The 71,547-nt window shown below is 39.3% G+C and overlaps 4 protein-coding genes across 13 annotated transcripts; 1 reads left to right on the top strand and 3 right to left on the bottom strand.

Annotated features, from left to right (window-relative positions):
• The first annotated feature begins 4,171 nt into the window (after window positions 1-4,171).
• LOC112182025 (1-aminocyclopropane-1-carboxylate synthase 1) lies at window positions 4,172-7,665 on the top strand. The gene is made up of 4 exons (XM_040513360.1): window positions 4,172-4,552; window positions 4,665-4,796; window positions 5,381-5,541; window positions 6,275-7,665. The coding sequence occupies exons 1-4, from the start codon at window positions 4,397-4,399 to the stop codon at window positions 7,299-7,301; spliced, it is 1,476 nt and encodes a 491-aa protein (XP_040369294.1). The 5' UTR covers window positions 4,172-4,396; the 3' UTR covers window positions 7,302-7,665.
• A 12,814-nt stretch (window positions 7,666-20,479) lies between these two features.
• On the bottom strand, window positions 20,480-22,842 carry LOC112181801 (heavy metal-associated isoprenylated plant protein 39). Of its 2 annotated transcripts, XM_040512380.1 has the most exons (3): window positions 22,192-22,842; window positions 21,702-21,777; window positions 20,480-21,175 (listed from the first exon to the last, which is right to left on the bottom strand). In XM_040512380.1, the coding sequence occupies exons 1-3, from the start codon at window positions 22,195-22,197 to the stop codon at window positions 20,715-20,717; spliced, it is 543 nt and encodes a 180-aa protein (XP_040368314.1). In that variant the 5' UTR covers window positions 22,198-22,842; the 3' UTR covers window positions 20,480-20,714. The 2 variants fall into 2 exon arrangements, with proteins under 2 accessions (XP_040368314.1, XP_024175971.1); XM_024320203.2 differs by lacking the exon at window positions 22,192-22,842 and having other exon boundaries at window positions 20,480-21,203.
• Window positions 22,843-33,713: 10,871 nt separating this feature from the next.
• On the bottom strand, window positions 33,714-46,826 carry LOC112168950 (putative disease resistance protein At1g50180). Of its 9 annotated transcripts, none has more exons than XR_005808688.1 (10): window positions 44,563-46,826; window positions 42,067-44,142; window positions 40,149-40,246; window positions 35,779-35,870; window positions 35,304-35,375; window positions 35,083-35,146; window positions 34,840-34,907; window positions 34,637-34,753; window positions 34,213-34,306; window positions 33,714-34,107 (listed from the first exon to the last, which is right to left on the bottom strand). XR_005808688.1 is itself a non-coding variant. In XM_024305885.2 (2 exons), exons 1-2 carry the CDS (start codon window positions 45,608-45,610, stop codon window positions 42,419-42,421), a joined length of 2,772 nt encoding a protein of 923 aa, XP_024161653.1. In that variant the 5' UTR covers window positions 45,611-46,826; the 3' UTR covers window positions 41,944-42,418. The 9 variants fall into 9 exon arrangements, 1 of the variants encoding a protein (XP_024161653.1); XR_005808686.1 differs by having other exon boundaries at window positions 35,304-35,362; XR_005808689.1 differs by lacking the exon at window positions 35,304-35,375.
• A 148-nt stretch (window positions 46,827-46,974) lies between these two features.
• On the bottom strand, window positions 46,975-54,564 carry LOC112181800 (C-terminal binding protein AN). The gene is made up of 9 exons (XM_024320202.2): window positions 53,676-54,564; window positions 52,623-52,843; window positions 50,469-51,054; window positions 50,011-50,176; window positions 49,760-49,890; window positions 48,231-49,025; window positions 48,046-48,093; window positions 47,764-47,877; window positions 46,975-47,322 (listed from the first exon to the last, which is right to left on the bottom strand). Exons 1-9 carry the CDS (start codon window positions 54,393-54,395, stop codon window positions 47,248-47,250), a joined length of 2,856 nt encoding a protein of 951 aa, XP_024175970.1. The 5' UTR covers window positions 54,396-54,564; the 3' UTR covers window positions 46,975-47,247.
• Window positions 54,565-71,547: the final 16,983 nt, after the last annotated feature.

The following is a 71,547-nucleotide window of genomic DNA, read 5'->3' as shown; positions in this document are numbered from 1 at the left end:
CTTTATATTCCAGTGCTGAGGTGATGTATCGTTTCCTTATGCTTATGGTTGGAAATGTAACTTCAAAAGTTCCTATTTAATTAGCTTGGTGCTATATATTTTTCTTTCCATCACGATATATTATTATACATATATACGTATTTTGTCTCAATCAAATTTATATGGTTTCACTTAAATATCATTAGATATTAAAATAATACACGTACAAAGATTTATTAGAGTTTTTAATTTCGATATAGAATGTTGGATCATTCAGCGACGTAGAACTCTACGTCACAGTTAACAGAAAAAACGACTCATTAACGAAAGCGTAAGGTCAGGGTTCTCCATATCTTTTGATCAGGGCTGCTGTACATGAAGAAAATTAGACAGACAAGAACCGGATAAAGCCAGAGATTGAGACCCACGTGGCGGCTGACCTGTAAGTCAAAGCAACGCCCGGGTTGACCATTTTCTTTGACCATATTATATATATATAAATTGAAATAAATACCTAAAACCTGTCCCCCAAGAAACATGGATCTTCACGCCTCATTTGAGCTATAGTTAGCTAAGATACCTAGTTCATGTAGGAACGCAAGACACCCAAGACTTTAATTTTGACAAATCTTGGAACGAAAGTCTGAATTGAGAAGAAAATCTGGGAGATCATGATGAAGATGATGGACTTGTAAATTACCAAATTAGTTGGTTTCGAATCATATGAATTCACACCTACGGTCTTTAATTACCAAAGCAATAGCAAAACGAGTAATTTGATGTTTGCATGAAATATGTGATCGCCAAACTATGTGAGCATGCACTAGGTATTGTTAGTGATTGGGTGTTTAGGTTGAAAATTTTTGTTCGGTTTGGGTTGGTGTATAATTTTTTTCCTTTCATTTTTACTTTATTCATACGAGAAAACTAGATGCATGCAACAATAGTTGAATTTGAATCATAATTTAGGGTTTCAAGAAAGATTTGCACCGGTCTTAGCTAGATATGTTTGTTTGTTTTTTTTTTTTAGAGAAATCTTACTGGATATGTTTGTTGACATTAATTAGCAATGATCACATCAATGTGTGAATTTTAATTACTTACTGTGAAAGTCTCGTCAGTAGTTTAAATACTTGGCGTCTAATTATATCTTTCATTTGATAATTCTCAAAGCACACTTCAAACAGTGGTCAAGCCCACCGGTAATTACATGGAGTTGTTTTCTAACAGTAATTTACTAATTTGATTCTGAATATCAGATCTGCTATACCATACTATGGATGCGGTGAATCAAATGTATGCTATGCTCTTCAAGATCATATCTAGTCAAATGTAGTAGTGTGTGTGTGGATTTTGCTCAGGAACGGAGTTTCATATTTCGATCACATATTCACATCTTAACTGTTCAGTTTTTAGGTTCTAATGTATAGATCATTTCTGTAAATTTTCAGTCAATTTGATGATCGTTAAAGTATCAAACTCGATTAAATCAATGAACGAACCGAATCTGTCCAACCTGAACCATTCGTGTTTATTAATTGCAATTTTGAATGCTTTAACGTTTATCAATTTGGCTGAATTTTTGCAGAAGTGATCTATCCATTAAGACCTAAAAACTGAATGATTAATATGTGAATATGTGATTGAAAAATGATCAAAATATGAAAGTCTGTTCCTTAGCTAAGGAACGGACCTCCGTTCCTTGAGACGGACTCTGTGTGTGTGTAGAGATGCTGAGATGCATGAATGATTTCCTTAGCTAAGAAACCCATCAAATTAAAAAGCTTGAGCTGCAGAGAATACCAACTGAGATGTTTGTGTTTCTCTTCCTAATATTTTAGATTTTCAACTCTTCAATTAGCAGTTTAAGCGACAGAAACCTTGCAAAGTTGGACACTCCAAAACTAATAGTGAACGATGACTATATATCTCGATCGGGAGTTGATTAATTAACAGTTTAGTTTTGATTTTATTGTATAATTATAATCATGCTCTAATATTTTTATTTACAATTATGGCTTTAGCAAGAGTTAATCCGTGGCCGGTGGCCTTGTAGCACTATTTGCTTCTCAAATTCCCAACAGAAGGTCTATTATTATTATTTTTTTTTTTGGGGGTCTTTATTCATGGACGGCGTGAGATACCAGAAGGTCGATGGGGTCAGAGTCTTCTAGCCATACTAATTATAAAACACGGTAAACACTGAATACTCACTAATCACCGTAGGGTAAAAGGTATGACTCTAAAAATAGTCAATCTCATGCTAAATAGTAATAAAGTACGTACGTAGTAATTATACCCATGATCAAAATGTGAAAATGGGGCTTATTAAGTCAAGGAAAAAGTTAGTGAAATGATTTCTGTTAAAAGTCAAAAAGGACAAATCACCACCTTATAGTAGGCGATACAAAATTAAAATAAAAACAAACTCTCCCCTTTTAATTAGTAGGTAACAGTAGTTCCTCATACTAATTTTGCACTCTACGTGCTTATTGTTCCCGTCCAAAATTTGAAATTTGTATTAACCCCAATAAAGTATACAAAAGCGACAAGTACGTACCCTAATTATAACCCCCACAGACCAGAGAGAGCCACAGACCACGTTTTCGTGGCCTTTCAGCACCACCGCGTGAACCCTAATAAAACAAAAAACGTTTTTGGATGCCCACAATATTTTGTGAAATCGATCATGTGGAGCCTATACTTCTCAGATTGCCCAACTAGTTGGGAATGTATGATGGGAATGATTTGTTGGCCATTCTGAGAAAAGAGAGCAAAGGGTGTGATGCGATATGTATAAACGCATTCAACGTGGAAGCCAAAATGGGCAGGGTTTTGTGGGACTTGGGTACTCGAAAGGAACCCAAGGAAAATAGAAGTGCCCTTAATTACTCAGTCGTCCTCGTGTGCGAGTCTTGTGACATTTAAACATGTAGGTGCACAAGTCCAAAGAGCCGCCCAAAAAGTATAGTATACTTTATTCTAGTCAACATTAAAATCTAACTTTCTCTCTTTTAAATTTCATCCATAAAATGATCCACGGCTCACTGAAAAGCTATTCTACATATTCTATCATTCTAGTCAACATTAAAATCTAACTTTCTTTCTTTTAAATTTCATCGATAAAATGATCCACGGCTCATTGAAAATCTATTCTATATATTCGATCATTCTAGTCAACATCAAAATCTAACTTTCTCTCTTTTAAATTTTATCCATAAAATGATCCACGGCTCACTGAAAATCTATTCTATATATCTAATATGCAACAACAGTACATTGTTTCGTGATCATCACAACAGTACATTGTTTCACTCAAATATTGTCATCATGTCATAGGGTAAAACAAGTAACGCCAAGAATTCTTATAGTAGAGTTCTTATTTCAAATTACCCTTTATTAGGATAGGCAACTTACTAGTCTGAATTCCTTATCAAGAAACTTTGACATAACCAGAACATTGTATTCTAAAACCACTGAAGAATTACGTGGTACTTTCGTGATCACCCAAAAGTTTCTCATTTTATAGAATAACAAATAATTACGTGGTACTTTCATAATCACCCAAAAGTTTCTCATTTTATAGAATAGCAAATAATTCTTTTGAATCGAACTGCAGATCAGAATGAACTCAAAGAAATTGTCTCAAACTTCATCACAAAAATCCAATAACACTGTTGTCAAATCCAACTAGCATACGATGGACGGAGAGAGTGGGGAATGTCATCCTAGAACTTAAATAAAATTTCAGTTTATGTTACTAGTAGATATCGCATATCTTATGTTGCAACTTATACGTGATGTTAGGCTAACCCTTACCTATTCTGACTTGTGAGTAATGACTTTGCAACCGGCCACATAACCTCGATCAACACCATATAGGAGAATTTCAAAAAAGAAATACGAACAAGTACACTTCTATACGTGACTTGCTATGATCAAGCTCAACACGCAAGCCCTTAATTACGACTCGTTGACCAATAACCCAAGCACAATTTTGTTCTGTTTTTTCCATTCCTCGGTGGGGGCGGGTTTTTCCACATTTGAATCTTGCATTCTTGCAGAGTAGGATATGGACTTCTGACCCGAAAGAAAAAGAAAAATTTGAAATGGAATTTTTGCTAAATTTGTAGAGCCAGCTTTGCCAAACTGTCTTCCACTGCCTATAAATTCCCACACATACCTGACCCTTTCCCCCCACACTCAATTCATTCCTCCATTGACAACTCACTCTCTTCCAGCTCTCTCTCTCTGTTTCCCAGGCATTCCCTGTTAATTAAGAGCTTCTTTTCTTTTCTTTTTTGGTCGAAAGGTAGCATCAATTAACAGGGCTCAAAGCCAAACAACAGTACAAGCGACACAGCCCAATTTAGAGCTTGATTATACACTTACCACGACGTTTAGAGCAACAAAGAAAATGGCCTCGAACTCACTCTTGTCAAAGATTGCAACCAATGATGGACATGGCGAGAACTTGGCTTACTTCGATGGATGGAAGGCGTATGACGGAAACCCATTTCACGCGACTCAGAACCCCGATGGTGTCATTCAGATGGGTCTTGCAGAAAATCCGGTATAGTTTATGCATTGCAAAATTTCAAGAATCTATACGTATAGTTTTGTGGTTAACTTGGAGCTAGCTTATCAATGGAGCATATCTAAACATATTCTTCGTTAATTTTCAGCTTTCTTTGGACGTGATTGAAGAGTGGATTAAGAAAAATCCCAAGGCCTCCATTTGCACTCCTGAAGGAGTTGCGGAGTTCAAAAATGTGGCCAACTTTCAAGACTATCATGGCTTTCCACACTTCAGAAAGGTAATTAATTAATTTCAGAGTTAATTAATTAGGATATGCATGGCACCGGTGGCGGAGCCAGGAAGTTAGGCTTATTGGGGGACAAAAATATATATATATATATATAAATGAAAAAATATATAAAATCTTCAAATATAATTTCTATCTATTACAATGGTAATTGTTCTCGACGAGATTTCATATTTTGAAATCGTTGCATGATAGTCTCATCATCTATACTAGTAAAAATGTCTTTCTCAATATATGAAATAAGCAATCATTCATGAACTCATCGCCCATTCGACTGCGCAAACGAGTAACTAGGAAATAGAAATTTTCCTAGAAATCAATAACCGTAACAAAGTTTTATTATATATTGATGTCAAACAGATTTAAGAAAGAAAGCAGAGCATGATTCGGATAAATAATATAAAAATACATAATATAGACCTCATATTAATATAATATTATATTATATATATATATATATTAATTTTTTCTAAAAAGCTTAGTGGGGCATGGGACCTCCCCCGACCCTGCATGGCACTGAGCATAGGATAATAATGGAACAATGTGATCAAACTAATAAGCAATTAAATTTTCAGGCTATTGCTAACTTCATGTCAAAGGCGAGAGGAGGCAGGGTCAAATTTGATCCTGATCGCGTAGTCATGGCCGGCGGAGCCACTGGAGCTAACGAGACGGTCATGTTTTGCCTGGCTGACCCCGGAGATGCTTTCCTAGTTCCCTCTCCTTACTATCCAGCGTACGAATTAGTCCTATACTATATTGTCATTCAATTCATGTTTATCGTGTATTAGTTGGTAATTACTTATGTCAATGCTGGTTCATTTTGATCCACATGATTTTCAAAATTGAAATTCTTAGATAAGTATTGGCCTTTTCATATTAATTGATTAGGGGTCAGCCGGAAATATTTTCAACAATGTTTAGGTCGTAGCAAATTCTTCCATCTAGTATTTGGCTAGAATCAGTCTTAAGCTAAACAAGGATTATTTTCACCAAGTTAGGGTAGCACACGGTAATGATATAGACTATAATCATGAGATACCTAACAAGCTTACTATTATTACTTTGACTCCATAGTTGACAATTGACCATTCACGCATTCAATAGCTACCAAAAAAAAAAAAGCTGGATGTTCGGACAATTCCTGAAGTCTTTTTTCTTTCTCATTCTCTGTCCAAAGTCTTTAAGTTTTACCCAAAATGTAAAGTTTTCCACTCATCTTCAATTTCCATATATTCATAATATTCTCATTGTTCTCACCAAACCCATGGACCATAATAGACTGGAATGTACACCTGGCTAGATCAATTGATCACGCAAAGATTGAGTTCAATTAGACTTCCTACAATTTGCATAAATAATATGTCAAAATTAATGCTAATTGTGCTTCATTTGATTTTTCAATAGCACAATCATTCAAAGCATGGCACTTGGATAGCCGTCTGACAGATCTTGTTGAACTATCGCAGGTTCTACCGAGACTTGGGGTGGCGAACGGGAGTGAAAATTGTTCCAGTCGATTGTGATAGCTCAAACAATTTCCAAGTGACCAGAGCAGCACTTGAAGCAGCCTATGAAAAGGCCCGAAACAACAACATCAACATAAAGGGCTTGATCATAACAAACCCTTCAAACCCATTGGGGACAACCGTAGACAGAGACACACTCACTAGCTTGGTCAAATTCATCAATGACAAGAACATCCACTTGGTCTGCGACGAAATATACGCAGGCACAGTGTTCAGCTGCCCAAAATTCACTTGCGTTACAGAGGTCCTACAAGACGTGAAGAATTGCAACCGCGATTTGATTCACATTGTCTATAGCTTGTCCAAGGACATGGGTGTCCCCGGTTTAAGGATCGGGATCGTTTACTCCTACAACGACACCGTCGTGAACTGCGCTCGCAAGATGTCAAGTTTCGGCTTGGTCTCCTCCCAAACTCAACACATGCTCTCCGCCATGCTTCTGGACGATGAATTTGTCTCCAACTTCCTTGAGACCAGCTCTAAGAGGCTGGCGAGGAGGCACCGGTTTTTCACCACGGGGCTCGAGGAGGTAGGCATCAACTGCTTGAAAGGCAATGCCGGGCTCTTTTGCTGGATGGACTTGAGGAAGCTGCTCAAAGACCAAACTTTCGAGGCGGAAATGGTGCTGTGGCGTATGATTATCAACAAAGTGAAGCTCAACGTTTCGCCGGGGTCTTCCTTCCGTTGCGTGGAGCCCGGTTGGTTTAGGGTTTGCTTCGCGAACATGGATGAGCATACAGTTGAAGTTGCATTGAAGAGGATTAGAGCATTCGTGGGATTAGAAGGAGACAAGAAGAGTAATAATGCAGATCACCAGCTGTTTGTGAACAGTCCTAGGAAGAACCGTCGGCAAGAAGGACTGAGGCTTAGCTTTCCAGCAACAAGAAGATATGAAGAGGTCATGTCCCCTCGTATGATATCTCCTCATTCACCAATGCCTCGCTCGCCTCTGCTTCGAGCAAGTTAAAAAAGTATAACTCATCCACTCAACCTAGCTAGCTATCTATTCTAGTAAATAATTCGAGGTTGATTAGTAATGCTTGATTTAAACTTTATACGTACTCGGCCATGATAAATTTTTTTCCCGTTAATTACTTTGGGTACTGATGCTGCTTGCTCAAAGGTTTTTTCATCTGGGATATCAGATGTGTTTCATATATGTAGGTTGTCCATGTATAGATTGGGCAACTAACCCTAGCCAGAATGATATGAATATCGTTGATCAGTGCAATCTTGACTTGTGTAATTCATGCTATGCCATGATAATCGGTTTGTTGTATGTTCTTAATTTACTAGTTAATGACAAGTGTGGTTATTTAGTGATTTGAATATCTTTGCAGTTCTTCTTATTTGATCCAAAACACATTCTCCAGTTACATAGCACTCTTTTGCTCACACGATTAAAATTATAATACACATTTAAGATTATAAGTGGAGACGATTCTCTAATTTTCATGTTGCTTATGTATCTCAGAAAGACAATTATTTTCACTTACTGAAATTAATTCACCTTCAAAAGAAAGATGATAAGTAAATACGATATACTCACTCCCCTAGATTACTTGGCTGCCGTCGTCGGCTTTCGCACTACGTGCACATCGACCAACTACACTTATTAATTGAGTTTTTAAAATGTATTATCAAACGCATGCGCTAGTTATATACGTACACTCATACATACATTCATATTTTCTAATGAGTCTTCTTAGCTAATTAGAGTGAAGATTAGTTGATCGAATTAGTGATGGATGTAAAAGCCAAGGAATGTGACATCACAGCTAACCACATGTATGTTATATGTGCTGGCATGGTTTCAGACTTCCAGTTACTAACAGATAAGGCACATTAAGCATGACATTCTAACAACCCAAATCATGACACAAATTAAAGCTTTCCATATTCTTAATTCATACATCATATTATAATAAGATCGAGCAACCATTGCCTATCGTTTTTTTTAACATAAACATGATATGATTATTATTATTAGGCATGCGTATTGCCTCATGTTTAATTCGATCCTCACAATTGTGACTCATATTGAGAGGTTTCCGAGTCATCATCGGTAAGCCAAGTTTCCAAGTCACAATGACTCTCATAGCACAATGTTAAAACTCATGATATCACACAATACCATATTGGGAGAGAGGGCGAAGCTTATTAGGATTATTACATACAAACAAACAAAAAATTTAATCTTTAATTGGTATATATAGATCAATAATGGGGATGTGACTACTATAGCACTATTAATTTGTTTATCTTCTTTCAATTAAACTAATTTGCTATGGCTCTATGTGTACATGAATGATTGCGTAGGTATGTATCATTGCTATAATTAATTTAGGATTACCCATTTGTCATCAAACTTTGGTCGAAGGTAAATCAAATTGCGAAGTTGGCATAGTGCAACGAAATGGGGAAGTAAGTCTCAAGTCATTTTCCGATTTCATGTTGGTGAATGGTGATGAAAGACATAACTGACCCACCAAGGACATCTTTCTTCGTGTTCAAGTAATCAAGTTGGTTCCCATTTGTCGAAAGTGGCTTCCTTTCTATACGGCTGTCTCTCAGAAACCTAGCTAGCTATTGATTGATGCGTTTAAAATCCATTATTAGAGTAACAGACCAGTCACGTCTTATATATATGTCAATTCCATTCAACAGATGTCGAATCTGATGGAAATAGTCATCGGTCTGGTGGCTTAATTTTCTCGCCGTCCATATAATTAAAGCTTCGTGTAATTGTTTTCAGTGTGATGGTGTTAGCTCAATCTTATTTTTTGTCATTAATTGTTCGATTTCAATCGATCCAGGTGTTATGTTGTATGAGTTAAAGCTCAGTTGAATAGGACGTATAATTCTCCTAATTACTTGTCAAGCATTACGTACTATTTAAAGTCAAAAGAACACCAAGACAAAACAGATAGAACAGGCTCCAGATACGTGAAACTACAAGCAATATTAGAAGGATATATATGGATGACCTTGGCCAGAAAAAGGAGAAGGAGATGTTACTTGTCCCCCATTCATATTTATCAAATAGACAGGGGGAAATTATTGTCAAAAAAAAAAAAATAGACAGGGGGAAACTAATCAGCCAGCCAAGTGATGAAAAGAAGGATGTCAACTCATTTTTATGTATACGTATATAGAGTAGTATGAAAAATCAAATGAGGTTTACCTTGTCTGCCCCAGCTAATTTTACACGCAAACAAACTCGAAAGACGGGGAAAAGATAGTGACTACCAACATTGTTAACGCATCTCGTTGAAGCTAAAAATTACCTGCGATGTTGAACAATTGATCGAAAAGATCAGGTAGGGGATCGATCTTTAGAGAACAACGAACAACTTGTGCACTGATAGCAGCGAAAAACCTTATAAAGATGACCCTAGCCACGTTTTGCTCTGATCGATCTGAGCACAAGAAGTAGTAAAGGTCGAGGAGAAAAAATTAATTTGATGTAGATTATACATGGAAATATGCAATACTGAGTGATTCATAGGTCTTGCAACTGGGTCCTTTTCATCCAAACTGGAACGGATGACTCATATTATTGTACTACTCATTATTGTTTGTACGTATGTTCTAAAATGACAGTCCAAGTGGAAGGATGATTATCACTGGAAAATTTGCTTTACCTCGCAAACATTTGCATACAAGTATGATTGTCTACACGACTTTTTAAACGATAAGGATAAGTTATGGTTGACAATTTTTCACAAAGATTTGGCATTATGTCACTGTAGCTTTTATTAGATTTTTGCAAAGCTTGCGTGCAAATGTGTGACTGCATGCTCTGTTTTGAACCTAGCCTGATATTGAAAAATGGAGATGTTGATATTTAGGTTCGTACTTTATAACTTTAAGGTTTGATACTTACCTTCTAAATGATTGAGCTAAAAGTATAGGAATTATGTTTTTGGAGGGAGCTGAGAATGGTGTTAAATGAAAGCGTAGATGCTGGTAATTATTTGCTTTAACGATAAATAACTTAATCAGGATTACTTTTTTTTTTTTTTTTTGAAATGAGGCTGGTGCGGCCGCTCTCAAGTCTTGATTAATGAAACTGCAAAATACAAGGGGGGGGGACGTAGAGCCTGAATCCCAAATTACAATAAGCATATAAAGAATATCCTGAAATAATACCAAGAGTCTCTACAAAATTTATGTATTCTAGCATGCACCAACTAGCAAAGAGTGCACGAATGGCTACTCTATTTGCTTTGACATAGCGGTGACATATCGGAAAGATAACTCTATGACGATGAAGCATCAGTACAAATAGCGCAGCTTTCCCACTATGTTGTCGCACTATGTTTCATCAGTATAGTGATTATATTGCATATGGGATAATCTATGTTGTTATCGGTGTACTTGATGAATAATTGCTCGACGTATAACTAGTAGTTAGCATTCCTCAACGTACATGCACTGGTGTTGCCTTTGGTTACCTTATCGCTTGCAGGGCCAAAATTTGGCCTCTTTCTAGAGATTCTTCCCGGTGCACTGACACAGTCTCAATATGCTTGATTCACTTTCAGTCTGCTTCTCATCTCCAACTTAGGCACAAAAAGTTGATGACATGCTTTTACTTAAATGCATAAGGCCGCCTACATTTCAATATTAACCGGGGGTGGTACAATGCATTCAAAATCCCACGCGCTCTAAAGGAAAAAAAGGCAGAACCTTTACGATTGGTGCTGCAGTGGCGACTCTCCACCATAGTAGTGCCTCCAGCTATTTATTTTTCTTATAAAGTCACAGGAGAGAGGAATAGAGTTTTTTCAGATGTTGCACAGCCCATTTATATTCCTCCTTGAGTCCTCTTTCATTCTTTTTTGAATTAAGATTCTTTGAATTGCAAAGATAGCCAACTTCTTGATTCTCTATTTGATTTCAGATTCTCCACATCATTTTGTCCAATGAGAATGTGCCATATCATCATTAATATTTTTTGAATATTTTCTCCTTTATTGCTGCATCATCTCCATGGATCAGTCTCCTCGATACATCAAGGTCACTTGCTTGGGTCAAGACTTCAAGCTTTTCCTTATTTGCACATCTTTCCTCTATATTTGTCTCATTTTTGTATATTTGCTCCGAAAAACCTAATAAACATAAAAGTAAGTAAATAAAGAGAAATTAGAATAAACTAACAAAAGGTAGGAAAGCGAAACCTCTCTCCACTTAGGGTTTCGAGTCTAGCAGCAGCGCCACCATCCCGACTGGTTTCCGTCGTGCCTAGCGACGTTCGCCGTCGAGATTCTGGTTTGGAGGACTGCGTCTCCTTGGGTGAAAAGAAGTCTTCTTTGAAATCGATTTCGGGTTCCGACAGATCGATCACTTCGTGGGTCGGGTCATCTGCTGATTTCCAGTGCAAAGAAATCGGGGCTCGGATTGGGTGTTTATCACCACAGCCACCGTATCGTTCAGTGGGGTAGCTGCTGCAGAGAGGAGGCACCTTCGAAGGCGTGCACCTCTGGTGATCAAGAAGCATCAAGGTCGACATGCGTCGGTCTTTTGCCGGATTGATGGGGTGGTGGAACGGCAGGCCTCCGGAGGGATGGATGGCGGTAGAGGAAGCCTGGCCAATGGAGGCTAGGGCTGCTGTTGTCTCTGCTCGGGTATGAGCTTGGGCTTTTGGGCATGGACTTGAATTTGGGTTGATGGGCTCTTCTCCATCTGCTCAGATTTGGGCTTGGTTTTTGGCGCTTGGGCTTGAGCTCAAGCTTGAACTGGTTGAGTTTGTTGTAGTTGCTTCGGATAAGAGGAGCAAGACCAACCTGTTGCCTAGGTTGTTGGCTCCCGAAGAGGCCGAGGATGGTGCTGGCTCCAACCCTAAGGGGAAGGAGCTAGCATTTTTCTAGGTCTCTGATGTTAGACATCTGGTTACAAGCCTTCTAAAGTTGGAGTAATCTCTATGAGCTTTTTCTAAGATGTTTCTAGTTATATTTGTACCACAATTGGGTGTTGGCAGATTAGACTAGATGAATGATTTTTCCTTAGAATAACGAGGTTGTCTTGCTTGCTTAGGCTTGCTATCCAGCGAGCGTTCCTTTAGACTTTAATGAGTTTAGTTCGGCTTAGATAGGTTATCTGGATTTCTGGATTTTCTTATGCAAGTTATGTTAGACTCTGGCCTGTTTTCATGGCTTGATTACTAATGAAATCAATTCCTATTAAAAAAAAAAAAAAAACTAACAAAGATTATAGGGATTGACCATATAAACGTCGCATAAAATGCTCCTATCAGCTTGTCAGCGCTTACTATCTCTCGACACATGAAGTACCTGTATTTTACTTTATCTGTTTGGCATGGGCTCAAATTATGGCTTATTGGAGATGAAAAATCTGTTATGTTTTGGTCAGAAAATAGTTGAATTCTTCTTTCATCAGCTAAATGCGGTTTCGTTCTCTCATTATTTAAAACCTCGTGTTGCTGATTTTATATTGGACCAACAATGGACTTTGCCTTTTCCCTTCTCCATTTTATTTCCAGATTTTGCTAGGCAAATTCTTGAGACCCCCTACCAATGCTCCAGAGAGTGATCTTCTTGTTTGAAAAAATTGTTCCTCTAGGTTATTTTGTTTTTTGGATGGTTATAATTTGGTTCGCCCCTATTTCAGGATGCAGGATTGGGCTTCTAGTATTTAGCATGGTTTTATTCCTCCTCGCTACTCCAAGCTAGCTTGGCACTTATTTCATCTTAAGCTTCCTACTGATGATTGATTACACACATTTTTATGCGCATAATTACGTTCTAAACACTATAATTAAGCTAATCTCTAAAGTCAACTAAAGTCGAATTGCCGATGTGGTCAACTAAAGTCAAAGCCAAGAAAGAAGCATAAGGCTATTATGCATAGTTATGGGTATGTGCGTGAAATTACAAGAAGAAGAGGGAGGAAATTGAAGAAAAGTGTTAATTAATCACTGATTTGATTGATTAACTATTGATTTGGTTAATTAATCATTAATTTGATTAATTAAGTAGGAAGTTGAGCAACATTGCATGCACGTGCAGATTTGCATATAGTTGGTTGAAAACCAATTCAGCTTTGACGATGCCACATCATGGTTTAATTAAACCATGATTCTCATCTCGTCCATCCTCCTCTTCACGCACCGATTTTCTTCCCTCTCCCTCTCCTTTCTTGCCACGTGGCCTCATCTATTCTCTGCAGCCACATAGCCCAGCCACACAATGTATATACCTAACCCTACAGTAGCTCGTGGAGACCCACTTTTTCTTTCTTCTCACTCAATAGCCGCACCCACCATTTATTATCCCTTCTCATTTCTCTCACCCATCACCACTCACTCTCTTCTTTTATCAAATTTTCATCTTTTTGGGACTCACTCAAGGCCTCAAGAGAATCATCATCAAGAGTACCACACCTTAATTTGGTTAGTTGGGTGAAGAAATTGTTTGATTCATACTAGCTCATAGCTAGAAGCGACCAAGCTAACTCTCCCCTCTCTTCCTTATTATCTATTTCATAATTTTTATATACTTTTGCTTAGACCTGGCAACGTGCGGGTATAGTGCGGGTACGAGCCGGGTTTTTAACGGGCCGACCCGATAAAAACCCGTTAAGTTAACGGGTTTCACGGGCTAAACCCGACGGGTTTGCGGGTTTTCCGTTGGAACCCGTTAAGAACCCGTTAACAATTTATTTTTTTTTATTTAAAATTTTTTTTTTAATTTTTTATTTTATTTTTAATTTTTTATTTTATTTTTAATTTTTAATAGGTTCGAAATACATATTTAATGTACTAAATAAAATACATTTTAATGTACTAAATAAAATACGTCTAAGTCATCTAAGACAACCAACATTGAGAACTCTTCTTCCTCTTCTTTCTTCTAGAAGGCAAATTATCTCTTTGTACATTTCCTGTTACATCTTCTCCTCTTTCCTCCGTAGATATAAATTGGGACTCATCATTTGTACTCATCTACAAAAAACAAACCAGTCACGATATTGACAAAACGCAGCTGCAGTAGTTGCAAAGTTAATTGTCTGGAAGCAAATATGACAAACAAATTTTTGCTAGTAAAATAGAAGAAACTAACAGGCTTTAGTCAGTAACATCTATACATGTATTCAGTCATATAAGCTACACACTCACTGCTCTAGAGGACCTCCAAACTTTATCCTCACATAACAATCACTTCCAGAGTTTCAACACAAGAGAAAAGTTATGTTCTTAATAACGACTCAAACTATCCTATACTAGGATTCTGCCCTACTTCAACAATTAAGAACAAAACATACATCACCCACAATCTAAAGCACCTTATGACCTTATAATCTATATCAAATCTCATGACTTGACTGGCATTTTCCTAGTATTAAGCACAAGCTTCATTCAAAAACAATCTTTGCAGTATTCTTGAAGTACATTTAAATTTCTTCCTAGAGTTAGCAGCAGAGCAAATGTACTGGAAGATCTTTGCAGTATACTGAGGTCAAATGGTGGACTAACTCAATTAAAGATTAAACAATGAGTTAGATTAATTTATAATTGTAGGAAGTTGATCAAACTCGTATACAACCGAGGTCAAATGCAAGTCTTATGGGTTCTTCTTCATCTTTCTTGTTAATAGCCTTTGATGCAGCAAATACAAAAATTTCAATGAATCAAACAATTCTTCTTTGATTGACAAAAGTCCTTTAACTACCAACCATTGAAAAAATTGCCATCAAACCCGTATTCTAACTTCAGACGTCAGACCCATATTTTTGTTGGTCTCAATATCAATACAAATGACAAGTTCTACCTGTGAATCGTGCAATTCAGTAATAGACAACTGAAAAGATTTCAACTTTTGTCAACAAGAAACCAACCACGGCAAAAAAAAGTAAAAAACCAAGCTCAGAAATTACACCTTCATAAAGTAAATGAAAAATTGAAAACCCATCTGAACGACAGATATAGAGGACTGAAGAGAGAGATCAGAAATGGTACCTTCACTACCTTGTTTCCACCCAAATCCCAATAAGCACTTCAGAACCCAATCGGCCAATCCCAGCTCAGATCTCTCTCGCTCTGAAATTGTGGGTTTGGATGAAGAAGAGAGAGATGCAATCATAGAGTATATGAGAGAGACAGAGAGCACGGCAAAGAAGACAGAGATGCAGTCCTGGATTTTCAGAAAGGGTTTTAATTTTCAGAAATTACTTAACGGGTTCCAACGGGCCTAACGGGTTTAGCACGACCCGGTCCTTTAATTAACGGGTTTTTGGCGTGCGGGCTTTTCTCAGCCCGAATTGATAATTGGACGGGTTCGTGCGGGCTTTTTCCGTGCGGGTTTCGGGCGGGTTTGCGGGTTTCGGGCTCAAATGCCAGGCCTACTTTTGCTGATGGATTCTTGTATGGGTTGTGAGTAGTTCAATTTTAGGAGTTAGGGTTGTGAAGCCCTAACTCATCTTGTGTAAATATTGATGCTTTAAATGAAATAAATACAATTTCCATTGTGTATGCTTTAAATCTGAATTTATAGGTCCTTAGAAGCATGTTTCTAGGCTTTGTCACCCTTTGAAATTATGTTGTGGGCAATTGTGATGAATAGATTGATAAATTGACAACTTATTAATTTTTTGGCATCAAGGATTTAAGTGTGGTAACCATTAGCTAGCTTAATTGTAGTTAAGCTTGCTTGGGTCTCTATTATCTTGCTCTCTAGGCCTTTAATTTTGGATATTGCGGCCTTAACTGGCGTAATGCCCAAATTAGAGAGTTGATTGTGGCCTTAACCGGCATAGTCAAAACACCGAAAGGATGATTAGTTTAGTAGCCTTAACCGGTACTAGATACAGGACTCGACACATATAGGAAATGCATGCATTTGTGAAATTGGCATCGATGTTTACAAGATGGTTAGTGTAAATCACCCGACACTTCCATGTTTCCATTAATTTGAAATCCGAATTTAATTTCTTGCTTGATAATTAGTTGTTTGCTTTTATTTTAGTTTGCATTTAATTTAGTTAATTCTCAATTCAAAACTCCCAAACAAAATTCTACCTTCCATTGTGCATAACTCATTTGGGCTACAAGTTAGTGGCTTTGATTAGGCTTAGTGTGAGCTAAGCCAAGCATTGCTGAGGCTTGGTGCCTTGTGAATATTTTATTTTATTTTAGGTTTCCTTGTATGCTTTTAAGTTATTCTAGCGCCAATTACCTCGGTTAGGTCCAACGCCTAATCCCCGAGGTATGATAATTAAGGTTAAAATACTTCCCTTACTTGACAACGATTCGTACGCTTGCGAGAGTTTATGAACCAAGTCAATGATCAACTTCAACAATGTGGTATTCCAATGGTCTCACTTTGTCAGCTTTGGTTTGATGGTCATATGAAGGATCTGCCTCACTTATTTGTTAATTTTTCTTTTGCACAACATGTGCGGCAATGGCTTGCTTGTTGTTATGGTTATCTTTGCCATCACATGGATCCCCTAATGATCTTTGGAGTTCTTTTACAAGTAAGACTTTTTCACCTCAACTTAAGAATCTGTGGCTTGCCAGTGGCCCATTTGCTCTTATGGCTATATGAAAATCTTGTAACAAGCTTCGATTTGAGATCGATACCGATATTGACTTAGGCATTGAAGTGTTTGAGACTGGCACCGTCAGTCTTCGTTTTGACATGTTTCTTCTCTTTGGACAGGTATCGAGGCGGGGCATCGGTGATTCTTATAGTCTTCTTACCTAGCAGGACTACACAGAGACACCTTTTTATAGACAATTTTCTTAATTAATATGTGGGTTACCAATGCTGGGCACCATGACATGATTGAGAGTTGGATCGTAGGTGTTCAATGTGCTGCGCTGCTTTGGTTAGTTGGCAAGGGTAGTAGTTTGAGAGTAATTAACAAACCCTCCTTATACTTCTATTGCAGCTACAAGATGAGGGACCAGCATCAAGGCTGCACTTGCTTTCATTTATCAAGGTTGTTCATGCATGTTTTTGCTAATGCACAGCTTAGCAACCCTCATTTTTGTTTTACTATTAAGATGAGGAGCATTATCTGGGCTACTCCTTCTCTTTTTCAGTTTGGGTTTTCTTTAAGTTCTCTTAGTTTTGGGAGAATTTCTAGAAATTATTATTATTATTAATATTTTTTAATAAAGCCTTGAGGCTGCTCTCAATCCTTGAATGGACCCACATAATATATTTTTTTTTGAGCGGGGGGAGGGAGAGGGAATGGTGTCTAAACTCCGAATTACAATATTTATGAAGAGAACTTCTTAAGATAATAACAAGAGTCGCAACTAAAACAATGTATTCTAGCAAATACCAACTAGTGAACAATGCACAGCTGGCTATACATTCCATTCGCTTTACAATTGTGGTGATATACTGGAAATATAACTCTAATACGAAGAAACTTTATTACAAATAACACAGCTTTCCCACTATGTTGCAACATGAATATAAACCCCGTGACACTTAGTTTCACTCTGCCACTTGGAGACTGCGACCATTTGTCAATGCAAGGAATTCGCTGCCTACCTAGAGCAGACAAGGCACACAAGGTGCACGGACCGAGACCAAGCCCACATCTCCAAACCATAAGGTGGTCAAGACTTATTGAAAGTGGTAAATAACTTACAACTAAAAAGATAAAGAAACTAATGATTAAAAACATATCTGCCCAAAATGGGTCGAACTCCAGACCCCAGGCCTAAGATCAGTCCCAAAGTGTGAGAAGTCTACGCCAGGCCCAGAAGTTTTCTTGCCTCCTACCTATCGTCGTACCACCACCAACACCAAGCCGCTGACGCTGCCAGTCCCTCACCTCCTTCACAGCACCAGCAACAATAGCAGCCCGACGACCCCATTTAGCCAAAAATGAGATCTGGTCGGGGTTTGACATCACCAATCTATTAGGATCAGATCGATCTCGCCTGCATTCAAACCAGATCATATTGAATTCTAGAAATTACTTTTGTTGGGGAAGGTTTTGATTTGGTCCCCCTTCATCTTCATGTATTCTTTTCTTTTTTATTTTATTGATAAATATATTTAAATGGAGGGACATGCGGTGAGTTCCCCGTTGTGATAACCCCATTTCCTTCGGGATTGTGGGTGGATGCTTAACGTCCTAAATCGGTTGTCACAGATGACCTAATATCGCCTAATCTTCTATTTATTAAAAAAAAAAATCAAACATTTTAGATTTGAACTTTTCACGGAATGCAAAAGAATTGAACTTTAATTTGACTATGTTATGACATGAATTTACCATACAATGTATTTGGTAACTTTGCTTTTTCTATATTATAGTTGTTGAGAATATATACATCTCACATGGGAAAAATGGGACCTTGCCTATGGGTTTATAAGGGTTTGGGTCATTACATCCATTGCCAATTGGTTTTGGATGTGAACCCCAGATTATTTTATCATGGTATCAGAGCGGGTTACCCACGTGTGTATGCCTAATGGCCACATGGGCTCCACGTCACCCAAAAGTTGTCCACGTGAATGTCTTGAAAATTCGCCACATGTGCGGGGACATGTTGAGAATATATACATCCCACATGGGAAAAATAAGACATTGCCTATGTGTTTATAAGGGTTTAGGCCACTCTATCCATTGTCAATTGATTTTGGATGTGAAACCCAGATTACTTTATCAATAATAGGGTGTTGAAAGGAAGAATGGGAGCAGCCAGTTTCTTTGAACTTATGGAGACCCCTCTTTATTCTTGTTCTTTGGGTTGAAGCCTTCAGCCACCCTAGCTTCTGAAATTAATTCATAGAAAATGGCTGACAGAAGAGTACTACTGAGAAGAGTAAAAAAGACCAGATCCATTTCAACCAATACTTTTGCTTTTGAATGGTCTTGATCTTGATGATTGCTTCCAAAACACATGCAGTACGGAATGTTCAGAGTTGCACCAAGTATATTCTTGTATTTTATTTTTTGAAGTTTTATTATTTGTTAGAAGAATATTTGTACTGCTATGCACTGTGAATGTGTTGCAGGTACAAAACAATAAAATTATACTTAATTCTTACCAAAAAAAAAATTTATACTTAATCACATGCTTGCTATTGTTAGTCTATGTATTACATACTGCGGTCTTCATGTGCATTACAGAAGCAATATGATAAAATAATTCAAAGCTAGGTTGAATTAACCTTAATTGGAAGCTAGCTTTTGAAATACCTTGCATAAAATGGAAGCAATAACTGATAATCTGCCGTCACAGAAACCGGAATGGAACTTGAGAAGCTTATATTACCTCAAATGATTAAAAATTGGAAAAAGAAAAAAAAAGGGAATTCTGAGGAGTAACCTAACCTAAATAAGTGGCTGGAAATGCTTGAAAAAAGATCTGTAAGCAATCAAACAAACCATGATTCATGAAACAGAAAGTTCCATAAGCTAACTTATACCTTCCAATTGAAGTACTGCTACCCTCCTTGCATCAAACAATAAAAACAGAGGATAAAGGAAGGAGATCATGATTACTAAAATGACCAGTTAATAATCCATCTGGGTCCATGAATCTGAAGCCTATGTAGTAAAATAGAGACAACTCAATGACAGCCACAAAGCCACATGAGGACCATGAGCCCCAATTCAGTTCATTTAAAGCACAGTCCCAGAGAAAGACAAAGAAGCACCTGAAATAAGAGAAACTCACATGACCCACACCCACTAGTGAGTTACCATTGAACCCAGAATCAGGGTGAGTTACTCTTGCTTAGTTACTAAAGAGAATTTATCTTTCATCTTCGTTAATCACCCAGTCAATTTTTTTTTTTTTTTACCATTTGGTTTGTTGTAGTTGAAAAAAAGTGTTGACACTTGTAGTACCTACCGTACACTAGATACATAGAGGTGGATCCATAAAATTTTCTTTTCGATTGCAAGTTAAGAAGTCTGCACCTTAATTTTCTTGGGCAAGTGGTAGTTATCAAACACCTTGCTCGCTCTTAATCTCTTTGCGCTTTTCGATCTCATTCTCTATCATTCTTCCCTAACAACAAATTTCTTTATCTATCGTTAAAAGAAAATAGCAAAACACATAGAACTACACGATATTTTAATATATTATATATAGATAGTCGAGTGGGGTGGTTGCTTACACTTCCACCCTTTTGGATCTGCTCCTCATTACACACTAACAAGACTATGAAGTACACTTACGATGAGATCAAAACAAAATTTAGAATTCATGTTTATTTTCTCTACACACATTACTAATGTTTAATTCAACATTTCAATGAGGCATTACCATTCTATATACAGAGTAGAACAGCTCCTAATGTCTGGGGTTCTGGCCTCCTATTGGCATTGGGAAGATGATTTGAGTCCGTCATTCTGGGGAACATACTGAGCTCTTGCTTGCTTAGCAAATAACACAAGCATTTGGATTCTCTTCAATGCTTTGCACATGGTAATAAGTGGTCATGTGAGGGTTGTATGCTCTGTAAGCCTTGACAAGCTCTAAGACGGGGTCTGGAGGAGGAACCTCTTTCTTCTTCTCTTCTTCTTTCTTCTCTTCCTCTTTCTTTGGCTCTTCTTTCTTAGCTTCCTCTCCTCCTCCTTCTTTCTTCTCCTCCTCTTTCTTGGGTTCCTCCTTCTTCGCCTCTTCCCCTTCTTTCTTTGCTTCCTCTCCTTCCTTCTTTCCTTCTTCTTTCTTTGCTTCTTCCTTCTTTGGCTCCTCTTTCTTAGGCTCTACTGCTGGCCCTACTGAGATCATATCTGTTGGCCAATACTTGCGCAATTTGCTCACCACATTCACTGGATCCACCGACCCGATCACTGTTAGTTTCTTCTCCTTCATGTCCATGGCGATGGAATCAATGCCTACAAATTGTATGATCAAAACAATCAACTGAAAATTCTTAATTCATATCAAACTGCACTAAAAGTTTGAAACTTGCACAAACCAGACCACAAATTGTTTCGAAAGTGACCTCACTGTATTTATTGTGTACTTGCAACACACACCGCTTTACTCATTTTCATTTATGAGAGAGGTCATAAATCTACAGATTTCAAATGGACATTTTTACAAAATACTAGCTAGCTGTCATCTTCACCTCAATTCATGCATACACAGAAAGAGCCTTCTAGAGAAATCTCTCACCTTCTCTTTGTTTCCTCTTCTCTGTGTTTTGTTGTTCAACCAATTTGCCATAGATGAATAAGAAAAAAAAGATAACTTCTTTGTTTAACATTTTCCCATCCACATCTCTTGCTTCTTTAGGAAAATTATAATTGAAAGTAGTGGTGAAATCTTCCAACCACTACTTTCCATCCAATTTATATTAATTAAAGATTTCTTTTTCTCTGTTCATCAATAAAAATTCATGAATCTCAGATTTTGTACCTGAAAGAGTAGAGACTGTCTTCAATGCCTTCTGCTTGGCTCTGTCATCATGCAAATCCAATCTCAGAATAACCTTCTGCAAGAACATATCAACAAAAACAGAGATCTGATTCAGAATCCAACCACTAAGCCATCACTGAAGGAACAAGAACAATTCTGAACACTAGTAGTCTAAATCTGAACAAATTTTTTTATAAAGACCCCAGAACTATTATAAGCAAAAGCAGAATTTGCAAATTTGACTCTTCCCAGATAGAGACCCATGATTAAATATTCCCAGAGACTAATTAAACTAAGATTTTGAGCAAAACACATCAACAACCATGCCTTTAGCTCCTTAAAAACAAAACCAGTCAAGCAAAAACACAAAAAGGAAGACAACACAAAAAAGCTCTTGAAGAATCAGAACCCGAAAAGCGAGAAACTTGACTGCAAATTGTGAAAAAGAATGAATATTCAGAAATCCAAAAGCGGAAATCCAGATTCCAACCTTCATTTCCAATCCTTCTCTCAGAGAAGTGCAGGGCAAAACCAGAAATGAGAGAGATAGAGTTGAGAGAATTGGGAAAACAGGGGGATAATAGCAACTTGGTTTGAAAAAAAAAAAAAGATAGAGAGAGAGAGAGAGGAAAGAGAGGCCAAGACGAAATCGAATAATGCTTTGGTGAAAAGGATGGGATTAGGGAGAAAGGAGGGTGGGGGAATTGGACACAATAGTGTCCAGAAAATCCGAATCAAAACAAGCAATGCAGAATAGGAAAGAGAAAAAAGAAAGAAAATTGATGGAGGAAAAAAGAAAAATTAATGGAAAGCTGGAGAGAGAAGGAAGAAGAAGTAGAGAGAGAGAGAGAGAGAGAGAGAGAGAGAGAGAGAGCTTTTATGGGTACTGCAGGAACGTGTTGAAGAATTGAGTATGAATAATGTAAGCAGTGGAGCTCAGTTCATGGCCCTTTTAGGAGCATGAAGCAGCTGTAGAAACAAAACCATCTACTTGCATGTCACGCGAAGCTTTGGCGCGTCCGACTCACTCTTGGGTTCTTTGTAAGTTTGCAAAGGAGGTAATTTTGGGAAAGACACAATCTTTGAATGGCTCATCTGAAATTCAAAGCCTCGGAGAGTAAATCCTAACAAAGAGGAAAGAAAACCATGTTTTTTTCTTTTCTGGAATGGGATGACATGTGATTTGGAGTTGGGGTTGAAAATATTGAAGGGAATTATTTCTTTGGTGACCACTGGATCTTTCATATCCCACCTAATCCCTCTATTGAACGGTATTTTTAGCTCGGTTGGTAGGTAGCGAAATCTTACGTTTTCTAGAGCATTCTTCAAAATTCTTTAAGCTAAGTATGACAAGTGTACTTTATCAAAAAAAAAAAAAGTATTAAAAATGGTACGCATTTTAAATATGTCATGCTAAATTGACTCGTATAGGTATTACTATTTTCCTAGCCTAGATCTGGGTTAGATCTATGATAATCTATTTTTATAAAATAAGTATCAACATATTCGAAAGTATGGTGCTGGTGAAGTAAATTGGCTACATTATTATTCATGTTATTATTTTCTTAAAGAGCACCAAGTGAAAATTTTCGAACAGATCAAAGGAAGAGTACTTGGTGAAACAAAGCAAGCTAATTTGTGTGTTTCTTTCATCTCTCAGACAAAACAAAAATTAGAACAAAGATCTCCTGTATATAAAATCGAATATAAATTGCTTTGCTAAGTCTTCCAACATGCATTTGAATAGAGGACTAAAACAAGTTAGCTAGTGTTTGGATTTCTACAATCGTCTCGTTGGGAAGAATATAGACATGACATGTATACAGGTTATTGGGTCATTCTTCTAAGTTGGGGAAACACACAAGCTAATTTTTAGATTTCTCTGTCTCACTTCGCCATGAAGGAGATGAATCTGTGGTTCATCAAATTCCTCCATAATATGCACACATACATTATTGGTACATTCTTCCATCTTGTGGAATAATTCAAAATAATTTTAAATCCGTACATTTAATCTCCCTGAAAAGGAAACGGATTCAAACCCTTTGCAATATGTAAGCAATGTTTAGTCATTCTACCATGTTTTTCAAAGACATTGTCTACCAATGATCCAACAATTTTCATATTTACCAAAAACGTACAAGCATGTCTTCCCAAAATCAATCACTTCAAACCCTAAATCTTGTTGACGAAAGCACCTAATGATAGATGATTATTTTCTTAATTATATTTCTCTACATATATATAATTTACCATTCCACATTTCACCAAAAAAAAAAATAAAAGTTACCAAATTAATTTATATTGCCACTCACTTTTCAACAGTAAAAGCAAAAAAAAAAAAAGGAGGCAAAGCATGCAACTCATTCGTAATCTCGAGGGTCCCAACACCACGTGAGAAAAAGGACCATAACACCTCAGCCTTTTTCCGATTCAATCCACCTCTCGCCGACTCGCCGTACATACGAGTCAAAAAGGAGACAAATTCCTTACTATTCACCGATCTAGGTGAAAAGTTGAAAACCTCGAACTCTTCATTACTCCGACACCCACTGAAAAAAAGTGAAACCTTTTTACGCGATCCGTAACTGTAACGATAACTGTGACACTGGTGCAAGATGACGACGTCAGTCGCAGGTTGTGGGTCTCGGTGATCATTTAGCTACTATCCGATACTCGCAGTTGGGCGGCGCGTGGTTGCGTTGGTTGGTTAATCCAGTGGTCAATTTTGGGTCCCTGGTGTGAGTCATACGTCAATGTACATCTGCGGGTTTTCACAGTCTTTGGGCGGTGAGGGATCCTGGCCGTCGAGTTAGAATGCCGCCAGAGTTTGATCTGCGGTGGATGTCCTCCGCTCGGGTCAGGGCTTCGTTTGATTTTCAATGGGCGAATGCCGCCGTGTCAAGGTCGACGTCACATGTGTCGTTGGAATAGGCATGCACTTGAGAAGTTAGGAACGGTCGTTATCTGTAGGGGTGGTTACGTCTTCTGTAGGTAACACAATCTAGAGTTCTAGACCCAAATTCTTGAAACTGTCCAAATTTTTGACAGAATTTTTTACCTTTGAAGGATCTAAATTATATTCAAAGTTAGTTTTTGAGACCCATATTAATAAAAAAAAATTTTGAAAGATACTTGGAAATTCTGAACCTTCACTTTGTAAGAGGTAAAAATATTTTAGTTTATGAATTTCTTAGCATTTACCAACCTAAAGTAATATGATTTCACATAAAAAAGTTATCCGAGTTTTTTTGTTTTTTTGGGAAATTGTCTTCAATACATCTCGGTCATGATCCCAAATGATTAGGGTTTAGTTCTTGGTTATTTAAGCACGTACTATTACAGGCCCAATCATAGTTTCATATCTAATCGTCTTCTCTTTTTTACTTATTTTTGTTCCGAAATTATTTTACTTCAAATTCAAGTCATCATGAGCATACCATAATCGGAAACCTAATCACAAGACTCTTCTATTGAAAAAAAAAAAAAAATTAATTTATAAGACTATAACTAATGACTTGATTAAGTATATAATATTGGCCTCACTTTTACCTTCAACTGGTACCATACTTTCACTTCGAGTAAAGAGAGCCAAACGGCATAAAGGACTAGTGGTTCACACGTACACTTGCATGACAATATCATACTTCATTTTTTTATTTGAGCGTGACAATATCATCATCCAACAAATTTTCAAGAATATACAGAAGTATATAATATTAGCAAATTTAGTAATTTATATATGAAATAAATAAATAAAAAATACACAAAGGAAGAATGTCTCCGACCCATCACATTTATATAAAAATATATATGGATGTCATCGTTGAAAGTGGAATAGAGCTATTGACGTGCATCTTTTTAGGGATTGGCATAATTTACAGTACCAATCAAACGCCAATGGGGTTTGACTTACTCTTGAAAAGGCATGAGTGGAATTACGAATGTGTGTGTGTGTGTGTGTATATATGGATGGATATGAGTAGAAGAAATATTTATATGGATGAAAGCATATATAACTTAATTAAAAGGTTTGGACCGACCAAATTAATCTCATGATTACTCGGGTGACTACCTTTAGCAGGTAAAGAAGACGAATCAAATAATTAAGGTTTTTTACTTGTGTTTCCTCCATTCATATTCGTTCCTTATGACCAAAAACAACATCATTTGTATATTTTCATGATTTCATACAATCCTTGAGTCTCTTAGGGCCTCGTATATTTGTATTAGAGCTTTGATACCTGGATATACATTATATATATGTGAAGAATTTAGGGACCAAAAATCCAAAATACGTTGGTTGGTCGCTTCATTATGAGAAGTCCTTTCCGTATAGAATTTTGCCTTAATGGTAGAAAGAGAGCATTATTGAATTTACTCTCTCAGGTCATCTTCTTATCATTTTCTTTATTTCTTGCAAAACAGAGACAAAAGTAAAACTTCTCAAACAACTCGGTTCTTATATTCAATCAAAGCCAAGAAGCACCACATGCATAACACAGAAAATTCTAGAAACATTGTAATTACAAGTGAAAAGTGCAGTATCTGTTAGCTAGAGCTAGTGAGAGCGAAATGTAAGGTTGTTTATTGTCTGCATTCCAAGCGAAAGGGATTGCTTAGCCTTAATCGATTCTATATAAATAGTGGAAGCTAGCTAGTTCATTTGTGGTCACAACGGGCAGGTGTAACATTATTAACCATATATAAGTTCAGTCACCCATTAATTCTGGTTCCACAGACTACTTTCTTAGCTATCCATCAGTTCGATCTGGCTTTTACGTTGCCTGTAGTTTTCTCCCTTTTTCATCTTCTGGATCTTCTGGTTCTGGTTTTTTACGTGTGTGTTAATTTCTTGGACGAAAATGATACATACGAATCTTTTGCTTTTGAATCCAGCACAAAGTATGACAGACGAATGAATCAGTCTATTGATATATGATGAGATAAGAGATAGGTAGATAGAGTAGCCGCCCCTCTAATGTATTGTTTGCATGGACGTTTGACACTACGTACGTGTGGTCCACAAAATTGAAGATAGAATGGTGAGGCTGTAAGGCTCTTACTTTCTGAATCACATCTTAATCTCCGATGCAATAATTAGCAATTGGCATCAACTGTCTCTTTTGAAATTTAGGTAAAACTTACATTTCCTGGTAATTTATGATTAGTTGTTAGGAGATCCTAAAGACAGTCATAGAAAACCACAACACTGTTATAGAATTTAAAGAAAAATGCATTCTAATTTTCTGTCTAAATTAAGGGCTAATTTGTCAAATAATATGACGGAATTTTTTTTTTTTTTTTGAATCAAAGAAATGACTTTTATATCAAAGAGCCCTTAATTGGGCAGGTTACATTCTTGAACAAGGAGATCCAGAATGCACTCTGGAGCCCTGTCATACGAGACCACATTAGTCCCGTCTTCATAGGCAATATTGGCTAGTCTATAAGCCACCCTAGCTATTACATGTTCTAGGGGAATAAGCAATTGACACAGTAGGCATACAACTTAAGCAGACCTTGATGTCGTCAATGAGAACACCTTCTGCCATAAGAGCATGATTTGAATTAAGAATGTCCTTGGCTGCTTCCTGACAATCAGTCTCCACAATCACTTGTTCTACCTGTAGGTGTTGAACCAGCTGTAATCCTGTTTTTAACGCCAAAAGCTCCACCTGCTTGGCTGATGCAGCATTCGAAATCTGCTGAGCAAAGGCTGCCTTGAAATGCCCGTCTCCATCGCGGAGGACCCCTCCTATGCTCACTACCGTACTGCTAGATAAGAAACTCCCATCAACATTTAGCTTCCACTTACCTTGAGGCGCTGGCCTCTAAGAGTCTAAGTCTGCTTCAGCCTTGTTTGCTTGGGTTTCGTTTCGACCTGTCTTGCACTTTTGAACTCCTCCAGCCAAGTCGTCGAACTCAACAGGATATCCTATGCTATTTGGCTAGTGTCATTCCACAGTTTATTGTTCCTGTTTTGCCACAACGCCCACAATACCATAAGAAGTCGTTCAAACTTGTCCTGTTGGAGGTGCATAGCGTACGTGGTCTAACATCCATTCTTTGAAGTTGATGGATGGCAGTAAGCTACGTTCCAAGTTAAAAGGTGCCAGCGGTTAAGATGTCCTTTGCAATTGGACATTGACAGAAGACATGTGCAGTGTCTTCGAAACCACATTGACATAGCAAACAATTAAGATCCCCGGAATAACCTTTGGTACTGATTTTGGCTCTTGTAGGCAACAAGTTGTTGCAAGCCCTCCACAGGCATATTTGCACTTTGCCCAGAACTTGTGCTTTCCATAGTCGCTTCCAAAGCACTTTAAAAGAGTCTCCTGAAGATGTACAGAAACTAACACATTCTCAAGGACATTTGTTCTAGCCACCCAGTATGCAGACTTAACCGTATAAAAGCCTCGTTTCTCTGGTCCCCAACATACCGTATCTTGCAGCAGCCTATGACTTAAAGGAATACAGAGAATCTGTGCTGCCACCTCCGGATGCAAAATAGTATTAATGAGTGTACGTGGTCTTCCACTGCCTTGTCTCGGAATCAATGAGGTCCGACACCCACAATTGAGTACAGTCCAGAGGCTTTTGAATGAGGTACTAAGAAGAATTTGGCACCCAACGGTCTTGCCATATACGAACTTCCATCCCCAATTCTCCAGTGAACACCTGCCTTGAGGATTGATCTGCCCTGGACAATACTGATAGAACCATTCAGTATATGCTTGTACGAACAGTATATTTATATATATGAATATAGTGTTTATAATATAACAACTAGTTTCGAACAGAAATTAAATTCACTAACTTAATCAGATAGAGGCTTGCAACGCAGTGACCTAAGACAAAAATTCGCCCCCACTTGTGCTGTAGTTTCGGATGTCTATCTAGAAGATACAACTATCTAGTCAAGTTCTTGCGCAAGAACTTGACCTCGGCGAATTTTACTTTATGCTTCTCTCAGAAACGATTTAGGAGGAAGAAGAAGAAGATGATTTTTCGATGGATGAATGACGACCTTGGGTCATCCATATATAGAGGTTAACGCGAATAGTTGTGTCGGTGGTTGGCGTCATTTGATTTCATCCGTTTGCAACTGCTCGATTTTATCTAAATAATGAAATAATAATTCAAAAAAAAAAAAAATCAGATTTAGTCAAGAGAGCCCAAAGGCCCAAGGCCCATCTATGACTTTTATATATAAGCTTATTCCTATGGGAAACCCAATAGGAAAAGCCCACCAAAGCCCATGTCAAGACTTATCATCCATTTAATTGATTGCAAGGATATGGTCTTATTAAGGCTATCACCCTTAAACCTTTCTTCTATGTGGGACTTTAGTCCCACAAGTTCCAACAAATATTTCTCCAAGAGAATGAGGGAGAATCCCCCAACTCGACCTCCCAAAAGGAATAATGTGGAAAATATATTTTTGCTTTGTACAACTTAGCAATCAAAGAATCTGGATTTGAGATTAATCTTCATCCCTGCTTTGCAAACATAGCTAAGTTATAAGCATAGATATATTTAAAGCCCATACCTCATTCCTGCTTGGTGAGACAAAGTCTTTCCTAGCTTCTCCCATGAATCTTCTTTTTGTCATTTGTGTCACCCCAAAAGAATGAGGCACATAGTTGATGGATGTCATCACACATCGTTTAGGCAATAAGTAACAATTCATGGTATAGAGTCATAGAGAGGCATAATCTGTGCCACTGCCTTAATTAAAATTTCTTTGCCAGCAGAGCTAAGGATTTTTACTTTCCAATTCACTACTTTCTTTGTGAGTCGCTCCTTGATGTAGACAAAAATAGCAGTCTTGGATTTTCCAATTCTCATAGGTAGACCCAGGTATCTGTCATGTTCTTTCACACATTTGACTCCCAAAAGCGAAGCAAGTGCTAATTGGATGTCATGGGCAACATTATTATTGAACACAACACTACTTTTCTGAAAGTTTACTTTCTGACCTGATGCCTTCTCATAAGTATCTAGGATTCTCTTGTATTGGGAGCACTCCGCACAAGTAGCTGTCCCAAATAAAATACTGTCATCTGCAAAAAAAAAGTGATGAAGTGTAGGAGTCTGTGGATACATAATAAGTCCTTGAATGACATTAGTGGTCACTGCCTTAGAGATTAGTGCAGATAAACCCTCACTGTCTTATACCTCGAGGGGGAACAATTTGTGGAGTTGGTTTCCCATGCACCAATATGGAGTACTTCACAGATGCATAAGTCATGACATTCGGAATCCATTGCGGAGCAAAACCCAACTTCGTAAGAATAGTTGATAAGAAGGACCATTCGAGCCTGTCATATGCTTTACTAATGTCTAACTTTAGGGAAAAGAAACATGTCTCCTGTTGCCTTAGCTTATGCATAAAATGAGCTGCCTCTGTTGCAACCAAAGTATTGTCTGAAATGAGCCTCCCAGGAACATATGCACTTTGTAAAGGTGAAATAATCTCTGGGAGTATCAATTTTAGTCTATTAGCCATCAGCTTAGAGCTAATTCTGCAAATTACATTGCAGAGTGCAATTGGTCGAAAATCAGCTACAACATTTGGGTCCTTGATTCTGGGAATTAAGCAAGGATGTGTAAAATTCAACTCAGGCCATATTTCTCCTTATTCCAGCAAAGATCTAACTGCAGTACAAACATCGTTGCTGACAATATTCCAATATTTTTGAAAGAAAAAAAGGAGGCATACCATCTGGACCAGAACTTTTGGATGGATGCATTTGGAACATAGCCTGCTTGATTTCTTCATGAGAGTAAGGCTTCATGAGCTCAGTGTTCATTGCATTTGTTACTTTGCACACAGTAGCATCAACTATCTCCTCAAGGGCTGTAAGATCAGTCTTTTCAGTGGACAAAAAATATCCTTATAATATTACATGAGCAATCTCTGAATCTCGGTGGGTGCATTTTGCCATTCCCCTAACTCATCCATAAGGTCGCTAATGGTGTTTTTGCACTTTCTATTGGTAGCACGTCAATGAAAGAAGGCCAAGTTTAGGTCTCCATCTTTGAGCCATAAAACCCTAGATCACTGTCGCCAATACTTTTCTTGTTGGGTAAGTAAACGACTATACCGAACATGTAATTGCTTCTGTTCTTCATACTGCTTAGGAGAAAAGGGCTGCTTCATAATGTCATATAACTTCTCTGGATAATGCGCATCTCCACCTTCTGCTTATCAAAATCAGTTCTATGCCAATCCATCAGCCTTCGTACTGCATTCTTAATCTTGTATCCTAGCTGTCTTATGGCATTCCTAATAGTTGGCCTCACCCACTCCTGCTGGATAATAGTGGAACACTCTTCCCTGCCACACCATGCTTCCTCAAAGCGAAAACGCCGTACCCATCGACTGTTAGGCAACCTTGCTACACTGACTTCAATTAGTAAAGGACTGTGATCTGACTCGGATGAAGGTAAGGTAAGTACACGGCTGAATGGGAATCTACTTCTCCATTGGGTTGTTTGAACGCCCCTATCTAGTCTCTCTTTTGTAAATCTGTTGGACTAAGTAAACCGGTCCCTGACGAACCCCATATCAATGAAACCACAAACTGACATGGTTCGTCGGAATCCTGCCATGGCTGCAGCAGATCAAGGAGGACCTCCCGACTTGTCTACCTGAGACATGACTTCATTAAAGTCTCCTGCCATTAACCATGGTAAGGTACAGTGCTGCGCCACTAGGGTTCGAATAAGGGACCATGTGCGATCTCTCCCTCCCCGTGCTACCACTCCATAAATTTCGGTGAACCTCCACAGATCTGTTCCTGGCTTTCTAATATGCGCATCACTATGGTTAGGGGAGTAAGTATGTATATCCACGTGTGTATCCTCACTCCAGAACAAAGCGAGCCCCTGGGATTACTTCTCATGCGAAACACAGAGTCCCCCTTGAAACCAAGTGTGCTGGTAAGAGAGTCAATGAGATTCTTCCTGGCTAGGGTTTCTGAAAGGAAGATCAGAGTAGGTTTCCTAGCTTGTACCATGTCAATCAGCGCACATTGCGTTTCTATGTTAATAATACCCCGACAATACCACACGAGGACACTGCCTTGATGCATTCTGATGAGGAGAGAATCTTTCTGGCTTCAATGGCTGCACACTGTTGACGGCGGCCTTAGGGTTTTTTCATGAAGTAAATATGACGGAATCCCTAGGAAAATATGATATTAAAATTTAAAATTGATGGTTAGAAAATTTGGGAAAATATCTATTATTAAAAATCTAGTGCTATTTATGGTTTTAGTCCAATTTAAAAAGTTTCGCTCGGCATATGGTAGAAAAATTGAGATTTAAAAGAGCACCCTATTAGCTGCTTTCATATATAATACTAGCGTTCTTCATACGTGCTCTGCATGTGTAATAGATTTTTTTTAAAAGAAAATTAAAAAAATAAATAAAATACAATTATTGCAGAGAAAAGTGGAGATGGGAAAATTTATTTTTTATTTTTTTAATAAAAATCCATTTTGTAATTGTCATATTTATCCTAGTGATTTAATTTATTTTTAAAGTTTTTTAATCTTTCAGGGTTAAATCTATCAAATTTTTTTATTTTGGCTAACAAAGCCTCTTCTCTTAATAATAGTATAGATATTGCAATTATTACGCCATGACGTTTTGAAAACTCATTTTTTCTTTTCTTTACCAAACATGACTTCCATTAGAAATATTTGAAAAAAAAAGAAGAAGGTGGTTTTGTTGATTTTTGGATTTGAAGCCACATATCGAACTTAAGCTCCTAAAAGGACCAATATAAAAGATAATACAGACATTTATCAATCACAAAAGGATTCATAATCTTAACATATCAAATATTAAGACGCAAAATCCTAATTCCCAAGCCATTTATATCCTTTCTCAGTCTTACTTAGATAAGAACACAACTTGAAGCAGATAATCGGATTATTATTCTTATCTTATACAAAGGTTGCTGTGAAAGTACATATATCTTGGTTGTATTACTATATATGACTATACACTATGCCAATAAAGCCTTCAGATGACAGATGAGATAGTCGTCTGATATGTAAATTATATGTTGTCTATCCAGCTGCCGTCTTTTACGGCATCAGACGACAGATATCCTCTGTCGTCTCTTCTCACTCAGACAACAAAAGTTTCACAGGGCTCTGTCGTCTGAACAACCCAACACTAAAGGATTTGGGACTTTCTGTCGTTAATAATCATATACAACGACAGATTAATGTTGTTCAAATGAACTGCAAACTACAGTTTTAATAAAACTGCTGTTGTCTAACATGTAATAAGAACACATTTATATGTCGTCTAAAGTTACCAAAATAAAGGCTTGTTTAACAATCTGTTGTCTGAATGCATTTTCAAAGACATTTAAATATTGTTTGAAAATCACTTATAATTGGGTAAATTATGCTCATCTGTCGTCTAAATAGTTTTAAGACTTTATTTTTATGTCTTTTATCTTGTATTCCAACCACAGTTTTAAGTATTTATGTTGTCTGATAGACGATATATATGTAATCTTGTAGTTCTGTAGTTTGATTGAGGTCGAAAACACACTCTTCTGTTGTGTGATAATTAAATGAACTACGCGTTTCTGTTGTTTGTTTGAAGAACTTCTGTTGTTTGATAATGAATTGAACTTCAGTTTTATGTTGTATGTTAGAAGTATTTCTATTGTTTGATAGTGAATTGAACTTCAGTTTTCTGTTGTCTGGTAAAAGTATTCTGTTGTTTGATAATGAATTAAACTTCAGTTTTCTGTTGTTTGATAGTGAAATAAACTTTAGTTTTCTGTTGTTTGATAGTGAATAAACTTTAGTTTTCTGTTCTTACAAGTATGAAGGAACAACAGAGAGATATTCTTTTATGTTGTTACTGTATTTGTGATACAACATATCATAAACCTGCATTTTGTTGGATTTGAAGCATATAGCAAACATCATTCTGTACACTAGTCATCAAAAAAGCATATTATAAGATCAGAAATCTGCAAATTCCTCATTGCATCAATTAACACACCAAAATACATTCCCATCAGTAGCATAATACTAATTAAACTAGCTAGCATGCTAGCCTTTACATTAACCCCTGCCATTGTTGCATGGATCCTAATCTAACTAAGACAAAAACCTAGTAGCATCCATCTAGTAGTTACAGCAATTGCATGCATTATATTGTTCAACACTTTCCATCAGTTCTGTCAAAATGCACAAAAGCAGTTCCTAGACACTACTACTGCAAGTTATCAAGCTATCACAAACAAAAGCAGATATATAGGCTGATACTTAATTTTCTGGGAACTTCAAAAATGCTTAGCCAATTCCGCTCGGATTTCATCAATATCCTTGTCTGTGTAAACCAAATTTGACCTCGTTCCCCACTACAATAAGGAAATGCAGCAAATTAAATATGAAAGTTATATGCACAGAGCATGCACTATATCATTAAAAATAAAGTCCATAGGTAAGCAGTTGATCAATTTTACCTTAACACTAAAATCCAAGTTCTTGTCCTCCACAATTTCTTTCATGTAACGCATAATGAAATATCCACAAGTCTTGTCATTTTTTTGCTACGACCTAGGATCATAGAGCACTGAACTCATACATCTATATATAATGTATATGTATATAGGTACATAGAACCAACTTCATTCATAAACATACCAATTGGTTAAACTATCACTTCAGCATAATTCAATTATATACCATCCATCATTTTTCCACATATATACACATATTCAACAGCTAGGAGCTAAATTTAGCATCATCATAGCATCTTCAAACTAGGTCACCACATGCATATAAACATATACAAACAACCAACTTAATTCATCAACATACCAATTAGCTAATTTAACAAACCAACTATGCTATTCACGTAAAACATACCAGAAGATTACTGCTTACCTTAATTTGCTCAAGTCACAGCCTAGCTAATCACCACTCCCAGTACTCCAACCTTTCACTACAGCAACAACAATAGCAATGATATTGAAAGAAGAGAGCTGTACTGCAAGGCAGTTTCTGCAGAATTCCAAAAAAAGTTAGCACCTATCCATGACTTCTTGGATCAGCAATTTATGGACTACAAGTGATTAGGATACTCATACCTTTTGTCTACTCTATCACTTGTGGAATTGTGTCTTGTGTTAGAGATGGGTTCTTGTTTCTCAGGTCTCTGCACATGATAAGAAGAAACAATTTAAAAGAAAAAAAAAAAGGAGCAATGAGTGAATGTAAAAGATGCGAAATAAAGTTGCATCAGCACTAACTTAATAGTAAGAAGGATGCAGTTTAGAAATCTTAGAATGCATTAACATATATTCAAACATACATTAGAAAATAAACTGTACCTAAATATTATAATCTATCACTTATAAATGGACTGTAGAAGCTTGTTGTTCTCAAAGACAAATTCTGCATAAATTATCATGATCAATAAATTCGTATTGGTATTGCATTTGTTTCACAACTGCAAGAAACTTGAGTGTATGTTATTGATCTTAGGACCAAAATCAGTAACGATAAAAAGAAATTTGTAGTAGGTTTCCAAAAGTCAAATGTATAAGCGTACCAATACTCAAAACTCCAAAACTCCTAACTGTTCGTAGTTGTAGTATCTCAATCCAATGCCTGTTGCCATATTCTAAAGACTCAATAATGGATTAATTAAGATAAATTAATTAATTAAAAATCAAAACAGAAAGAACGCTGGACACAATATTTCAAAACAGGATAATACTTTTGAAAAGCAAATGAATATTTATGTTATACATAAAATTATCAAACAAAAGAATTTTATCAAGAATACTAGCTAAGTTTACAGACACAGTTATATTCAACAGTTTTAAGTTTTAACTGATTAATTTTGTTCTATCCACTACATATGTATTGTACCTTGAAGAAGGAATACTAGTAACGTTGTAAATCAAATCAATTCCATTCAATAATGCAAGAAACTGGATGAGCCTGAAACTGTAACATTTTCACACAAATGTTGCATTAAAATATTATGTGTAATTGAATAGTTTATATTCCTCAGGCATTACCTTGTAGTCTTGTGGATTTAGATACCACCAAAAGAATTTTCCTATAGGGATCACTCCAGAGCTTCAAGCTACTGCAGAAACCTTTTCGCAGCCTAAAATCACCAACAAACAGCAAACCAAAAGCAAGTGAAATTAAAGGTTTGAAGGGGAAAAAAAAGGCTAAAAGAGAACAAAAACCGTAAAAGGAGGCATTTTTTATAGGGAAAACATCACCAATAGTCACTGAGTTATGACTTATTCAACACTTAACTCACTCAGTTTTACATCCGTCTTTCACTTAACTCACTGTCGTTAATTCTACGGTTAAAAGCTATTAAAATTGAGGGTATATTTGTCTAAACACTAAAAAAATGCATTTCTAATTTTATTTTTTTTAAAAGACAATTTTTTTTTCAAATTATATTTAAGTTAAAAAAAATTATTTTTTATGAGAAATCTCATAAATTTAAAAAAATTGAAAAAAGTCTAATAAATGTAAATTGAGGGTATATTTGTCTAAACACTAAAAAAAAGACAAATTTTTTTTAAAATTATATTTTGGTAAAAAAAATCATTTTTTTATTAGAAATTTAAAAAAATTGAAAAAAAGTCTAATAAATGTATTTTTTTAAGTTAAAAATGATTTTTAAGTGTTTTGACAAATATACCCTCAATTTTAATTGCTTCTAACGGTAGACTTAACGGCAGTGAGATAAGTGAAAGACGGATGTAAAACTGAGTGAGTTAAGTGATATTGTTGAAAGGAAAATGATTTGTGGCCTCAATGAGGCCTAAGATTTGTGGCCTCAATCCTAGGTGTCATGCCATGTCACCTACACACATCACCTATTTGCCAAATCATGCCATGTAATTCTTGAGTAAAAAGACTATCTTATCCTTCCAAAAACTAATGGCTCTAAATTATTTTAGTTTTCATCTAAAAATAAAATATATTATTTTAATTTTTTTTTCTTTTTCTTTTTTTCGTTATATATATAATTATATATATATATATATTTTTTGTGAATATATATATATATAATTCGTCAAAAAAAAAAAATATATATATATATAATTATATTATATATGTATATATATAATTCGTACAGAAATTTATATATGTATATTCAATGTAGAATTAATATGGTATAAATATATATATATATATATATATATTAATGTCATAATTCTAACCCACAAAATTTTATAAAAAAAATTTGATTAAAAAAAAAGTCAAATTTAAAATTGATTCCACAAAAATGGAAAGAAAATATATTAATATCTTAATTATAACCCATCAAATTTGGTAAATTGAAGTAATATTCAACTCTTTTAATAAATGAATTTAATAAAATTAATGGAAGATTAGTTTACCTTACATTAACAAGTTAATTAGAAAAGTCAAAAATTAAATTGGATCCACAAAAATGGAAAGAAAATGTATTGAAATTGTAATTAAAACCTATGAAATCTGGTAATTGAAGAGGTAAGAAAATATCATTAATAAATTGAATTGATAAAATTCTAGATTCCATCATTTCAAAATTTCTCGATAATTTAATATTGTCTCATCCAAACGCAACATTAGGAAGTGTTCCTTAAAGGTCAAGTGAGACTTCATTAATACAACTGTTCGTTTATTTTTACATGAAAAAACAATCATAATGTTATTAATACTATGTAGAAATTCAATGAACAATAGGTGTATAACACAGCAATAATCAAAGAAAAAGTGCAATTAAAGAAGGTGTAAAATAGAAATAATCGTCCACATTAACATTAAAGTCAGCTAACATGTCTTACACGAACAAATAAGTAATAAGTAGCTAATAATGAGCCAGTAAAGTTTACTGGGGACTTTTCCCTAATGGCATATTTACACTGAAATAGAAATCATCATCCACACTAAAATTTAAAGTCAGCTAACATGTCTTACAGTAACAAATAAGTACTAAGTAGCCAATGACGAGCCAGTAGAGTTCACTGGAGACCTTTACCTAATGGCATATTCACACTTAAATAGAAATCATCATCTACTGAAACTGAAAGAACTAACTTGTCTTGCACGAACAATTAAGTATTAAGTAGCCAATGATGAGCTAGTAGAGTTCACTGGAGACCTTTACCTAATGGCATATTCACACTTAAATAGAAGCCATCATCTATTGAAACTGAAAGAGCTAACATGTCTTGCACGAACAAGTAAGTGTTAAGTAGCCAATGATGGGCTGGTCAAGTTTATTGAGGATCTTTTTCTAATGGCATAATTACACTAAAATAGAAGTCATCATCCACATTGTCTTACAGTAACAAATAAGTACTAAGTAGCCAATAATGAGCTAGTAAAGTTCACTGGGGACCTTTTCCTAATGACATAATTACACTAAAATAGAAGTCATCATCCATACTAAAATTTAAAGTTAGCTACCATGTCTTACACGAACAATAAGTACTAAGTAGCTAATACTGAGCCAGTAAAGTTTACTGGAGACCTTTCCTGAATGACATATTCACACTAAAATAGAAGCTATCATCCATTGAAACTTAAAATAAACTAGTGTGTCTTGCACGAACAAGTAAGTACTAAGTAGCCAATAGTAAAGTTCAACGGGGAATCTTTCCCTAAAAACATATTCACACTAAAATTGAAGTCATATATCATTCACATTGAAATTGAAAGTCAGCTAAGTACTAACATGTCTTATACAAACAAAAAAGTACTAAGTAGCTAATAATGAACAAGTATAGTTCACTGGGAACTTTTTTCTAATGACATAGTTACACTAAAATAGAAGCTTTCATTCACATTTAAAAATCATTATTGTCTATTGAAAAATTTGGGATCAACAAAACAAGTATACTTTCAAAAATTAATTTCCTCATGTACAATATATTGTATTCCATATTAAGCAATTTCTTTTCAGATATCAACTTCCCAATCAATTTAGATATCTAGGTTTTCAATCACCAGATTTTATGAGTTAAAATTACTATTTAAATACATTTTCTTTCCATTTTTGTGAATCCAATTTAATTTTTGACTTTTCAAATTAACTTGTTAATATAAGGTAACTAATCTTCCATTAATTTTATTAAATTTATTTATTAACAGATTTAAATATTACTTCAATTTACCAGATTTCATGGATTATAATTACGATATTAATATATATACATATACACACCACATTAATTCTCCATCGAAAATATATAAATTTTTTGGACGAATTATATATATATATATATACACCCATAATTTTTTTTGAATATGTATAATGAAAAAGAAAGAAAGGAAAAAAAACCAAACAATATTTTTTTTAGAAGAAAGTCAAAATAATTTAGAGCCGTTATATATTCAACAACATATATATATATATATATTTTTTTTTTTGACGAATTATAGATAAATATATATATATATATATATATTCACAAAAATATATAAATATAAAAAAAATTAGACAAATTATATATATATATATATAATAAAAAAAAGAAAAAGAAAAAGAATAAAATAATGTATATTTTCTAGAATAAAGCTAAAATAATTTAGAGCCATTAGATTTTGAAAGGATAAGATAGTCTTTTTATTCAAAAATGACATGACATGATTTGACAAATTAGTGAGGTGTATAGGTGACATGGCTTGACACCTAGGATTGAGGCCACAAATCTTAGGCCTCATTGAGGCCCTATATCATTGCCCTTGTTGAAAATACAGTGAGTTAAGTGTCGAATAAGTCATAACTCAGTGAGTTAATGTCTTTTGTAGATTTCTCATTGAACACAATCCATTAACAGAGATTAATGGACAGAATAACTCAAAAGCAAAACCAACGGAGTAATAACTCTTCCTTAGATCTTCAAAATCAAGAGTCTATTTTAGAAAAAAGAAATTGATATTTCCATAAAATGAAGTCAGGACTGAGACCTTGATGCCATATTTGACACTCCATGAAATAATCCAAATCACTCATTAATGTATGTTGAACTAACAACTCAGATGAAGAAGTCTATATATAGTTTGATACCTTCAAAATTTGCCACCACCAATTGCATATCAAACAAACAAACAATAATAAACAAATTAACACCCTTATCACCGAAAGCATGAACAATGAAGCAAAAAAGCAAACCCATATTCTCAATTTCCACAATGGAAGATCAAACAAACCAAATCCAAAAACCCCAATGTCACCAAAAAGCAAAACAACTAAAAACCCCCAATTTCCATCCAAAGACTGCAACTTCAAACAAAATCCACAATAATCGAACCCAAAAGAACTCAAATGGAGACAATATTCAGATCCAGATGCAATTAAAAACAAAGAACCTATCATATCACAGAACCCATCAAGACTTGATGAAATTAAAAACTAAGAAGAACTTACAAGGCAAGAGGGATAAAAAGATAAGCCGAAATTGCAGAGTGCGACCGACCGAGCAATAACCCGAACTTGTATACTCAAGAGGTGCTTGGATATGGTTCCTGCGTTACTTGAAAGCTCTGTCAGTCATGCGTTTGTCAAAAAACATAAAGAATCAAAGTGTTGGCAGAAGCCAACAGAACAAGTTGAAAGGCTTGGAAGATTAAAGAAATAAATTTGGTGGTGGCTTTCTAGTCTTAATCAAACCTAATCAAGGTGAACAAGACAAAAGGTTCAACCTTGTGGTCTGGAGGGTTCCAACAAAAGAAAAGAAATAAAATTAATGAAAGCAAGCTTTGTTTCTTTGTAAATGAAAAGAAGAAGCTTTTGCGTGCCTTCAGTCCAGAAGTATCAAATTGAAAACAACATCGGAGTTTAGAGGGAATAATTATCAAGCCACAATGAAAGGCTAGGTGCTTTGTCTCTCCAGAACATCCACAATCAAAAGAGTGAACTGACAATAAGAGTTCATATGATTCAAACCTTAAAACTGGGCAAGTGAAGCAAATTTGGTCACACTGTGTTCTTGTTGAGAGACGGGTTTCAGAAAACTTGTATACCCAAAGCTAATTTGCCGAAATCGCTTACCCAAACTTACTTTACCCAAAACTTCCATACCCGAACTTGCTTTGCCGGAATCGCAGGAGGATGAGAGTGTCTTTGAGCTTGAGAGGGTGAAAGGGATTGAGGGTGGATTGAGGGATTGAGGTTCATGAGAGTGAGAGCGTGCGAGGGAGAGATTGACTAAGAGTGAGAGGCGTCGCAATTGTGTTTTTAGATCTAGGGTTGTTTTTTTTTTTTTTTTTTTTTTTTTTTTTTCAGCTAAGGGAAAGGTCCTAGCTAGCAAAATGAGTGGGAAAGCCCGAGTTATAGCCAAGAGGGAGCGAGGGAATACTTTAGATTAATTAGGGTTTGTTTCCCGTTTACTCAGACTACATATGAATGTTGTCCTAATTTTCCACTTGTTTCCCGTTTACTCAGACAACATATGAATGTCGTCCTAATTTTCCACTTTTTCATGCGAATTTATCAGTTCTTTCAGACAACAGATATCTGTCGTCTTAATTTTCTAACTTACTAAAAAAAATGAAAAAACTGAAATAGTATGGATTCTCATGCTATTCAGACAACAGAATTAATTTATATGTCGTCTAAAGAAGTTTAAAAGATTCAGACAACAAAAAACAAAAATTCTGTCGTCTGAAATGTGTAGTCTAAAGACATTATTGGCATAGTGATATCATGTCTTAATGATGCATACCAAAGTTGTTTATATCCGGTATTTTCACAGCAATGTGAAATTCAGAATTTTGATCAAGTCAAAACCTAATCTAAGTTGAGAAACTTATTTTCACCCCAAGAGAGAGAGAGAGAGAGAGAGAGAGAGAGAGAGAGAGAGACTTAAAACACCTAATACAAAAAGCACAAATTGTCTATGGAAAAAGAAAACTGAACAAAAATGGAAGAATATCATTCAAAGAACAGATGTGTACGTGTGTTTTGATAAAATAAAAAAAAAGAACAGATGTGTAAAAGATTGAGAGGCTACGTACGCAATTGGTGGCCTCCCTGAGAAAAGCCCAGTAGGACATTTTGAACAAGGAGTACATGCAAACTACTCTGAAACAATTACACCAACTCAAGAAGTATAAAGTTGTACAAAGAAGGCCCAAAGCACCCGTATGGTGTCATTACAAGTAGTTAGTAGTTATTGCAACATACTAAATGAAAGGTACTCAACTAAACTAGCAATGAAAACTAACAACAAAAATCATAGACTACTTTTATTAAAAAAAAAGAAAAAAGCATAGATAACTTGTGGAAAAGTACAGCTCCTAAGCTAATTCGAAACTCAAAGAAGTAAATTTGATGGAATTGGTACCTCTACATCAAAATACAGCACACTGATATCTTGAAGGCCAAGTAGCCAGAGACCTGGCCGCCGCAGATCTACCAACAATCCCCAAAACCAAGCCCCGGCACCGCCTCATCCCACGGCAAAGCGGCTGAACCGAACCAAGCCACCCGGAAGCCGAAAGCGTTTGGCGCGAGAGCAAGTGCGTCCTCCTCAGCAACCCTAGAAACTGCGCCATAACTGTATCGGCGATCTCCTCGGAAACAAGGCCCAGGCTTTAATCGAACTGTCAATTAATCGATCACATATACCATATTTCCTCAGCTTGTCATAACACGAACTGAATGGACTGAATGGAAAACTCTCCATCCAGTTGGTGTTATGATAAGAGAAGGCACTGTTTGATTTTGTGGAAATCCTCCCCGTCTTCCCCAAGCCTACTACAGAATTCACTTGGCATCGCCTTGACTGTTAACTCCTTGAGGGTAGCAACATATTGAAGCCCATCTGGAACTGCCCTCAATTGCTCGCAGTCTTCAATGCACAATCTGCTGAGACGAGGCATGGCTCCTTCCTCCACCCTCCACTCTTTCATTTCTGGCAACCCTCGGAGGGAAAGAAATTCAAGATTGCGAAATCCTCGATTGCTGCACACCAGTGTGTTTGAAGGAAGGCTGGAGAAAACTCGACGTTGAAGGTAAAGCACTCTCAAGTGTGGCAGCTTCTCAAGTATTTCTACCTGGTCCCCCTTCAGTTGAGTAGAATACAGCTTTATCTTGATGAGGTTTGGAAAGGACAGGAGGTTCTCTGGTAACTCCTTGATTGAGGACCCCACCAGTCGCAGCTTGTATATAAAATGAAACCCCGATAAACCCGTTAATGAATCATGACCCCACAGTTTCAGAGATAGAGAACGAAGATGGTGGAATGTGGGACTACTTCTCCATCTCAAGAATCCCTCCAGTTTTTTCCAGAGTTCTGATCCTGCCCAATCCTGGATGGATAGTTTCCGAAGATTGTATAATTCAACCAGGGCATTAAAATCACAGTTTCTACATTCAACATTGACTAACGTCTGCAAGTTGCAAGCTGTAGCCAATGAGAGCTCCCCACGCACCTTGTGAAACCGGGGCAGATATAAATGCCTCAATTGTTCCATCTTCTTAAACACATTCGGGATTTTCTTTAATCTATCAGTACGTAAATCTAAAGTCTGCAAACACACCAAGTTGGCTACAGATGATGGCAAGTTTTGTACTCCAGTATTCTTTAGACTTAAAAACCGCAAGTGGACCAGATTCCCAATTGTGCTCGGTAACTCTTTGAGTCCTTCCATATCTTCCAACTTCAAGACTCTAAGTAATTTGAAGTCATTGAATACAGACCGGATGACTTTTTTAATATTCCAGATTCGAAGATAGCGTTGTGGGCCGAAGTATAAGAGTGACCTCAGGGGAGCACCTCTTGTAGTGGGAACTAATTGATCAACTGTGCTGTTCACATACATTGCCACTCTTCGAACTCTACCGACTTGTGTTGTGTTGTTTCTCGTCCCTGTATAAAAATTGACAACATGTAAAAAGTTCTCCTCTTCGGCTTTTAACAAGCTTAAGTCTCGCATAAGATCATGAAGACGACAAGTTTTAATTTTCCCAGATAAACCAATGTCCACAACTTGAACCATACACCTTTCCACCAATTCACTCAAGCAACTATATGATACATCTTCCATCATTTCTGTTGATGTCGTGGATATCAAACCTTCAGTCATCCATAACTGAGTCAGTCTTTTCACCCGTATCTCATAGTCTTCAGGGAAATTTGCCAAGTACAAAAAGCATAGCTTTAAGCGATATGGTAAGTTGTCATAACTGAGTGCCAAGACCCATGAAGCACCTTCATATTTTTTACCTTGGTATTCTCGTTCAAGGTCTGTGCCTCTCCTTATATATACATTAACATTCTTATGCACAGTTTCCCACTCATCAATTGTGTCTTTTCTAGCTAGTAGTCCTGCGAGCACGATAATAGCTAATGGCAAACCTGCACAATGTTGAAGCATATTCTTTCCCAGTTCTTCTTTCTTTGAATAAATTTGAGAGTCTGAAAAATATAGTAAAATGGACAGCAAAGTAAAGTCAATTCTGCATCCTTGTTCAATGTCAGTCATGTCAAGAAACTCAAGTATATATAGAACTATAGTTTCATGAGTCATGACAAATAAAATTGAAGTTTTTAGGAATAGGATTAGCCCAAGTAGCTAGTGAGAAAGATTTGAAAATTGCATTAGGATAGGCTTGATCGATAGATCTGTCCTGAGATTTTCTAATCGCCATCCAACAATTAATTCATATTTATTGCATGCATGTGACGGTAACACTTGGAAAATAGTAACATTCCAGCTGAGAACAAACTATGGAAAGAAGAAGAAAATGCAATGACAAGTGGAATGCGATAGTTTCTAATATTAGACTCGAAGGATAAACATAAAGAGTAAAGATGAAAGAGTTTATGAGAATATACTTGTATCATCCATTTCAAAGAATGCTATCTTCCGAAACAAATTCCAGCTTTCATCTGCACTTAGTGCCTGAGATTCGTAGAGTAAGCTATTTCCCCTTGCAAGTGAAGCTACTTCTCTGTTGCGAGTGGTCAGTAATATGCGGCTCTCAGTTTCCTCATTCACTGAAAATCCACCTTTAAAAGATTTCCATGCATCAAAAGTCCAAATATCATCGATGACCACCAAACATTTTCTGTGTCGTTGGAAATTGCACAGCCTCTCTGCTACTTCATCATTACTCAGACTTGCAATTCCTTGTCTTCGCTCATCGGACACACCGCTAAGTTTAATGAAAATTTCTTTCATAACTGCTGTACCGTCACATTGTTGAGATATACACACCCAAGCAAAACAATCAAAATGAGACTTGACTTTCGTATGATTGTAAATTTGTTTTGCAAGAGTGGTCTTTCCCGAGCCGCCCATGCCCCAAATAGTTACCACTTGAGGGCCTTTTTCTTCCACCAAATTTGTAGCTAACATCTCTGTGTCATCCCCTAACCCAACAACATCATGATCAATAACATGAGGATAGGTTAGCCTGCGTTCTCGCTGCCTCATTGAAGTAGCAGCACCTTCATTCCCCTTTTCTTGCTTTATGTCATAGCTTTGCATATCCGATCTGAGCTTAGAAAGCTTGGTAGTAATGCTCTCGATTTCCAATCCGATCTTGTAACGATCCAATCCTTTGCACAAGAAACAAGCAAACCTTTTGAGAACTACCTTCACACTTGCTTCCCTCTTCAAAGCTACTTTCAACACAAAAGATTCAATGGCATCCTCCAAATCGTAAGCAGCTTCTCTAATAATATTAACCCATAAGCGTACCACTTCTTCATTTTCTTGTCGTGCATCTGCATCTTTCAGGAAGCCTTGCATCAAGAGTAGCTCGGTTTGTGCAATCTCAACTTTATCGCCGACTCCTTTGAAGAACATTGCTTGCTGAATCATCAAGCTTCCGAGCGGCCTGAGCCCATGGATCACCATTGAAACGACAGCTTCAGCCATGTTGGAGGAGTCTGCTGATCTGCAGCTTTTTCTTTTTTTGTTTTCTGGATTGATTAATATGAATGATTCAGCAAGCCTCTCTTAGGGTGTAAATATGAAATGCTTTTAGTCTCTTTCCTCAGCATTTGCCTCACAAGTCTACGCACAAGTCATGAAAAAAAAAGGTTAGATGGGTGTGATCACAAGTTATGAAAATTTATTCCAACCAGCTCTACACGTTGCACCACAAGGGAGACTCTGGAAGAGCTAAAGGCCTAAATCTTCACCATTCATCAGGCTTAAAACTTTCCACGCGCTTAGAAAAATAAATAAAATAGCACAGAGAGAGAGAGAGTGAGTTTCTCTCCCGGCCGAAGACCGTTGGCGTTTCTCACAGCTGCGTCTCAGTCAGAGAGAGAATGTGACTGGAGTGCAGCCATATTTGCTTGGCTCCGGCTTCTGCTCGCTATATTGGGTCAGCTGAGAGAGAGAGAGAGAGAGAGTGGTAGTAGCAGCTCCGATCTCTACCGTTGAGGAGTCTGAAATCAGAATTAGCATCATGGTTGTTTGATGGTTGTGTACCCCAATCCGAGTATAGAGAGGGGATCATATTTGGGATTAACTTTGGCAGTCGTGATTGTGCTGTGGCTCATTGAAAAACATTGTTAATCGAGTGATGACAGTGGTATGCCTTACCATAAATGTTGATACTCGTCAAATTAGAAGCCTCCCTGATCAACAGATCAATTTTCTTGTTTCATGGAGTGCCAGGGAATTAGTAACTCCGTTACTGTAATTTTGGACTTGGGAAGTTATGCTCATACTCGTCGGACAGACGTTTGCACAAGTAAACTGTTAGTGGCTCATCTTTATCATTCCCGCGTCACTTGTACCTTCTTCCATATCAATCCACTTATTTGATAAAAAAATAAAATCTGACTTTTCTGATTGAAATCACTAAAATAAAGATTATCCAAAAAAAAAAATGGTAATTTAAAAGAACAATCCCACCCAATCCCCATGTCATTAGACATGAGTGATAAAATCTGACTTTTCTGATTGAAATCACTAAAATAAAGATTATCCAAAAATAAAAAAATGGTAATTTAAAAGAACAATCCCACCTAATCCCCATGTCATTAGACTTGAGTGATCGTGTTTGATGCTCTACCTAATAACTTTGGACAACTTCTAGTCGTGTTCAATATTCATTTTTTACAATTCTGGTAGTGAAGAAGGAAAAGAGAAACCACCGTAACATTACAAGATCTCTAGCTTTTAAAACCAAATATTTGCCGAAGAAAAGTGAAGGCGGAAAGCTCTTCGCGAGTTCACCACCACTGACAGGAATGTGTCAAGTCCCCAATAAAACCAACAGTCAAATGAAGCTTCCTTACTGGTAAGTTACATAACTATCTCCAATGGAATGTCCCATGTAAATTACACAAATACATTCACTTGGATGCTGAATAACTCAGAGCTTCGAACACAAATATAATGATAAAAACAGATAAAACCATAGAAAGGAAATGGAGGCAATAAAAAATAAACAAAAGGAACACTTTACAACTTTCAAGCAGATTCAAATTGATACAAACCTCCAAGGAGGGAAAATAAAATCGGAACAAGAATGTTAGGCTTACTCTCATGTTCCACTCCTAATCAAGCCAGCGTGTTACCCCATCATCTTCGCCTACAGTGGCCAGTATCTCGATGCTTACATCCAAAACAGCCTACAGGTTTATAAATCCAAAAGGTCAGGATTAAAATTGGAAGAAAATATTAAAATTTTAACAAAGTCACAAAGATCATGAGCTTATATCAGCTAAAGAACTGAGAACAATATAATGTTAAATCTCAAGTAGAAGCAGCAAATCATAATTTGCTCATTACAAAGGTGCCCTAAGAAAGACATCACAGATTTTACACACTTGGGGCTAGTTAAGATGCAAATTTCAGCATGGTGTTGAAATCTGCTCCATGGTTTGTTAACCCCCCTAACATACTTGAAAGAAGCACAAAATGCCTGCATATGGAATTCCTATACACCAGTGATCTATCTTTGTTGACATGTCTAAAGTTGCAGGGAGGGGGAGGAGACCATTACTCTTACTGTGCATCTGTATTGCAGTGAAAGAACATGGAAGCATATGCAACAAAGAAAAGGTACATACCAGTGGATTTCTACAGTTAACCAGCCTACACTCGCCCAGAGAACCTTCCAACATCCAACTCTCCCAAACATCAAAACTGTGACTTGCAAATACAAATTCCATTCTTCTATTTATCTGCAATGTGAAAATAGCATATGATTTTAATCCCAAACATGAATCGGCATCTCAAGTTCGAGGTCAGCTTATGCAAAATTGTTACATCACACAAACTTCTTGGAATGAGAAATCAATAAAACAATGCTTATGGGGTCCAGTTGAACCATGCAGAAATCAAAATATTACCTGCAATAACTTTCCACCAGCAGCAAAAGATCGCAAACCAATGGTATCCTACAACAAAGAACCAATACTTCAATATCACCAAAGCAGATAATAAGGAACATGTCTGATCACTCTAGCCACCATAATTTGAAAAGCAGGCCACATTTTGAATCCAAAAGAAAAGAACTGAGCTCTTGCATGCTAACCTTGCTTCTGATTACAATGAGGAACTGAACTGCAGGATCTCTTTTCGTTACATTTGACATGGTATCTAGGAACCAACCACCACCTTTAACTCTTTGCCTTGCAACATGAAGACCGGGGCTATCTCTTGCATATAGAGCTACAACATAGCCATCCTTTAACAGTTCACCAGGCTTTCCACTCAGCCTCTTTCTAGATTTTAGAAGCTGGTCGGAAGGCGACTCTTGCATTGATTCTATAGGTGTTTTCCTACTTCTTGAGTCTTCAGGGGAAGCAAACCGAGAACTGGAACTTAACGCTTGATCTGTGCCACTCATAGTCGTATCTTCCTCCCGCTGTGAGGTACTTTCTTTTGCTAGTGAAGGTTCATCTGATTTCTTCTGGGATTTCTGATGTGTGTGCCTCTTTTTGGCTTTCTTACCTGATCTACTTCGTCTTCCATCGGACCGAGTAGTTGAATTTTGAGACAAACCCGAACCTTGCTGGCTAGGAGACTCCTTGGATTGATTGGTTTCTTTATGCAGGGAGCTTTCTGGACTTGCATGACTAACATCAGTTAATTGCTGAACAAGGGTTAGCTGTAAGGGATTTTCTTGCTCCAGTTTATCAGAGTGTTCATTTTCATCACCTATTTCACTTTCCTCCTCATCCTCATCAGATACAACATTTTTTGGAACAACCCCATCAAAGAAGAATGCCTGCAATACAGATATTGCCTTATCCCTTATCTCCAGCCATACTTCTTCACTATAATCTGCACTGTGCGGAAGTATCAACACATTGGGCATCTCCTTTACCTGAATTTAACCAATGACAGTATATATCTTAGGAACACCCTGGTACATAACTTGGTACTCCACACTTCTATCATTCAGATATGGGTAGCCACTTTACAATAAGGAAGAAAAACAAAAATATAGCATCACAAATCACACACACATCCATAAAAGGTATTCCTTCCCATCCCCTCCCCGTTTCAATGGGCATATATGCCCATAAGTTGTCACATGTCAACACCCACACCAAAATAATTAGGCAACAGGGCAATATCATCAAGGAGACATTGTTGGTAAGAATAATAGGGCAAGGCTAGAATGAAAGCCATGCAAAAGCTTAAGGATTAGTAAAAAAAATAAACATAAGTTCAGACATGCATACCGGATTACAAATGCATAGATTCAAACAATTATCAGTGTGAAAACAGAACATGATTTAAAGATTTGGTAAAGTAGGACGCAATAGACATGTCTCATCTCTCAGCTCCTTTGGCAGAAGAAAATCTGTGATCAGAAATGAGACAGCAATACACTCACTCACTTGATAAGAAAGTTCCTGCTGTTTTTTCTTTTGCTAACTAGAAAGTCTTGAACTTTTTACAAGGCAAGAAACAGGAGACAATTCCTTCAATGGAGCAAAACAGGTACTATAAAGGGAGGCTGAAAAGCATACTCAAGCAGTCAACCACAAGTACTTGCAAAGAAATTGACACAACCTACGTTAACAAGCCCATAACCCTTAACTAGTAACATACCCATGCTTCCATCCATTGCGGCCCTTCAGCACCATCCAAAGCACACCCAGCTAAAGTTCCATCAATCAAAAGCTGTTTCACAAAACAATCATCCAACAGTTGACTGCTCCCTGTGTTTACAAGAAATGCTCCTGCACAAGAGGACCCATAATTATTCTATGCTAAAAACAAAACAAAACAAAAAACAAAAAAGAAGAAGAAAGAACCAAATATGTTCCTTAAATAAGGACCAAGATGGAAGATAAATGTACCAGGCTTTACGTGCTGTAAACATTCAGCATTCAGAATCTGAATTGTTTCATTTGTCAGAGCACAATGAAGCGAAATGAGGTCACTCGCAGCAAGTAAGTCATTTAGAGTATCCATCTTTCGGGCAGCAGAAGGAAAGCCATAAGACCTACTCACTTTTCCGTTCACCTGATTGAATGCGTTTAAACAGAAACATCAATACAAGATGCGAAAGGGGTTCGAAACCAGAAAATGCATCGAGGCAATCTTTCAATTCCCATCAACATAACTGGAAAAAACTCATTAGTAACCTATCTGGATCAATATGAAATGAATTCACTAACATGTTGCTCGATATAGAGATCAACAAACCCACTAGCATTGCATTCAAAACTTCAGAACAAACTTACAGCCACAATCACTTCCAGCTTGAACTAAGCTAATTCGAAACTCAAGGAAGTAAATTTGATCGAATTGGTACCTCTACATCAAAATACAGCACACTGATCTTGAAGGCCAAGCTTCTAGTAGCCAGAGACCTCGCCGCCGCAGATCTACCAATAATCCCCAAAACCAAGCCCCGGCACCGCCTCATCCCACGGCAAAGCGGCTGAACCGAACCAAGCCACCCGGAAGCCGAAAGCGTTTGGCGCGAGAGCAAGTGCGTCCTCCTCAGCAACCCTAGAAACAGCGCCATAACCGTATCGGCGATCTCCTCGGCGCGGGAGGCGTCCACGTGGACGAGCCGGAGCCCGAGGTCGGCGGCGAGAGCGGAGTCGGTGGCGCGGTCAGCAGACCCAAGGCAGAGGATGAGCTGGTAAGGACGCAGCCGGCGCTGGGCGGCGCGTGGGAGGTAGGCGAGGGACTGGAGGAGCACGGCGGAGGCGGACTCGATCCTGCCGTCGGCCAGGCGGCTGAGAGGGACGTGCTCGACGGCGGCGACGCCGGACAAGCAGTCTTGCTCCATGGCGAAGTCTTCGATGCAGTTGAGAGTGACGACGAGGGGGAGCGACGACGTCGTTTGGGTGGTGCGGTGGGACATTGTGGCGGGGGATTCGATGCCGGCGCTGCTCATCGTGTCGGGCGGTTTAGGGTTTAGGCTGGTGAGGTTGTAATTTTGCTCATTTCCGGGGGTTTAAGTTAAAGCGAGGGCTTCCATTTGCTTTTTCGAGAGTTGAGAGCCTTCGGAGTTCAATTCTCTTCACTACCGCTGAGATCCAGACCCACTAGTCTCTGCTCTTCTCGCCTATTTCGCGCTCTGTTCACTCCTCACTGTTTCACGTGCCCCTGTCTTTGTGGTTATTTCCCTTTGTATCCCTTCTTCTTTAATTTAGTCACACATATTATTCAAATGTCCTAAAAGGTCATAGGGACCTTTGAACTGTACAGTAATACGGATATACGGATATGCCTGCCTCCTCAACTTTCGGATTTATGATAAATTGAGAAATTGATTTTTTTTTCTTTTTAACAAATTAATTTTTTTTAAAAGTACGTCATTATTGATTTTTTTTTCTTTTTAACAAATTAATTTTTTTTTAAAGTACGTCATTATACTTTTCATGTCAATTTTATGTTGGGTGGAAAGAGTTTTTTATGCCATTGGTGGCTGTCCTTTTTCAGCAATGGTTATCATCTTAAAAGTTAAAACCCATAAAACAAGGTTGATTAGCAAACAGCGTAATGAAAATCAAGCTTTTACCCTCGTTGAATTTGTCTCTGATTCAGTTTGGTGTCCTTGAAGACGGCCATGGTGAATGGAGAAAATGCTCTAATAAAGAACCCCTCTCGGGCACACGTTTAATCTCATCGGTTAAGTGAAATGTGAAGCCGTCTACCAATTACATGCAAGATTAGAATCTGTGTATTACTACAGAGTAGATTGTATTATAATTCATGAACAAATACTCACAAGAAAGCAAGCACACACACATCTCAGACCTTTGAACACTGTACAAGTCAGTGAGCTTATTCGACAGCATGCCCACTGCTTGATCAAAGCTACTTTTATTGAAAAGAGGAGCGAGACAAAAGAACATAACAAGTGAAGAAACTATCTACAAAACCAACCATTAGGTGAACTCCCAAAGAAACTCAAAAAGACACCAGCTTCTACAAGATATGAAAAAATTTAAATAGATACATTTTCTTGAAAGCAAACTCAAACCTCATACACATGCTTATGCCGGAAGCTAAGCAAGCCTTGCTATTTTCCTACAGCTCCATAAGATCTCCGAACCTTATTATATGTTTGCGTCTCTGAAGGCTGAGCTACGACTGAAGCTGCAAATCTGCATTACAACCATCTCTATGTTTCATAACATACAACAGATTCATGGTCCAGTACACGGCAGCCTTAGGTGTGAAAACTGTGAAATGAAGAACTTGGGCATCCTTTGTAAGAGCTTTACGTAAACATGAAACTATCAAACAGAAAAGACTGTACAAACCTCCAACCCAGCTACAAAAACTCGTGCTTGACAGATTTATGCCGTTCTCACTTCCTATTCCACAATCTTCAGACACTTCATTCATTATTATATTTCCCTCAACTTTCCAACAGGCCTTTTTCCTTTCTCCTGTGATTTATGAACCATAACAGACCTCCATTTCAAAGGACTCACTTTAGAGAAACCTCCTCCTGAAATTACTAGTGGTCGCTTGATAGGAACGCATGAGCAGTCCAACACCAATCCCTATTCCAAGGCACATCCCAAGGCCAATTCCAACACCAACTCTAACACCAGCATTGAACCATGTGAGTTGACCATCTTCACCGGTGTACATTTCATCAGAGTAGAAACCATGTCCAATTTTACCATCTGATTCATACTCATCAATTTCAGATTCTGTCATCTGCATAGGCCAAATCAAGGACTCCAGGTCAGTTATAAAACAAACAGAAAATAATTATCACTAAATGACTGACCAAATCTATACAGGAACAAAGATTAAGTATTAATAAAAGCTTGCAAATTTAGGAAAGCCTAAAAACAAGAAAATCCATCAGAGCATTGCAAAATTCAAGCTAAACGAGTTAATTTAGCAAGCTCCTATGCAGTATAAGTTATTATATGCACCTGTAAGCCAAAAGGGGTGCAGGACTCTAGGCCGTAGATGAAGTTACAAAGTGCCAAATTTCATTTGAGGGCTGAACATTTTGTCAGAGCAGGGGTTGCATTTTATGAAAAAGCAAGTTTCTCAACAGAAATAGAGGCGCCAGTTTTGTAAGAGTCAGAAGACCAAATTTTGTGAAATAAAATGCAAATGCAAATGCGAATAACTAAATACCTATTCCAGATGATAACAATCCCTTGTTAAAAGGGAGGTAACACTATCAATCTATCATTCCACTTCATAACATGACCCCTTGATTAACACATACATTTTCAGATTACCAATTCAACCATAATTTCTTCCCATCATATATGTAACAAGTAACACAGCGATGCACGGTTCAACTTAACCTACAGATAAAAGCAATGTATTCGACAACCCAATTTCCTTTCTACAATTACCATATTTATGCCTCCATAATCACACATTGTTCAAAGTTCAAACATAACTCCAAACTCTCCACTACCACCGCCAATTTCCCTCAATGTGACCATCAACATTATCAAAACCATGCTTAAAAAATCAAAATTGCAAAAACAAAACAAAACTTTAGCAACAAATATTGCAATACCTGCACTTTCCGTTGACGAATTAACCCATTACAGCTCTTGCTATGCTCCTTCCCGACCTCCTCCTCCTCAGGAATAGCATCCAGGGTGGCATGCCTTGGGCACTTCCGCCTGGGACTAATCTGTATTGTCTTTGTCAATATCACCGGCACACCAGAGCAGCAGCCGGCGATATAAACCTCTATAGACGGCGCCGAAACCCCGAGTTTCGGCCGGAAAAACGCCGAAGAGCCGGAATTAATAGACGCAGCCATATAACAATCCATACTCCAACCCGTCTTGGAATCATTCTCCATCCCCGCATTCCCATTGAGCCAAACGCCTTCCATCCTCTCCAACGACCCGCACAGCACCATGTCATTGTTCTCGTAGACCTCAAACTCAACCCCGCCGGTGACCCTCACGCTGTCGGTGGCCACGTACGTCACCTCCGACGACTCCTTGTCCAGCCGGTCGCGGCGGAGCGTGAGCGACGCCGAGTCGGAGTTCGGAATCCTGGCGCCGTTGATCTCGAGAGAGACGCCGATGTCGCGGCGGAGGTGGCAGAGCGTGAGGTGGTCCGGCACGCTGTCGATGACGCACGGCGCGATCCGGACGTAGAACAACCGGATTTCGAACCAGGCCGAGTGCGTCAGCGACGGCCCGTTCAGCATCTGGTACGAATTGGCGCTCTTCGTCTTGGCGACCATGGACGACGCGTCCTTGTCATGCTGCGGTTCCATAAAACGAACCCTAATTCACAACCGGAAATCCGCGGAATTGAGAAAATTAGGGTTTTCGGATTTGGTTTTCAGACAAAAACTTGGGTAGAAAAGGGAAGAGGTTGTTGCGGAGAGGAGGGGTGGGTTATTTTTTTTTAATTTTTTTTTTTGGGTGTTGGGGAAAAATAAAAATAAAGGAGGGAGGGATTTGGATTTATTCATGGTGGAGTGTTGTAGAAACGGTGAGGCGTTGGTTGGAGATATTTTTTCTCGTCGGTTTTGCGACGGGGTCAACTGTGGGTGACACGCGTCGTTTTGCTGTCTTAACAAGTGAACGACCCGACAGCTAAACGAACAAAAAGAAAATTGGGATGCAACAATATAAAAAAAAAAAATATAAAAAAAAGTTCAAGCAAAAAAAAAAAAAAAACAATATAATTTTGTGTGTGTTATTATCTTGATATAGCGCAAAGAAGCTGCATTGCATTTCAGTTTGATTTGGTGTAATTAGCAAACTCGTTATCTTATTATAATTTTTATTGTTGCTTTTCTTGTATTCTTTCTCTTCACTTCTTTTTTTTCTCGTTTCTTTATTCTCTATTACAAACTCGTCTTACCATCTATCTCAGAAGTCCCTTGTTTCTCACAAATCTGCGGCCAAAACAAGCTATATGTGTTTTTGGATTGAAAATGCAAATTTGAGAAAATAGTGAAATATAAGTGTGTGAGAGAGTGAGGAGAAATAAAATAGATATAAGGTCTGCTTTTGTCAATTTTTGGTTACCCGAGATTGACAAAAAATTTGGGGCTATGCTGTTCTGTAGTTTTGTGTTGTTTTAATGTTTTTTTGTAGATACTTGGTATCATATTATTCATAACTAATTCGCTGAAGAGAACATAAGACTTCAAATTAGGAAGGAAGTTTATGTGTATTCGTTAGTGTGAGTCGTCACAAACAGTTGGCGCATATGCTTCGCAACGACCAATCCTTTGTTGCTGAACCTTTAGCCTGATGACCACCACAACAAAAAACAAAAGGTGGATATTTGTGTATTTTTCTGAATTAATTTCTTCTAAAAACAAAAACTTCGAGTGATACATAGAAACAAAAACATGTTTTCGACTCAGAAATTAAGTTAGAGAATAATATAGTCAAAACTTGCTATGGAACAAAGATTAATCAATAATTTTGTAAAGAAACAAAAATAAAGCAAAATCAAGGGAATACCTGAAAGAGCTACTGAGATAATTGAGTTGTCTCTTTCTTTCACTCAACTGAGTTGTTTCTAGATTTCAAGATGTACTAAGTACGTATGTTTCTGGGGTTTTCATATGAATACGCTAGAAAAGAAAGGAAGGCTAGGAAGCATTTGAACATAAATTTGTTGGGCCGTTAGCTGCCCACTCATCAATAACAACTCACTGATTTTGCACTCCTAGTCAAAAAAGGACTAGCAAAAAGCCTAAGTAAACAAGGTTTTAACTGTGAACTGTAAGGAGTATGAATTTACAGATACATGATGCTAAGCCATGAAGTCGACCTCAACCTCCACCCTCCACCCTCCATTGTTGCACGTGTAAGGCCCCGTACCTTAACATTTTTATGAAGTACGTTTTTATTGGTTTTGACTGAGGAGTTGACTTTCTATTTTTGTCTGTTACGTCGGAATATTTCTTGAGTACGTCGTAGGTTACGAAAAATTTAGTTCGTGGACACGCAGTTTGTATCGATCGGAGTTTTTACGGGAAAGTTGTGATTTAAGTGTTGGAAGGTACTGTTCCTTATTAAAATGTTGGTTTTGTTTTATTAAAAAAAAAGGGGAAATCAGTTAATTAAAAGGAGAGAGAGAGAGAGAGAATTGGACAGAGTCGACCTCCCGAACCCTCCCCCTTGCTTTTTCTTCTTCTCCCCGAACCAGACTCTTTTTTTCGGCGATTCACCTCAGCCGGACCTCGTTGGACTCGCCTCCGGCCACCGCAGCTTCCTCTCTTCATTCTCTTTCATCTCAGGTACGTGATTTTAGCTGGGTAGCCTTGATTTGAACGATTTTGGGGGAAGATTGCCGATCGGGTTTGAGAACCTCCGGCTGGGTTTTCGATTTCCGGCGGTCTCCGATCGGAAATCCTTGTGATTTTGGTTCTCTGTGAAGGGTTGAACACTTTTCCAACCTCCTTGTAGCTTGATTTGGCCGGAGGAAGTGGTAGGGATGATGAACAATGGTGTTGAACAGTGCTGTCGGGTTTTTCCAATTTTGGGCTGAATTTTGGACCACTTCTGCTTAGTTTTAGTTGTTATTGCAGGTTTAAAGATTGTTGGGTTTGCTGTGGTGAAGTGTTTAGGCTAGTTAGGTTGGCCGGAGATGGAGTTTGGTGTGATGGCGCGTGAAACCACGCGCCGCCACTGGTGGTGGCGTGTTGAGTTGTGGTGGTGTGTTGAGTTGTTTTCAGGCTAGTTAAGTGCATTGTGAGGTGTTGTTGTTGTTGGAACCTTCGGTTGGCATTGTTTTAGACTTGTGATTAATTGTTTGGTTGGTTGTTTTGATGTTATAGTTCACAATCTTCTGGGTTAATCCCTTGATAACTTGCTATTAGGCCTAGTACAGATTTAATCTACTTGGTTGAGAATTTGAAGTTGATATGGAGATTTTTAGAAAAGGAAATTATATTATTTTGGTGGTTAATTGTGATTACGGATTTGAAATTTATTGTTTGAGAAGTTACAAGTGACTTTTGAAGGCTAAAAAGAAATTAGAGGATGTTGAGAATGTTAGGATTTCTGTTGTCGGATGTTAAATATCCAAATTGGAAAGATTCGAAATTGTAGAGGAATGGTTGAGTAACGAGTTACTTAAATTTTCAAGGGAATGAGTTTTAATTCTTTAATGATTTCCTTTGTGAGGTTAATTTTATCATGCCCAATTATTACAGGATGTACTGAGCCCTCGAGCGAGGAGGACACGGGCAGGCAGCAGGATTAGCTGCGGGACTTACTTGTGAGTGGACTTTTATTTTGTTTAAATAATGCATGCAGCATCGAATTAAGTTTTCAGTTGGTTTATTATTTGAGAAAATGTGACTCTGTGGAAAGTAAAGGATTTAAAAAGAAAGCAGTTGACAAGGAGGCCAGTTTTGGCGCAAGCGTATCTTACCTAGTTGGCAGTCCCTTCTAGGTAATAGTCTGGTTGGCAGTCCCTTCCAGGCTACAGCCCGGTTGGCAGTCTCATCCGATGCGTCATCTGGGTGGCAGTCCCTCCCAGGTGGCATGAGATGCCTAGGAAGCAGTCATTCCTAGTCATCGAATGAGTTTTTCTTGGAAAGAATTGAGTGGGATTTATTATGGAGTCTCGCTTCATGTTGGTTTTGTTGAAAAGAGAAATGGGGAGGCATTCCATTTATTATTTCAGATTTTGTTTCGGTTTTGTCCACTCACTCTAATGGATTTTATATGTTTTCCCCTGGGCCCTTAGTTTTCAAATGCCCAGATTTCAGATCTGCCGAGATTGCGTCCAGGTTCTAGAGACTTTGGAATCAGCGCTTCCGTTTTGTCCGTAGGTTATTACTTAACCTACCTTGTATGATATCGGCTTAGTTATTAGTGTTGCTCTGATAACCCTTTTTAATATTTGGTGGATGTTTTTGTTCGAATTGATGTTATTTACGAAGATTGTGTTGGGATTTGAACTTTCCGAATATAATATATATGCTTGGAATCTAAATATGGTATTGTGGGTTGAGTAGAAGTTAAAGTTTTAATCATGTCCAGGTTTGTGAACATTTTGGGTAGCCCATATTTAGGGGAGGTTCTGCCAAATTTTCGGTAGGATTTCGCTTAACGTGGGCCCCGCAGGCTCGTATCCAGGGTTGCGGGGTGTTTCTTGGGTCGGGTCCAGTCAGTTGGTATCAGAGCACTAGGTTATTAGATTCTGTGGCCGATATCTTCTTATAGTTGTCTTACATGCTTGATAGTATTCAGTACCTCCCGAGTGATGGCCCGACTGCAGCGGTTTCCCATCATATATTCTTCGGTGCTGAAGTACAAATCTAGTATGTAAGATAGTTGTTGTTGGTGTAAATACCTTGGTGTAACTCAATTATGGGAATTTCAGGTGGAATGAGACATGGACGCAGATCTCGTGTTGGTAGGAACCATTCACCCGCTGGTGAGGGTGATGATGGACAGGTCCCTCGTGGGTTGTTACGGACCGTGGAGCGGTTGTTTGAGCGTTTTGCAGCAGCCCTCCCCAATCCTAGTACTGACTATACTGTGGAGCGTGCCAGACGCCATAGGGCGTATACTTTTTCCAGCGCTCCTACGGAGTCCGTATCAGGAGACTGGATTACTCGCATGGAGAGAGTATTTGAATCCTTGGGTTGTCCAGCTGCTAGGAGGGTTCCTTTGGCTATTGATCTCTTAGACGGGGATGCATGGCTTTGGTGGCAGGGTACCAGGAATATGGGTTTTGACCCAACTACCATGACTTGGGAAGAGTTCAAGGTGGAGTTCTCAAATCGGTATTATAATCAGGCATCCCAGCATAGTCTCCGATTTGATTTCATGTAGTTGAAGCAGACTGAAGAGATGACTGTGTTGCAGTATGAGGAGCATTTCATTGCTTTATCTCGGTTTGCCCCTGAGTTGGTGGCGACAGAAAAGTTGAAGGTTGATCAGTTTATTAATGGCCTCCTACCTATATATTGAGATTGGTTGGCGCCTCACGATTACCCGACTTTTAAATTAGCTGTGGAGGCTGCTATGAGGTGTGAGGCTAGATATCTAGACGGTTCCCGATCTTTGGAGATTGGCGGTCCCAGTCAGGGACCATCCAAGAGAATTGCCTTTAGTTCGGGTTCTGCATCGTCATCAGGTAGTAGACCGAGCAGTTCAGATTCTAGCTCTCGTCAGCGCTTCAGGGGGCGCTTCAGGAGGCCTGGGCAAACAGGTAGGAGACAGTCCCGGGGTGGCACTGCTAGTTCCAGTGGAGGCTTTGGTAAACAGTTGATTCCGAGAGACTATCCCCAGTGTGCTACTTGTGGTAGACACCATGCGGGCCCGTGTCAGGCAGGTGTGGGGACTTGTTACCAGTGTGGCCAGTGGGGTCACTACAGGAGAGAATGCCCTCAGTTGACCCAGGGAGTCCTCACTACGTCTAATCAGAGTGTGGGTCAGACCCCCATGGGTGCTACTAGTACAGGTTCTCATGGCAGTTTGTCAGGCAGGAGCAGCACTCAGCCGGGTCGTAGACCGAGAGGGCGTCCAGTGACCCAGGCCCGTCTTCATGCTATGACCCAGCAGGAGGGTCGCACTGCACCGAACGTCATTATAGGTATGTTAATTGTTTTTGGCCAACCAGCTTTCATTTTGATTGATCCTGGAGCCTCTCACTCCTTTATGTCTAAGAGGTTTTCTTTCTTTGCTAATGTACCCCCATCTCTTCTACTCGGAGAATGGCATGTTGTTCTACCATCAGGGGAAAGACATAGAATTGAATGGGTATATCGTTTTTGTGGAGTGTTTGTAGAAGGAGTTTGCTTAGAGGCGGACTTGATTCCATTTGAGTTAGTGGAGTTTGATGTAATCCTAGGGATGGATTTCCTTCGGATGCATCATGCCTTAGTGGATTGCTTTTGTAGTACGGTATTATTTCGGAGTCCGGGTAAGCCAGTTGTCACCTTTTATGGTGAACGGGAGGTTCTCCCATCTTGCATAATCTCAGCTTTAACTGCTAAGAAGATGTTGAGTAAGGGTTGCCAAGCTTATTTGGCACATGTGGTGAATTCAGATGCCGAAGTTATGGATCTTAGCCAAATTCCGATTGTTGGTAACTATCCAGATGTATTTCCAGATGAATTGCTTGGTTTGCCCCCGGTGCGAGAGATAGATTTTACCATTGATTTACTTCCAGGTACAACACCCATCTCTCAAGCACCTTATAGAATGGTACCAGCGGAACTGAAGGAGTTGTATATACAGTTGCAGGAGTTAACATATAAAGGGTTTATACGACCTAGTGTATCTCCCTGGGGTGCACCTGTGTTGTTTGTGAAGAAGAAAGATGGTACTTTAAGGCTTTGTATTGATTACCGGAAACTAAACAGGGTGACTATAAGGAATAAATATCCCTTGCCCCGCATTGATGATTTGTTTGACCAGTTGAGGGGTGCTAAAGTTTTCTCTATTTGGACCCAAAATGAGCATTTTGGCCTGACAAGGCATGTGTTGGAGAAATTGAGCCAATGTCAGTGGCTCAAGCTATATATTGTCGACAAGTTCGAAATATATTATTTAGAGGCTAAATAAAGCCTACTATGGAGAATTATGCGAGCTGTAAGAAAAGGAAATGATGGAAGCATGGAAATGAAAAGTCAACTTTAGCACATTTTCTTACTTCGGCTAGGAGAAACCGAGCTAAACAAGGAAAGAGGGACGGAAGACTAACCAAAAAAGATCCAAATAAGTTGAAACTTTCCAGATTAATACTAGACATCCCAAGGATAATTTCTTATGAAGAGTGCAAGATCTAGTTTCAAGTGGAAAGCCTTCAAACAATCAGCCCAATTTTCTACAGAAGCAAAACTGGAAAACTGGACCTGTAAGAGGTCCAGCAGCGTTTCTGGCCCAGCCACTGTACCAAAAGCTCTAAAATTTTACCAGAATGATCTACACTCATAGTGGAACATTTTTTATGAGAAGTCGAAGGCCCATTCTGAAGTTTTGGTGGAGAAATAATTGAAGGAATAAAGGGGCAGAAACTTATCTAAAACTAGCTCAACATTCATCATGTTCATGTTTCCTACCCACATGAAGAAAGCTAGATGCTTTTCTCTTTTTTCTTGGATATATTTTTCTACTACAATCTCTTTAATAGATCATCATCACTTCCATGTTTCTGCACCTTCATGCTTTGCATTCATTTCATCATTACTCTATCTTTTCCATGTTTTACAAATCACTTCCATACTCCACTTTCATTATTTTTCTTCCACTCATCATTTCACTCTTCTTTTTCTTCCCTATATAAACACCTTCTCTTCTCATTCTCAAACACACATTCACAACATCAAAACATCTCTAAGATGATCTAAGTTCTCTCTAGAGCAACCTCTCTAAGAGCAACTCCTCTCCTTCTCTTTCTCTTACCGGTGATCACACTCCTAGTCCTAGTCTTCTCAGAAGCCGACTTTCTGTGCCACCAAACCCTCTGCCAATGTACTTCGGTCCTAGTCTCCTTGGGAGCCGACGGTAGTGCCGCGACCACAACGGTTACAGAACCAGCCAAGCAAGGGTAACGCCCTCGCAAACCAGCCAAGCTAAAGTCACGCTTTAGCAAGTTCTCCTCACTTCCCAGTGGTTCTCGCTCTGCTCGATCTACAACATCGAGTATCGATTGTGATTTTCAAGAAGCTCAGCAAAAGTCCTCGCCACGAGGCACAAAGAATCCCGCGACGAGGTTGGTGCTCTCCTCGTCTACAATCGCTCTACAGAAGTCAGGTCAAGGGACACCCCCGACGACCGCACCCGACGGTGCTGGCACGCCCGCGCAAGAAAAGAGACTGTTGACCAGCTGCAACAAAATTGGAGCCAAAACATTTTGGCACGCCCAGTGGGACCTACTGTGAGCTGTAAATCACACCACTATTAAGAAATTGAGGTTAGTAAGGGGTTGTGAATCATAACGGAATAGGTGAAGTCTCTTTTGTTAATATTGACCTAAACTCCTTATTGGTGCCTAGTTCAGGTCTCTTAAGGTTAAGGGCGGTTTTTATTAACACTTGTTGAACTGTCTTCACACTTATAATCTTTCTCATCTTAGTAAGTATAGCCTATGTGAAATGGTGTCTAGAAATGGGACAATGTTCATAACAGGTTATTGAATCCAGAAGTGCGTGCAAATGGGCCTAAACCACTATGTGGGAGTAGTTCATGCCAAAATGGATTCTGCCTCTTTTGTTCGCCCTCCCCCACCTGGCCATTTCAGTAAGGTTGCCCAAAGGATTTGAAAGAAAGTTTGTGTCTAGGCGACTATACTTGGGCCGCAAGTCTAAACCTTGATTCACAAAGTCTTATTGAATTCAGCTACTTATACAATACAGCATACTGCCAGATATTCACCATTGGGAAGTAAGATGATAACCCTTACCAAAAGGTTTACGTCAACTGCCTGAAACATAGGACCCCCAATTACAGACCGCACACGCGTGCAGACTGTCGTGGTCTTTCAGAAGAATTAGTAATTCAAAGATTTTCTCTCCACACGCCATCAACAGAGATGACGACCGAAAGAGGAGAAGGTCAACAACAAACTACTGAGGACGAGGCAGTTCTCACCGTCCAGCCTAATGAGGCCGGAAGAGCGTTTGATACCACCAGGGTGGCTGAGAACGAGGTGAGAGCGGATATTTTTGTACCCATCCCTATCCCAGAAAACGCCAACCTGGAAGCGCAACTTAACATCATGAGAAAAAACAATAGTACATTCTGGGCAAAGACGGCTAAAAGATTCGAGGAGCAGCGACGGATGTCCAACAATCTGATAATGAAAGTCAGGCTGGAGATGGAGCGCAATACGGAGCTGTTGCAAGGGCATATAGACCACACGTCACGACAAGCCCAGGAGCAACATGAACAGCTTGTGACCTTGATAAATGCCCAAGCTGCGCAGACTAAGGTCGTTCTCACAGAAGTCGCGGCTATTCGTAGTGAGGGATCCAATACCGCGATCCAAGTTGCCATGCAAAAAACTGAGATGGATCAGGCAAGAGATGTCCTGAATTAGGTGTTAGGGGACCCCAATGCTATTCTAGGGTCCCTCGGCCAGCCTACAGGGTCAGGTAAGTACATACCACCAAATGCTTGAGAAAAAGCAAGCGGCGACAGTACAGCCACATCCGCTACTGCTGTATCAGTCAGAGGTAAAGAGACTACTCTGGCAACGGGTGGGAAGAACAACGCCGCGTCATCAGTCACGCAAGGGACCAGGACTTTGAAAATCAATTAAGGGGCCTCTGTTGGTCATAGCCTGTTTCCCCAATATGATAGCGACGGAGTTGAATACGTGCACCATGATCCACCTCCAGCAAGTCATTATGGTATCGACTGGGTTGAAAGTCCAGCGAAGGTCACCGCAGCCACAAAGGGTCAACCAGTAGTGGGTTTTACGTCGCAGACGTCAACCCGACACAAAATGACCCATGGAGGCGGCATATCTTTGGTTAATCAGGCTTCACTGGCACCACCACTGATCTGGCCAGTTGATGATACAGTGGTTCACCCACCTCCTCCTGATCCAAGATATATAAGGAGAGAGGAGGTAGAAGCAATGATCAGGGCCGTGAACCAGAGGCCTAACCTGGAGGAGGCCTACCAAGGGCCCTTCCCACCGCATATTACACAGACACCTTATCTTAGGGGATATAAGAACATTACGTTCTCTACTTTCTCGGGAGAGGAAGTCGAAAATGCCGCGGCCCATTTGGTTAGGTTTCGAGTACAGTGTGGCCAGTACCAGAACGACGACAATCTGAAGTGTAACATCTTCACTACTTCTTTATCGGGGTCTACCTTCACCTGGTTCACTAAGCTGCAACCGAGATCAATTGTGAGTTGGCCCGCGATGGAGAAGCTGTTCAAGGAAACCTTCGGGACTATCGAGCCGGAAGTAGATCTGGCTTCACTCACTCAGATGGCTCAGCAGCCAACTGAATCCGCTGTCATGTACCTTCAGCGCTTTCAGATCCAGAAAGGAAAGTTGAACGTGATTCTGCCGGAAAAAGAACTAGTGAAATTGGCAATCAAAGGCTTAGAGCCCCGCCAACGCAAAAAACAGCATGGAAGCATGTTCAATTCCATGGGGGAACTGATCACAGAAGTAGGAAGTTTCGAGCACTTGCTCAGGGAGATGGACGCTATGAAAAACGCCTCGAAGGGGACATACATCCCAGGGAAACGCCGAATAGTGGCTGCACTCAACCATCAATCCAGTTCCTTTGATCCTTACTACAAGAGTGAGGAATCTAGTACAGCAGAGGCTGATGAGTCTGAAGAAGATGAGATAGTTGCCCTGGAACTCACCGGGAAAAAGGCTTCAACGTTAAAGCAACTGAAGTTGTGCAAAGAGCCGGTGAAGCTCAAGTCGGTGGTTTTCACCAAACCAGAGTTCGCAAGTTATACTTATGACGCGAACAAAGTGCATGATATCTTGGATGAAATGATCGCCGCGAAGATGGTGAAAACCGACTTCGGCCCATTTCCCAAACCAGAGCAGCTAAGGGGGAAGAAATACTGCAAACTCCATAATATGTGGAATCATAATACAGCCGATTGTGTTAAGCTGAAGGATCAGATCCAAATCTGGTTAAATAACGGTAGTTTGCAAGTAGAGGCACCGACAACAGCAGCAGCGTTGGTGGACCTAGACCCTTCCCAGATACCGGCATCAACATGGGGTGAAAAAGATCAGCAGAATCAAAGTCCAGACCATGCGGCTAAGGATTTGAAAAGGGGTGGAGACAAAGTCATGAAGCGGGAATCCAAGACTCGTTTACCCATCGTCCTATGCTCGCGGTGCAAGGAAGAATGTGACACTCAAGCCCTAGATGAGGAAACATCTCAGACTATCCGCTTTGGATCTTTGCCGCCAATACGGTTAGCATCATCCTCTAGAAACTTCCAACCATGCAGCCCAAGAGTATACAGTGGTTCAGAAACTCTTTCTCCAAGGGACTCAAACTTATTCAAAAAGTTGAAAACCGCGAGGGAAGAAGAGCAAGTAGATAAGCGGCAAGGGGTTTTAACCAGACCTTACATTCCACCAGTGTCGACGTCCTCCATCAAAGAAGGGAGATGGTATACACAGAAGAAGGGCAAGGCGGTGGAGATGAGCTCTTCAAGGAAGAGAAAACTCCAGCGGAGGTTTGGAGAAGCAAAGCGAACCTTGGAAGCACTAGATCAAGGACTGATCAAACCATCGCAATTACTGAAACCTCCAGAAGAGTATCAGAGACAATTGGAGGCACTGGCCTCCAAGAGATTCGTTTCCCCGCAAGTTCAGAAACAGCAGCCCAAGGTATCACACAAAGAGCAAAAGCCACGTGCCCCCAAGAGCAGCGCTCAGGAGAAGTCCCTAGTTCCCGCGAGGCAAGAACCGCCGCTAGCTCGTAAAGTCAATGTTTGGCGGAGAGTATCTCGCGAAGAAAGAAATAGCGAGCCTTCCATCTTTGACAGGCTGGGGGGCAAAGACAATCGGTCCGTAATTGTGAAGAAAGTTCAAAGCTTGGTGGTCGCTCTCCCAGAGGAAGTGCCAGCGACAAAACAAATTTTTGAATCACTGAACCAGGTTTCCATGGTACAGGAGCACGAACAAGCCAAGGTGGTGATCCCCGCAGAAGAATCATTGGTTGCTTTCATGGTTAAACAGTTCAACGCCGATATCCCAGCAGATGAACCCAAGCTCAATCTTGATGATGACATGGACGAAACAGAAATGGTGGATACCTCTTGCAATATGGTTTATGTACTCCCTGCTAAGTATGCCTTACCAGTCGCTGCGTAGGAATGCGTAGAAACTGACGCGATTGGAGAATAGTAGTTGCAGATCACTTCAGCCGCAACAATGCAGTTGAAAGAAGCAGTGTTCCTTGAGACTAATGATGCTAACAATAAGAGTTTCTTCATGAGCTTCACAAGACCCACACCCGCCATGGTGCAACACATGCGACCTTTGTATATCACAGCAGAAATGAATGGGACTAAGGTCAGCAAGATAATGGTTGATACCGGCGCGGCTGTGAATGTCATTACTACCAGAACCATGCATCTACTAGGGATCAAGAAAGAGAAGATCCAATCCACTTCCCTTACACTAAAGAACTTCGCGGAGACTGTGACCAAGACATTGGGTTTGATTTTCCTACGAGTTAAGGTGGGTCCAGCAGAAGGGGTTTACGCTTTCTTTGTTACAGATTGCTATGCGGCATATAGCGCAATTATGGGCCGCGACTGGATCCACAGGAGTTATTGTGTCCCATCCACCCTTCATCAGGAGCTGATTATATGGGACAGAGTCGCGGACAAGGCAGAAATTGTTAAAGTAGACCCGCGACCTTTTTCGGTGTCCGCCAACTACTTGGATGGAAGGTATTGCATAGAACCAATCTCTCCTTTACAAGTCGTTGGTATTGATGATAAGGGCCGCCCCACAGGGGTGACGACCTCTGAATTGGCACAATGGGGGCTCGCGGTCGCAAAAAACGACCTCGAAAGGCCTGGATATGCGGTGCCATCTCCAAATGCTAATTAATGGATCACGAACTCATGGAGGAAGAGGTAGAGGCCTTCCATTTTTTGTATGAGAGGCTATCCTCATACTTGGTGGAAACAGAGGCCTATGATTGAGTCGCAACCTTAGAAATTGTTAATGAAGAGTTCACGGATCAAGAAGAGGAGGAAGAAGAGATTCAGCTTGCTCCAGCAGCATTGGATGACACACCTCCGAAGGTTAGAGACCCTACTGAAAAGGTCAATCTGGGAACAACTAATGAGCCTATAGAAGTGGCTATCAGCACTTACTTAGATCCTAGCGAGAAACAGAGGCTTGTTGAATTATTGCTGGAATTCAAGGACTGCTTCGCGGAAAAATACGAGGACATGCCAGGCCTATCACCAGACTTGGTATGCCACCAACTACCAACGCTGCCTGATAAGAGGCCTGTGAAGCAAGAACCGCGAAGAATGAACTCGGAGACCTAAGTTCTGGTCAAAGAGGAAGTCGAAAAGATGTACAAGTCGGGCATTATCAGGGTAGCCAAGTATAATAAGTGGCTATCCAATATAGTGCCTCTTCGCAAGAAGAATGGCAAGATGAGGATCTGCGTACATTACAAAGACCTTAATTTGGCTACACCTAAAGACGTCTACCCCATGCCTGTTGCGGACATGTTGGTCGACGCAGTTGGAGGGCACGAACTGTTGTCTTTCATGGATGGTACAGCGGGATATCACCAGATTCCGGTCACGGAAGAAGATAGACACAAGACCGCATTCCACTGCCCTGGGTTTGCAGGAGTTTTTGAATATGTGGTCATGCCTTTTGGACTGAAGAATGCGGGAGCAACATATCAGAGAGCCATGAACCTGATCTTCCATGACATACTTGGGAAGATCTTAGAGGTTTACATTGATGACGTCGTCGTGAAGTCTAATGTTTATACCTACATTAGCAAGCTAGTTCTCTACATCACCAAGCATAAGTAACACCCACTTTGGGACATCCACGAGACATGGCAAGGCCCAACCGCGACATCCATCGTGTAGCCCTATGTTCAAGCTACGCCACGGTATCCGGAAGAGGCAAATCCGTCGCCGGGAAGCCACGTTCCCGCCCTTGCCAAGATGCCTCCACAACATGGCTTTCTACATGCTTCTTGGACTAGCTGGAATTGTGTGGTTGCTTGTCCCACATCGAAAACCATGTAAAGGAAGAGCATTCCTTCACCTATAAAAGGAACTCTCCTCCCACTTAAACAGGATTCATTCCAATCCGATCCCATGACATCTCTTGTAATCTTGTTGGGCTGCAAGGCTCGACACACTAGTACACATTCAAGTGGACGTAGTTTCCCGCTAAGGCGGGAGACGAACCACTATACATCTCGTGTTACTCTCTCTCTCTCTCTCTCTCTCTCTTTACTCATCGTTAATTAGATCCCCACGGATCCAAGCATTAACATTGGCGCCGTCTGTGGGAAGCCAACACAAAGGCTTCGTCACCTACCACGAACTTTGACCCGAAAATGTCGAGTCGACGCTCATTCAACATCAAATTGGGGCCGGTCAACGCCCAACATGGCTGGTCAACGCCCGGCGGGGTCGGTCAACGCCCGTAGGCTAAGTCAACGCCCATCAAGGCTTGATCAACTTTTGGTCAACGCCCAACTCAATAAAAGTCAACGCTAACAAAATTTTTTTCTTGCCAATTTCTCTGGACACCCAGAAATCTTATCTGGGCACCCATCCCCATTCTCTACGCTTCTGTCACAGATTCACAGCAGGGTCGACCTGCTACATGGCATGGCCATCACCTCAGCGCCGTGCAACAGCTCCGCTGGCTCCAACCGCCAAGCACCGGGCTCTGGCAGCTCCGCTCCGCTGAGCTCCTCCGCCAGTGACTGCAGCCTCCTCCGCCAGTTGCCATGCAGCAACTCCAACATCGTCCCATCAACCGCTCCAAGCGGCTCCGCTGGACTGTTCACCTCCGCTGTATTGTTCACCCTGAGCGAGTTTCCGCTGAGCGAGTCTCCACCGAGCTCCGCCGAGCCAAGCTTCACAGCCTCCGACTGCAGCCTCCTCCGCCAGCCAAGCGGCTCCGCTGGACTGTTCACCTCCGCTGTATTGTTCACCCTGAGCGAGTTTCCGCTGAGCGAGTCTCCGCCGAGCCAAGCTTCACCGCTGGCAACATCCGCTAGCCTGCATCCACCGGACAGCCTCCGTCGGATTATTCACCGCTGACCCCAGGCTCCGGTGATGGCAGCTGCAAAATTCCAGTCCGGTCCTCTGCCGACTCCCCGCTGCACACCAAGTCCGTCGCTAGCCACAAGCACCGCTAAGAGACATCAACGGTAAAACCTCCGCCCAGCAAGACACCGCCAGGCCTTGCACCTCCGCCAAGTCCGGCAGCATCTTCCGCCAGGCAAACACCTGCTGAGCACCACTGACCTCCTTTCGGTCATTTCTCCGCCGAACTTCAGCTCCGCCGAACTCAAACCCTCCGCTGAGCTCCGAGCCCCGCCGAACTTCATCTCCGCTGAACAGTTCCGCCAAGTCCTCCGGATCGCCGCTGATCCATCTCCGCTGGCCACGTACCGCTGATCTTAGGACGTCCAACATCATCTCCCATCTTCAGCCCACACCACCGGTCACTGCCAGACCGCATAGCCATAGGGACACCGCTGGTAATGCTGGGCTATAACCACCGAACACCAGCCTCCAATCATGGCTTCAAATCACCTCAGCACCGCCAACCGCCGCTCCGCTGAGCTCGGAAACATCGCCGGCATCTATGTAGAGCTTTGCAGCCGCGCTTCTCCGCTGACCACAGCCTCAGGCTCTCCCCTGCAGCCCTACTCTTACACCCACTAGCTCCGCAGGCAAAACCCCCGCTGAACAATGATCATGGCAGCAGGCACCGAACATTCAAGCATCAGCACCATCTGGGCTGGGTGCGAAGAACCTGGGCAAGCTAAGTTTCCCTTCAATTTATAATCTCTTCCTTACTATTCAAGCACCACGTGCTTCTGCTTTGTGCATAATTTGGGAGCTTTTGTTTTTTTTCTTGCATAGTTTGCGCAAACACCACGTGCTTCTGCGTTTGGAGACACCTGCCTGCATACACTCCACACACACACACACACAGATATATATATATATATATCTCTTTTGCATGGGCCACTTGTGTCGTTTCCATCAATTGTCAACACATGCACCTTTACTGTTGAGCTAAAATGCCAAAGTGATTGGATATGTGTCGGAGCTTCTTGACCCAATTATGCATGTGGCAGAGGCTGGGAGACGTGTGAACCACATATATATATAACTATATATATAACCATATATATAGTATATAGTTTTAACTTTTAACCCACAAACAGGTTGGCTGAAGAGGTCAAGTAGTCATTTAATTAATGACTGACGTGCATGTAGGCATATCTATTTTAATTAATGACCTCAAATCAAAAGGCATGCTTTTGCTTGCATACAATTGCCGTGTACAACTTACAACCACTCCATATACTATTATATATTTTGCACAATTGCAAAGGAGGTAGCACTGAAACATTGTGTCATATTTCAAATATATTCATGTTTTGCTACAAGTGCCATATGAATACAATGGATGCATCTTATTATTTTTGCCCACAGCATGGCCGCCATGCATGACTCTATAATATGATTTATATGATGCCAACAGCATGTTCATTCATGCTTTGTTACATGCGAACGTCATGTGTATATGCATCTTATTTTCTGTGCCCAAGGCATAGTTGCCATCATTCAATTGCGATCGGTCCATTAATTGGGCTAACACTTATAAACATATATCTTATGGGCAGGAGCATGTACACACATGTATATAGGCGGCTACATGAATATGTCAAAATGATTATCTCACCTAGTGCATTTCCATATAAATTATACCGCCATGAATCTTTTCCATCGTTGCACGTAATGGGTTTTGTTCCCCGCAAATTCGACATTCAAAATAGCTATATACGCATGTTATTTTTCATCAACCACCACATTTGCTTGTATACTTTGCTCACAATTTTATCAAAGTACACATGCAAATTATTGTTGTTGATTTTACAAATCCACATATTAATCATCTATTTTGTTTCAAGGAAATTCAACTATTTCTATTGAGCATTCAAGAGCAACTACGAGTTGACGTACATTATCGGAGTACTTTATCCGCCACAAGCAATGAACCTCAAATCGGCATGAGATAAGTGCCTTCCTCTTATCTTTACGCTCTTACAATTTGAGCTACCGCTAATGCCATGACTATACATGTCTCTATAACACTTAAGCATGCCTACAACATGTTATTACCAACTTTCCTACAAGTGCACGCTACACACATACATGCGACATTCATCTAGAACCTTGTGACACTTATAGCTCAATTAAACATGCTCGGATAAACGCTTGCGAAACGGTTACGACTCGCTTGGGTATCGAAGCATGGCCGCGACTCGCTTGGGCTACGCCCCGCACGCTCATACAGCTCCTACACCCAACTTGCTCGAACACCTAACTCGCTCCGCTTATCCAACATGCTTTAGTTACGCTCTCGGTTCACAATGCGTCGTACATATGGTCTAGCCTCCGGGCACCACACTTTTTCACGTTTTCTTTCATATGGTCTAGCCTCCGGGCTCCACGAGTATATGGTCTACGACCTACCGCCATGCGGCAGGGTGACGCCCCATTATCTCATGCACTTCATACATTAGTGCACCTCCGATGTAACTACATATACGAATTTTTGTCTTTTGTGATACAGGATAGCGAGTCCCTTCTTGCTTGCGGAGCTCGGGGACTTGTAGGGGCCGTGCGCCTCTCGGATATTACTTATGCTTGATGACTTCATGGTTTGAACTCCCCAACCAAGAAGCTACT

Source organism: Rosa chinensis, chromosome 1, assembly GCF_002994745.2.
Source record: "Rosa chinensis cultivar Old Blush chromosome 1, RchiOBHm-V2, whole genome shotgun sequence".
In the NCBI taxonomy this organism is placed as follows: Eukaryota; Viridiplantae; Streptophyta; class Magnoliopsida; order Rosales; family Rosaceae; genus Rosa; species Rosa chinensis.
This window is presented reverse-complemented; position numbering and strand designations above follow the sequence as displayed.

Excerpts from the sequence above, each read along its gene's own strand:
- LOC112182025 (XM_040513360.1), top strand. The coding sequence starts at position 4,397 with ATGGCCTCGAACTCACTCTTGTCAAAGATTGCAACCAATGATGGACAT. Across the intron at positions 4,553-4,664 it reads TGGGTCTTGCAGAAAATCCG|CTTTCTTTGGACGTGATTGA; the intron begins GTATAGTTTATG and ends GTTAATTTTCAG. Across the intron at positions 4,797-5,380 it reads GCTTTCCACACTTCAGAAAG|GCTATTGCTAACTTCATGTC; the intron begins GTAATTAATTAA and ends TTAAATTTTCAG.
- LOC112181801 (XM_040512380.1), bottom strand. Across the intron at positions 21,176-21,701 it reads GACAGTCTCTACTCTTTCAG|GCATTGATTCCATCGCCATG; the intron begins GTACAAAATCTG and ends TACAATTTGTAG.
- LOC112168950 (XM_024305885.2), bottom strand. The coding sequence starts at position 45,610 with ATGGCTGAAGCTGTCGTTTCAATGGTGATCCATGGGCTCAGGCCGCTC. Across the intron at positions 44,143-44,562 it reads CTTTGAAATGGATGATACAA|ACTCTCAAATTTATTCAAAG; the intron begins GTATATTCTCAT and ends TATATTTTTCAG.
- LOC112181800 (XM_024320202.2), bottom strand. The coding sequence starts at position 54,395 with ATGGAACCGCAGCATGACAAGGACGCGTCGTCCATGGTCGCCAAGACG. Across the intron at positions 47,878-48,045 it reads CTGGTGGAAAGTTATTGCAG|ATAAATAGAAGAATGGAATT; the intron begins GTAATATTTTGA and ends TTCACATTGCAG. Across the intron at positions 47,323-47,763 it reads TTAACTGTAGAAATCCACTG|GCTGTTTTGGATGTAAGCAT; the intron begins GTATGTACCTTT and ends ATAAACCTGTAG.